The 72,089-nt window shown below is 39.2% G+C and overlaps 2 protein-coding genes across 9 annotated transcripts; both read left to right on the top strand.

The window, feature by feature from the left end:
* The first annotated feature begins 4,667 nt into the window (after positions 1 to 4,667).
* On the top strand, positions 4,668 to 15,036 carry LOC114312927 (inactive protein kinase SELMODRAFT_444075). Of its 2 annotated transcripts, none has more exons than XM_028259224.2 (9): positions 4,668 to 5,962; positions 7,009 to 7,163; positions 7,249 to 7,343; positions 7,957 to 8,999; positions 10,842 to 11,002; positions 11,681 to 11,757; positions 11,845 to 11,992; positions 13,247 to 13,396; positions 14,648 to 15,036. In XM_028259224.2, the coding sequence occupies exons 1-9, from the start codon at positions 5,782 to 5,784 to the stop codon at positions 14,684 to 14,686; spliced, it is 2,049 nt and encodes a 682-aa protein (XP_028115025.2). In that variant the 5' UTR covers positions 4,668 to 5,781; the 3' UTR covers positions 14,687 to 15,036. The 2 variants fall into 2 exon arrangements, 1 of the variants encoding a protein (XP_028115025.2); XR_014349230.1 differs by having other exon boundaries at positions 4,673 to 5,962; positions 11,845 to 12,042.
* Positions 15,037 to 25,840: 10,804 nt separating this feature from the next.
* Positions 25,841 to 46,897, top strand: LPXA (bacterial transferase hexapeptide repeat-containing protein). 7 transcript variants are annotated; one of them, XR_003647003.2, is made up of 12 exons: positions 25,848 to 26,005; positions 26,142 to 26,239; positions 27,273 to 27,397; positions 27,518 to 27,626; positions 27,883 to 27,975; positions 28,073 to 28,189; positions 28,299 to 28,382; positions 44,372 to 44,476; positions 45,337 to 45,423; positions 45,507 to 45,638; positions 46,394 to 46,475; positions 46,570 to 46,897. XR_003647003.2 is itself a non-coding variant. In XM_028259231.2 (11 exons), exons 1-10 carry the CDS (start codon positions 25,906 to 25,908, stop codon positions 45,624 to 45,626), a joined length of 1,038 nt encoding a protein of 345 aa, XP_028115032.1. In that variant the 5' UTR covers positions 25,841 to 25,905; the 3' UTR covers positions 45,627 to 45,638; positions 46,570 to 46,897. The 7 variants fall into 7 exon arrangements, 3 of the variants coding, with proteins under 3 accessions (XP_028115032.1, XP_028115043.1, XP_082758950.1); XR_014349229.1 differs by having other exon boundaries at positions 45,330 to 45,423; XM_028259231.2 differs by lacking the exon at positions 46,394 to 46,475 and having other exon boundaries at positions 25,841 to 26,005.
* The last annotated feature ends 25,192 nt before the right edge of the window (positions 46,898 to 72,089 follow it).

Genomic DNA, 72,089 nt, shown 5'->3' with positions numbered 1-72,089 from the left:
GCTTTAGCAACCTGTAACAGAAAGAAAAAGCTCCGGCGGTGGTTCTTCCACCCGGGGGCACTCCGACGATCAAGTCAGTATATCTCTCAAAGATAATCAAGTACTAAACTGAATACTCAAAACATAAATTGCATACCTTAGACCCACGGGGGTGCCTCTCTTTTATAATATACTCAATCCAAGTCCCACTAGAAGTATGACTTCTATGAACTCTAATTTACTGTTTACTCTGGACTCTTCAAGAGATAAAGATAAACTCCCTAAGAGCTTTATCCTTATCTTGGTTAAGTCCCCGCTTTGCCTTAGGACTCTTGTCCCTTATCTTGGATTCCGATATCTTCAGAGATGACCTCGGCTTCTCCGAGATTACCTCGGCTTAACTACCAGGGCACGTGGCACCTCGGCTGACACGTCGGCGTCACCATGCCACATGTTGGTATTCAGAAAATATATCCCCACATCTACTAATTTTTAAAACCACATTATTCGATTGGCTTCAATTGTAACTTAAATCGAAGTATAGCTAGTTGTTTGAGACAATTAGCCTACGTTTGGTTGTATTTTGTAAATGTGATTTGAGAGTATGAGTTGTATTTTAAGTTTGTGTGTTGTGAATTTATGATTTGAGTGTAGAAAATTTGTTTGATAAAGAGTTTTGAAAATAGTTTTGAAAAGAGTTTTAATTTGAATGGGAAATTGTTGATGTGACATTTGATATGTGATACAGAAATTTACAACTCATAACTAAACATGCAACTCAAAATTATTTTAAAACACATAAAAAATTTTAAAAATTTCAGAAAATATTTTTTTCGATTATAAAAAAAAATTACTGTTCCAGACAACGGGTCGGTTAACCGGCCGGACGTCCCGCCAAGCAAGATTTTCCCCAACAAAAGGAAAAACACGTCTGTCAAAAACAGAACAACGCAGGTGTTTTGTGCAGAGTTTTCAAAACATCATTTGAGAATCACAACCAAACACCATACTTGAATTAAGGTGTGGAATTGTGATTTGAAATCACAACCAAACAAATGTTAAACAACAAAGTGAGATTTAATAGAATATACAAAGAGTGTAATTTGCTCAAAATTATAGAATAAAAAGAGAGACTATTTTATTGAAAAAAAAAAAAAATTCCCTCTAGAAATTCTTCCTCATGTACAACATTCAAATACAGTTTTAAGTTCCACTTGCTATTGAAAATTACAAGGACAAAAAATTATTTAGGCTGCATGTGATAACATTACAAATACATCATGGGGTCCTAAGTAAATCAAAGGCGAAAATGAGTTTGTGGCACTGTCAAGTGAATGTGGCTAGTAAGCATTGAATAACTAGATTCCCTGACATGATTTTTTTTTTCCCTTCTTTTTGTGCCACCAGATAAAATCTTAACAAGTTAATAATTAGATTATAATACATGTTGTTGTCTCTTTACAGACTTGAGAGTAAGACTTCACGCTCCTTTTTCAAGACTACTTGAACTACTATCTGGTTAAAAATACAATTTAGTAAAATGGTCAAGTTTCAACCATCTCAAATGTTCTTTCAAATTAAGATGGTCAATATTAAAGAAACTTAATCTAAAATTAAAATACAAAAATCTCAAGATATAATTGTGTAATTGCGTATTTGAAAATGTACTAAGATAAATAAACATATATAAAGTTTAAAAACCTGAGTTGAGGCTAGGTAACTAGTGCAATCGTAGACTTTGCTTCTTCTTTTTTTTATATATATTTTTATATTTTTTGTATTTTTAATTTAGTTGGATTTTCATGGAATTGAGACGTTCAATGTTGTCACAACATAGTCTCACCTCCAATAAAGAGGTGTTCATTGATGGGACTGTTGAAATTGAACTAAAGGGAGGAGGAATTCAATTTATCTTTATTTATTTTATTGTTTATTATGAGAGGTAACATTCAAGTTACAAGTCGCACATCATCAAACTAGACATAGCAAGACCGAACTAGGACAGAGAGAGATTTTGGCCTAGCTAGGATACCTTGGCAGGGAGGGGAGAGGAGAGGCAATAGGACTATAAGGGCACTTTGAGAAGAAGTTAAAAAAATCAATTTTTTGGACTTTTTAACTTTTTAATCAAAATCGTTATTAAAAAAAATTTAAAAAGTTGGCTTTTCATCAACTTTCCAAAATATCATTAAGTCAATTCAGACACCAAGTTAACTACGGGCTCAAATTACACAATATGAATAACTAAATCAAGTCAACACATGTTTCATTGAATGTGAACTTATCCACTCTTATAAATCTGTAAACATGAGACATGATCCTATGTAAAGCGGAACAGTAAAGAAGAGTGTCAGGAATCTCTTAACTACTTAAACGGTCATAATTTTAGCCAATATAAGCAAGCCACACTACACCCATAAGTTATACAACAACTGACACTTAAGCTATTTATATATTTTTTGTGTTTATTCTCATACTTAGGTATCAGAGAGTCTCTTGACTAACCACTTATCAGAATTCTTTTTTGAGTGTTTTTTTAGGCCACACAACCTTTGTTAGAGCAATCCGGCACTGTTGGGAGGTGTGCTAAGCTTCTTCCCACACGTCGACTCATCATCTACATTAATTTTAATTGTTTTAACCTTACTAAAAAAATATATATATATATATAATTATACTAACTTGTAAGGTTAATTATATATATATATATATATATATATTTCAAATCTCAACAGAGATGAATGTCATTTACCTATAGAATTTTAACCATACTGTGTTCCTAGTCTTTCAACTCCAATCTTAAGCCTAATTTTACACTATGTTTGGAAACCTAAGAGAGAAAAGAAAAGAAATGATTACTTAAGTAATAAGAGAAAAGAAAAGAAAAGAAAAGAAATGATTGTGATTTCTCTCCTTTTTATTTGGATAAGGAAGAAATAAAAGAAAAAAAATGATTGTAATTTCTTTCATTCTTGTTTGGTTAGATTTCATTAAGAGAAAAGAGAAAAAAATTATTTTATGTTATATTATTAAAATAACCTTTTTATATTTTCAATCATTATATTTCTTTTATTTTTATTAGGACAAAATTGGTATTATGAAAATGATGGTTTCTTTTCTCTCCCAATTTCTTCATTTTTGGGAATATTGAAAATGAATATTATAAGAGAAATGAGTTTCTCTCCATTTCTTTCCATTTCTCTGTACTTAGGTTATCCAAATAAATAAGAGAAATACATATTACTCCATTTCTTTTCTTTTCTTTCCAAATCACTCAATCCAAACATAAATCTTACACTGTTTCAATCACAATCTCCTTCGCAACCAATTACCACTACCATCTCCACCGACAATCCCTTCTCACCCTCCCCTGCCAGCCACTCTAACCCTCACCATCTTTTTGATAAAATAATCACATCTTAATGGGAATTGGCACGAGACCACATGGAGTTACTATACCATCCTAGAAGCTCATATCGAAACATTTCCTTGGTGGGCACAATAAAATGCATATGGATGAGAGCAACTAGGCAAGTGGATTCAAGCATCAATAAAACAAATACCACTTGCCAACATAAACCCCATCAAAGGAAATCCAGTAAATTAAGCAAAAATGAAAATTCTTAAATTATTCAAATGGGGGACTCAAGCTAAGAATATATCATATATACAAATAAAGAGACACCCATATTTACACTCATATAATCAGAGACCCATAAATGAAAGTAGGACGGTGATGAGTTTTTGCTATTTATTCATGTTTTAATTATATTTATTATATATATATATATATATATATTTATGTCTATTGTATTGTATGAATATTTAATATTTATGTTTACTTATTTATTTCACAACTTACATATTTAATTTTTGTCATTTATATATTATTATCCATAATGTCTCATTTTTATTAGTATGTTCAATTCTTAAAGTTAAAAAAATTATTCACTCTTGATTTATCTCACTTCATCGCGATACAAGATATTAATAACACATTACAACCCGTCCATGTTATACTCCTTTGACATCTTTTATAAACACACACAAATACAAAATAATAGTAAGAAAAGGCGCAACGAGTGGTGAAAAAGAGAGCAATGGTTGGTTAAAAATGATGAGGTTTGAAAAATTAAGTACAAGAGTAGAGTTGAAATTAAAGTGATTATTTATAAGGTAAAAAAAATCAAAATATTTAAGTGAAAAAAAAAAGGACCCAAAAAGAAAATATGAGAATAATAGTAGTGGAACTGCTACGTAGCTCGAATTGTCGAGCTTGAAATTGGCTCGAATCCAATTTCAGAAGCGGAGAAGGAGGAGGAAGGAGGAAGGGGAGGGGCTCGGCCGACGGTAGTGGTGCTGCGACGAAGGGGAGGGGCTCAGCGGGACCGGAGGCGACGACAGTGGTGCTGCGACGATTGCTGGTACTGCGACGACGCGGAGGGGCTCGGCCGACGGCAGAAGCGGAGGGGCCTCTCTTCTCTCCATTACCTCTTCCCCTCCTCTTTTTTTTTTCCTCTCTTCTTCCTCTGTTCTCTCCATCTTTTTCCTCTTTCTCAGGCCACATAAAACATCCAAAATGACATTCGAACTAATTTCAAGCCAAGATTTTCGAGCTACAGCTTATTTTCCTAATAGCAGGCCCCAATTATTAGATACTTTCTCAAATCAGCCCTCAACCAACAAGAGCTGGTAGTTATTCTTGGAGTGAGGTCTATTAAATGTGCATCACTATGACTAAGAGAGAGAAAGTGACAGAGCTAGAGGGAGAAAGCTTCCATCACTATTTTTGGTCTCATAGGTATCCTTTACTTGAACCGCATGTACCCGGTGGACCCAAGCCCTTCTGCTTCCATCTTTGTTTACCTTTCGCTTTCTTTCACCTCTGTTTCTTGATTATCAATAATCTGCTTTTTGACTCTTATCCTTGTATCTATATGTGTATGTGTATCTATACATCTCAATTATTCAAAACCCACAATGAGAAAATGATGGGTACCCAACATAACAGCCTGCAGGTTTTTTTTCTCCCATCTTTTTTGTCTGTTTCTGATACCCTTTTTGCTCAATTTGATCCCTTCCTCTCTGTCTTCTCTGTCATGCATTTCTCATGACCATTCCGCTTTTGTTTCAAGATTTGTGTGTATGTGTGTGTGTGTGTGTGTGTGAGAGAGAGAGAGAGAGGGGGTTTTTTTTTCAAATTTAGTTAGTGAGGATTTTGGGGTTGGTCAGTGATTGTAATTGTGTGATCAGTTGGTGATTTTAAGACCCAATTAGAAGAAACTCTTACTCTCTAGGTGGGTTTTGAAATATGGCGTTGCTGTGAGCTGGGTTTGATGAATTAGGTGTACTGAACAATTTGGTGAGGGTTTCAGTTTCTTTTAAGGTGAGAGAGTTCTTTTGTTTCAAGATTTTTGTTAGAAAGAGAGAGAGAGAGAGAGAGAGAGAGAGAGAGAGGGTTCTTTCACATTCAGTTAATGAGCATTTTGAAGTTGATCAATGATTGTAACCATATGTGAAGTAAACCTATCTGGGTTTTGAAATTTGATGTGGTGATGGGTTTGAAGAATTGGGTGTACTGAACAAATTGGTGAGGGTTTCAGTTTCTTTTGAGGTGAGTGAGTTCTTTCACAATCAGTTAATGAGCATTTTGAAGTAGGTTGGTGATTGTAACTCTGTGTTCATCTGTAGTTTAAGTCACTCTTTAGTTGGGTTTCGAACGTTGAAGTTGCTGTAATGTGGGTTTGAAGAATCGGGTTTGCTGAACAAGTTTGTGAGGGTTTTAGTTTCTGTTGAGGTGAGATGAGTATGCAGGAAAACAGTTGTAAAGAGAAGGGTTCGAATGTGGTTGAGAAAGTTGTGATTGTTGCTGTTAAAGCATCTAGAGAAGTCACAAGAACTGCTTTGGTTTGGGCTTTAACTCATGTTGCTCAACCCGGTGATTGCGTTAAGCTGCTGGTTGTCATCCCTGCTCACAGTTCAAGTAACATTTCTTCCCATATGTACACATGTATATATGAAACTGTATACATATATATACAATATCAATTTTGCTTTTGAATTTGATGAGACAATATCAATTTGCCTTGTGCTTAGTAGTAATTGGCTCTTCAAAAGTTCAGTGTATGGTGTATTGCTAGCATGAGCATTTTAATTTTACTTGAAAAGATGTTATAAGTCTGCTACAAATTAGTAATAGTGCCTCATGAAACAGGAAAGGTGGTTAGTTCATGTCTGATTTTTTCGGTAATTGATTGATTATTTCTTGTTAGATTGATTTTATGATATACATAAGATCATTAGTATTCTACCTCTGACTTTGGAAATTGAGTTTAGTTGTACTTATTTATTTGTTGGAATAGAACATGAATGATTTCAAAATATACCAAGTTGAATTTGAAGTGTGCGGATGTATCCATGGAATATACTTGTTAGATCACTACTTGTCCTAAAAGTTTAAGTTGTTAGAAAATGGGGTCAACAATGTATATCAATCTAACACTCTTCCTCACGTGCGATCTCCTCTTGCACATGTGAAGAGACAAACAGACAAAGAAACAAGGTGCATAAAGACAAATAAAACACAATGTATAATGATGGAGATAACAGGGGCGATAAGAATACCATGTTAAATCAGCCAATAGTCCCAAAATCTTAAACTGTTAGTAATGGGCCCAACAATGTATATCAAGCTAACAATTCTAACGTATCATCACCAGGATTATTGAGTTTGTTAACACATTGTGCTGCAGCATATCATTGTCAAAAGCTGAAAATCAAGATACCCATGATCAAGATGAATTCGAAATGTCTTAGCATGTTTATTTGATATACACATGCAATACGCTTTTGTCTATTTTGTTATCATGAACTAACCAAAAGAGGATTCTTGCCCAAATAGAATCAAGTATGAAGTTGAATGAATGTGTGCATTTGATCTGAAATTCTATGACCCACTGTAGTTCTTAATTTTTTACGACTATGGAGCATTTAATGTTGATGAAAATTACAAACAATTTGCATTTTCAGAGAAAAAGTTATGGGGTTTTTCAAGGTTCACCAGTGATTGCGCTGCTGGTCACTGGAAATATCTCTCCGGAACTATTTCAGATCAGAAAGACTATATTACGGATTTGTGCTCCCAAATGATGCTTCAACTCAATGATGTTTATGATGCAGATAAGGTAAGTACATATATTTTTATGTAGATTTTAGTCCGTCCTTGTTCTACGTCTAATATAAGTATTCCCACCTTTTACTTCTTCACAGACAAAGGTCAAGGTAAAAGTCGTTTCTGGCTCACCTTGTGGAGTAGTGGCATCGGAAGCCAAGAGAGCTCATACAAGCTGGGTCGTATTGGATAAGTAATGATTATAGTATGAATCCCGTTGCTTAGATATTGGCTTTTAATTCTACATAGTTGTTTGGGTTAATTACACAAATGGTTCCCACAGTATGCTTTTTGTTACACTTTAGTCCCCATTCTTTTAATTGTTCCACTTTGTTACACTTTAGTCTATAACATTAGCACTGTTCAAAATCAATAATGAGAGGTGAGCTAATTTTAGAATTACACACACACACACACACACACACAAAAGGCAACAAAATTAAAAGATTGCGAACTAAAATGCAAGAAAGTGCAGACTTTGGTCATATTTTGAGACCATGTATGCATTTGGTCATTTTGATTTTGTTGAAGCGTCTTGTAAAGTTTCAAAAACCCCTCCTCCCATTGCTGATTTTGAATGGCGCTGACATCAGGGACTGAAGTGTTACAGGTTGCATACTTTGGGACCAGGGTAAAACAATGATAAGATTTGGAATCAAAGTGTAACAAAAAGGGACCATTAATGTAATTAACCCTAATTGTTTTGTTTTTGTTAAATTTTTTTGTCTATGTATACTTTTTGGCTTAGGATTTGGTTTCCATCCACATTAATGTTTTCAGTTAATTATACTTGCAATGTTGGACAGACGGCTGAGAAAAGAGGCAAAACCGTGCATGGAACAGCTGGAATGCAATGTTGTGGTGATGAAACGGTCTGGACCAAAAGTGCTCCGATTGAATTTGGTTGGATCGCCTAAGACGGAATCTGAAGTGGCCTGCCCACCATCATCCATGTCAGCAGCATCTGCGGAACATCTAAAAAACAAGTATGACCTGTGGAATGTGATCCGGGTGCCAAATGTGACTCCAGCAAGCAGTCCGGAGCATACATCATTCACTACCACTGATGCCGGGGCGTCATCACTGTCGAGTTTAGATCTAGCGGCCTCTCCTTTTATCCTCTCTGAAATCAATTGGGATCTAAAGAGAGACAGTTTGGTATTTAATGAAGGAAATCATAATCTTGATGAGTCTGATTCCGACACTGAGAGTGAAGAGTTGAGTTCCCCTTCCCCTTCAACAAGTTTTTATTCCCGATCTTGGATGGCAGATATTCTCAGCTCTGCTAGTGAATTTTCAAAGCATTTGGTGGAAGGTTCACAAAGATCGAATGTCAAATCTATGACTTCCATGTCTGATGCCTTGATGGGGAAGTTCTCTGAGCTTGATCGAGAACATGAAATAGGAATGCTGAATCATAGGTTTGATTTGGACTTGAACCAAAATGTGAGAGAAGTGATATCATTATCAAGAAATGCACCTCCCGAACCACCCCCATTGTGTTCAATATGTCAGCACAAAGCACCTGTATTCGGAAAACCTCCAAAGTGGTTCAGCTATGCTGAACTTGAACATGCCACAAGGGGATTCTCACAAGCTAATTTCTTGGCTGAAGGTGGATTTGGTTCTGTACACCGAGGGGTCTTATCGGATGGGCAGGTTATTGCTGTCAAGCAATATAAATTGGCTAGTTCTCAGGGTGATCTTGAATTTTGCTCGGAAGTGGAGGTCCTAAGTTGTGCACAGCACCGTAATGTTGTCATGCTGATTGGATTCTGTGTTGAGGATAAAAGAAGGTTGCTTGTTTATGAATATATTTGCAATGGGTCTTTGGATTCTCACCTTTATGGTAATTCCTTTATATCCCCATCTGTTTTGTAGTCTACTGCTGCAATAATTTGGAATGCTCAATAACGGCAGTGATTTATAAGCATCACTATCCAGTTTGGGTTGCCTCTCTATTTGTTACTGTTTCTATTGCGACTTTAATTGTGGTTTATAGTAATTTTGTCAATGGCATTGATATACACTTTATTTTAAAATTCAAACTGCTTTAAGTTCCATGATAAAATGTTCTATGAGGTCATTGACCTAAGAAGCACCGATACAGACATGACACGAACATGCTGACATGTCAAATTTTAGCTAGAAAGCACGGATATGGAAACGTGATACGGATACGATACAATATGGATACGGCAATATAGCAAAACCTAAAAAAGTAAGATACGGGTACGGTTAGGATACGTTTGTAAAAAATAAAAAATAAAAAAATTATTAGCAGTGAGTTTACACATAAACTCAAGAATGTTGAGAAACCACAGTAACTTCATAATGCAAAATACTAATCTTGAAGAATTAGGTATTAATTTAAGCCAGTAGCTAGTTTAGTTTTTAAATTTTCAATAGGTCTTGCAAATATTTCATTTCAATATCAAGTTTAATATGTTGATATTATAATATCAAAACAATTCGCAACTTGACCCTATGCTTTTTCCTTTTGCACTAGTCAAAAATATTCTATACAAGTTTATTTGTTTATTTATTTATTGATATTTAATTTTACTATTGTTATATTATCTTATTAATCCTTAATTCTATGTAGTTGTAGGGGATATGCATGACACAATGAAGATATGTTAATTTGATGAATTCTATTGCTTTAGCTTACTATGTTATTTTTATAAAAAAAATTAAGCAAAGTATTGTAAAAATATTCTATTTGTCATTGCAATTATATTATATTATGATGTGACTTGGAGCATTTGATACTTCAAAATTAATTATGAAGTATCCGATAATATGTGGCTTTGAGGATCCGATACTTCAAAACTAGGTATCCGATACTTCAAAATTAATGAAAAATTAATTAAGAAGTATCCGATACTTTTAATAAGTATCTGATATGTATCCGTAAGTATCCGAGAAGTATCGGTATCCGATATGGATACGATACGGATACGTCTTCCTATTTGAAGTATTTGTGCTTCATAGAATTTTAGAAAATGTGAGACACGACACGTGGGCAACACACAAAATTGATGATTTGATATATTTATTATATGTCTTATATATGAATATTTCTTTTAAAGATAATACAAATACCACATAACACTAATTTATAAAGTTCAAAAGAAGAGGGACTAATAGATATAAATATATATTGTTTTTCTTTTATTGTTGTATTCTAAGTTTTTTTTGTTCAAACTTATAATTTGTTTCTTGTGTGTCTGAGTGTTAGACATATGTGTCCCTCAAGTGTCCGAATCGTGTTTGGATATATATATATATATATATATATTATGACACATTTGGATGTGTGTCTAACAAATGTGGGGAAGTGTCTGATGGAGTCGGTATTAGACACGTCAAGCATGCACCTTTTTGGAAGAGTCCGTACTTCATAGTCATAGACTTTATGTTCTCTTTTGAACTTTAAGGGGAAAAAAAAAAGTTTGTCATATATCATATCATCATCTTATCCACTTATTGTTAAGAAATTAATGAATTGCTATTCCATTCTGAGAAACATAGCGTACTAGAGAACTTCCATGGAGCATCTTCATGTCAAAACTTGATGAGGAGCTGTGTAACCTCTCTAGGAAATAGAGAGTGCATTACCGGTTCTAAGTGAGTTATTGATGCAATCTATTCTGTTGTTGGTAAATTTTCATGGAGTTCTGGATTTCAGGACATAGTCAGGAGCCACTGGAATGGTCTGCACGACAAAAGATTGCAGTTGGAGCTGCTCGAGGGTTGAGATACCTTCATGAAGAATGTAGAGTGGGTTGTATTGTGCACCGTGATATGCGCCCAAACAATATCCTTCTCACTCATGATTTTGAGCCATTGGTACGTCATTCTCTCTTCATTTCCTCTGTAACATTCTATGGCCTTTTAGCAGTTTGACATTTACATTGTTGCCTAAGTCAATTCACTGAAAATAAAGATAAACACTTGATTTGAAAACCAATAATTTGGTTGAAAGTAAACTCTTACAGATGGATTCCATTCTTAGTTTCCCATCATCTGAAATTGCTTACTGTTCATGGAAACATCCATAGTTAAGTTCATATGTCCAACAGATAGTTGAAATGTTCTAGTAACTACTAGATGGGATATAAATCCCTAAGTACGAGCCATTCAACCACACTATTTTCAGGGAATTCGTCCCAAATGCAGGAGAATATTGATCTACAAAAAATTTCAGGCATCATAGCTTTCTATGCTTCTGTGTATGTGTGCACGTGTGTGTTGTTGTAGGTGAATGGCATTTGTGGATATTTGTTGGAGAATCAAAAGTGAGAATTCCATCATGCGGCCTAAGGACTATTGTTCCCAAGTTAGGCCATGCAATTCAACCTAATGGATCAATTAACACCCACTAAGAGATAAAGATTCTGAAAGTGCATGAAAGATGAAACAAGTATTTTCCTTGTTTATTAATGCTGACATGTGAGAACTATGAATCTGCCTTTCTCTTCCCTCATTAATATTGTTAATTCTACTGTTACTGTTTTTAATTTGTAGGTTGGAGATTTTGGGCTAGCAAGGTGGCAGCCAGATGGAGACTTGGGTGTGGAAACAAGAATAATTGGAACATTTGGGTAAACCTAAATTATTGCTTTCTGCTTCCCGATTGTAGACCATCTGCAAGTAATGCAAGTTAAATCATTTGTTCCACAATTGTGTAGGTACTTGGCTCCAGAATATACTCAAAGTGGCCAAATCACTGAAAAAGCTGATGTCTATTCCTTCGGAGTAGTGTTGGTGGAGCTTGTCACTGGACGGAAAGCTGTTGACGTAAGTCGGCCCAAGGGCCAGCAGTGCCTAACTGAATGGGTATGGGTCACCAAACCCCAGTTTCTCTATGGTTGACATTATTTATTGAGGTGGGGTTTCCCCAATTATGTACTATAATGCTTTGTTTGTTTTGGCGGAATTTCCGTATAATTTTTTTCCTATGTTTAGTTATGACCTTTAAACTAATGTGCTATAGATGTATTCTAAGAAGCACGGATACAGATATGGATACGGCTGCAGACATGGACATGGATGTGGACACGGGACACAACGATTTCAAAAATATGGGGATACGGACACGGCGGGACACGGCAATAAAATATGTTTTCATATATTTTTATTCACTATCTAGATTAATATTACATCTACAAACAATCAATATTAACAAAAACTAGCTCTAATTTTTTATTATTTTTTTTTTAAAAAAAAAGCACTTTTAAATAAACACAGAGTTCATATCTTTTTCTATAAATGATCTATTAAGTATTTAAATCTTAAAAAAAAATAATAAACATTCAACATTCAATATTCATCAAAAGTACTAAATAAAATGGAAGAAAAGACAACTTGGCATGTCCCTAGTGTGTCCCCGAAGCGTCCCCGACGTGTTACCTGAAAATAAATAAATTAAATAATGAGACACACCATGTGATGTGTCCCATACGTGTCCCCAAAGTGTCCGTGTGTCCAACATGGATACGGTACTTGTTTTGAAGTGTTGGTGCTTCACAGGATGTATTAATTGTGGTGATGAAGGTGGTGGTGGAGTGGTGGCTATGGTGACTGCAGTGGTGGTGATGTGGTGGCATTAGCAAAACTTTAGTTTGGAAAACTTTTTGTTGACCACAAAAAACGTTTGAGTAATGCTAGAAGCCCCAAAAGTTCTACAAAATTTTTACTAAATGTCTTACATGGGTGTGGGACCCATACCATATGGGTCCCATGTAGGTCCCACACTCATGTGAGACAGTTTGTAAAAATTTTGGTAAAACTTTTGAGATCTCTAGCATTTTCGAAAACGTTTTTTGTTCATTTTCATTTTCCAATGCACCAAACTCCAGAAAATGCAGAAATTTTTTTTTTCGAAAATATTTTCCATCGAAATACACGGAGGGTAAGAAAATATCTGACTTTTTACATGGGCAATGGCTTGTCTTCCAGCCTATCTTTTCTTTTCATGGTGATTGTATGATGCAAGTGTGTAATTTGCAAGCATTTGTGATTTTTTTATCAAAACAAAACTAAATACTGAAGTTTTACCCTTGGTTGTTGCTCATGTTTTGTATGGAACAGGCACGCCCTTTGTTGGAAAAAAATGCCGTTGATGAATTGATTGATCCTTGCTTGAGGAACTGCTACTCAGAACAAGAGGTTCATTCTATGCTGCACTGTGCTTCCTTGTGCATCAGGCGGGACCCTCATTTAAGGCCTCGCATGTCTCAGGTTAGGAAACTCGTACTTACTTTCTTAAGTTCCTTATTTACATGATACAACAGAACAATAATTTTGCTAGAAATCCCCAAATCATTGAGAAGATATAGATGGGGTTGAGTGGATGGATATGCTTTGCACATCATCTCACTTGTATTGGAGTGTTTATAAGTATGCTTGCCTACTTTACACCTCATAGCTTGTTACCATTATATACTCCAAAACTATGTTGCTGTGAAGCATTTATGATGAAGCAATGTTTCTTCACAACTTAGCATTGCATCATTTGAAGGAACCATATCAGTGTGATTGTATGGACCTAAGTAAACTATTCATAGAGAGCGCAGAAAAGCATGTTATTTGGTACACTTCTCGAGTTCAATCCACGTGTGCAATGATTTTTTTCTTCCAGATTTCATCCATTGGGCATCAGGACTGTGTTAGGGTGAGATGGGCTTACCATGAACCCTATTATGTGGCAGCTAATGATTGACTTAAAACAGAATTCACTGTGAATTCGCGAATTTGACATGTTTTTGCATGTAATTTGCAAAAGTGTCATCTGAGGTATGATTAGGCACCTCTCAGACTTGAATTTGGCTATGTAGGTATGGACCTAAAGGGTGTGTCTGGGAAGAAGCATGTTTGACGGTCCCTATATTTGAATATGCACACTGCTTCTTGATCATATTACCAATTTGTTGTACTGCTTAATTGATGGCATTACTGATAATATTTCATTTTACTTTAGCTTAAAAAGCATGGGCATGGATATGGTCACGGACATGTGATATGACATGAACACGCTGACACAGCAATTTTCAAACACATTATTTGCAAAATCTTGCAATTGTGCGTAAGGTCATATTTTGAATAGAGCTACATATTTCTTTGCGAGAAAAGATTTGATAGGTTCAAAAGAACACATTATTGTAGTAGAAGTCTGTTGTCTGTAGATCATTCGGTGTCCATTGTGGTATTCCTTGGAAGAAGAAGTTCATCAGATACTTCAAATTTTTATAAGCACACCTAATCTAAGCTGTTTAAATAGATTATTAATTTATTTTATCTATCAAGATTATCATCCTTTTCACTCGAATCAGTATTAGAACTTATCTGACTGATCTAAAAAATGGAACCCTATGGAATTGACAGTGCATACCGGTCCTTGAAATATGCATTTTAAAGTTTCTGTTAAAGCACTGAAGACCAGTTCTTGATCATTTCCTTCTCTTATTTCTTTGTTTACGAATTTGCCAATAGGTGCTCCGAATGTTGGAAGGCGATAGTGTCATGAACTAATCACATATGTTGAAGGATGTGGACGGCGAGAAAACAGGAATGTGGTTGGCATTGCAGTGGCCTGATGTCTGCTGTGCAGTGGTAAAGGAAAGGTAGAGCAAGCAGCTTTTCTGATGCTATGCCGGAGGAAACTAACGTGGAGAACGAAACTAAAGAGGAAAGCTGGCTCATTAGAGAGAAGACCACCAATGAGGATCTCTAGTGAGGAGCACCACTTGTACAGAGTCTACGGATTGTGAAACAGTAATTTTTTCCCCTTCATTGTCAACTAAACCAAGGAATTGAAGTTTTTTTTTCGTTGTATAGTTGTGATAAATTACATTCATGAAAATTTGCAATTCTTCTTTGTATTTGTGTTTATGTATTTATTTATTGTTTGGGGAAAGTAAGCATTTTATAAGAGAAAAGAAAATACATAGATACTAACGCTTTGACATCGAATACCCGACAAACAACCCTAAACTTAGGAATCACCTAAGTAATCATCTGGTAATAGAACCTCCCTCGTTACAAACAAGTTATAAGACAATTAAAATCCAAATATTAAATAAATAAATCCCTCATACAGACAAAGCTAAGTCATTCAAATTCCAATTATAAAAAAACATAGTTGGTGCCGCCTTCTTCAACTAAAGTAATCAGTTAATAATAGAACCTCCCTCATTACAAACAAATTTAGACATTCGAAGTCCAATTATTAAGAAGTAATCAGTTAATAATAGAACCTCCCTCATTACAAACAAATTAAGACATTCAAAGTCCAATTATTAAGAAATAGAGTTTGTGCCGCCTCCTTAGACTCCCTTGCGCTTGATCCACAAGTTTGAGAAAAACACGCAAACACCCACCCGAACGCCTCCCTCAGGCCTGTTCCACAAATTTAGCAAAGTCCTTTAATAACCATCCAAACCAATATGTCAAAATACGTTATACGCTTTCTTGAGCATCTAATGCACTTGTTCGACAAAAAAGCGTGTAGAACTATCATGGGTCTTGAAATAGCTTTCCAAGCCTCCCAGGCTACACTGGTTCGACATAAAATTGTTTTCTTTTCAATTTTAGGGTGAAAAAGGTGGTGAGGATAAAAGAATGGAAATGGATGTGTAGTGCATGGCAGAAGAAGAAGCAAATGCTCTTCCATTTAAATTTGTTTGTTTACATTTGGAATTTGAGACTTGTACATGAATTGTTTACTTCTCTTTTAGTAAGTTTAAAACAAATTAAATTAAGGAATATTTAGTCTAACATCCCTCTCTAACTTTTAGTAATGGGAGAAGTCCAAAATATTTTTTCTTTTTATAACCTAAGATCCCTCATCCACACCCATATATCACACCTACTCTATCATTCTCTCTTCTCTCAATCTCCATACCCTCTGCTGCTTCTCTGTTCATCTTGCCCTAGCTATGTCTTCATCCACCCTCCTCCATCGCCGCTGACACTGCCGCATTTTCCCTTTAGCCACCACCCTTCCTTTCAGCTCCAAAATCTCCACTAAATATCCCTTCATTATTACGTACTCATCCCCCAAGTTTGAACTTTATTATTTTTTGTCTTTTTTCAAACTATTTTAGAGTTTTTTTTTTTTTTTTTTTTTGCTTAACATACAAAGCATAAAAGTATAACAACATTTTCTTAGGGGGGTTAGCTAACCGGATTAGGTTGGATCGCTTCTCATCCGCTATCTGTTCGAACTTAAACGAATTTGAGAAATCTTCATTTGCATCTATCCGCCCATACTATTAGAACCGCCTAAAAGCAGGTAGGTTGGGTCGAGTTAGTCGGTTTTGGTAGATTGACTGGGTCCGTGAGCATCCCAAAAAATTATTTATCTTTTCTTTTATACTTCAATGTGTATATATATATATATATATATATATATATTTTTAGGGCACTCGGTCCATAAATTCAAATCTCAATTTTGTTTGACTAAAGGTTCAGGCATTAAAATACTTTGTCCAAAAGACAAGCGTAGACAAAATTACCAAAATATCCCCATATATATAGTTATACATGATCCTAATACCATCACACAATCACACACACTCTATCTCTCTCTCTTTGTGCTCTCTGTTGGCACTGATCACTATCGTCCGCTATCATCAGAGCTCCGTTACTTCACCACCACTAGCGTGATATCTTCGTCCTCGTTTTAACCTTTAACTCTGTCGTCCTCCTCCTAACCTCCATCTAAATCCATCGCCATATCCTCTCTCCAAATCCTAGCTCTGTCATGAAATTATGATTTTTTTGAGTCAAGGTCTACCGTGAAATCGAAATCCTTATAGATATGGGAAACCTTACTGCAACAACCCTGATCCGTAATTAGCCCATAATCCATAATTAAGAATGCTAATCAAACGGTTAAGTAAAATTATGTGTTAATTGTGTGATTTGCGTGTTGTTTGAATTTCTATCTATTAGCCGTAGGAATATCTGTTCAGGATTCTGTTTTGTTCTGTTAAATGAAGGCCTTATCGGCATCCGAACATGAAATTGGCTTAGTCAACATGTTATTTAGAATTTTTAGACTTTTATGGTAAGTTTAAGTAGAAATTGATTCGGAATTAAATAATTAGAATAAATTGATTGGAATTAATTAAGTCTAACCAAGTTTAATTAATCTAATATTAACTAAGCCTATATAAGGCTCATCCCACAACATTCTACACAGTTCTTCATCATCTTTGACATCAAGACAAACATAGGAGAGAGAGAGAGAGAGAGAGAGAGAATGAAATCAAGAGGAAGAAGAAGAATTGGTGAGATTTGAAGATGATTTGGTGAATTGAGCTAGAATCACACTTGAATTCGACTTTAGGTAAGAATTATGCTCTTAAACTTTGTATTCAAGACAATAAGTATATGAATTCAAAGGATTTAAGTGATTAAACAAGAGAATTTAACTTAGATGATGGAATTAAGAGATAAGTCATACATACATGCATGATTTATCAAGTTCTGAGTTTATTTTCTAAGAATTCTCACATGCACGGTGTTATTTGTGCTTAAGGTTGAGAGTTCAACATGGTTTTATACTTATCACTTCATGTATTTAAGTTTTGGAAAGAAAGAACTTCCATTCATTACATGCATGTGTATGTATACACAAGTTTCAACTTGATTATGAAGAATTGACATGCTTTTGGGCCTTGATTTCATGAATTAATTTCTATTCCATATTTTTATTCAAGTGTCCAAGTGTTTTCTACAAATTATGGCCCAAAAGAATAGGTTTGAAGCTTAGAACAGAATTCTAGAAATTCTAGAATTATGCTTCATCGCTTAAGCAATGTTTTTTTCACTCGAGCGTACTTTGCATGCTCTCAATACTTTTGCAGTCGAGGCAGTTGGCTTGAGCGACCAAAGCTTCACTCGAGCGAACCTACATTTTCAAGATACATGGCTCGAGCGACCAAAAGTTAGCTTAAGCGTAGATTGAAAGCATCTAGTACTTTGCAGACCGCTCGAGCGACCAAAGCTTTGCTCGAGCGAACTGCCTTGTTTTTTAAAATTTGAAAAGTGTTTCAAAGTACATCATTGCATCCTCATTCCATCTTAGGCATTCTTAAGCCATGATTTAGGCCATATTAATAAGGACATGAATTAAAAACACATTAAGAAAGAAATGTAATAACTTAAGTGTATTCGGAGCGTGTGTTTCAATGTGCATCTATTATGTGTCTGTATAGGTCACGCGTAACCGTCTGTCTGATCTGTGTAAGTTATCTATTCAGTTTTTGGAGCTATCTGTAAGTAACAACTCTGTAAAGTTATGTTTGACTATAATTATTTTCTCAATGAAATGATAAGATAAGCTCTGTTTTCTGAAATGATATTTTCTGTATAGATGAAAGATTGTCCTATTTTTGAAATGTATCGTGACATCCTTAGCATCATGTGATATGTTATATGTTATTTGGTACCAGGGTTTCAAATGAGTTCCATTCATGGAACTGATTATGCAGAATCAACTATATGATTTGCAAGTGGGTCTTTTACGACCACCTCATGTGAATATGGGTCTTAATGGCCATCTAGTCTGTATATGAGTCTTTATGACCAATCCGATCTGCTAGCTATAATAGATGTACCACGTATGACTGTTTACAAGTCTGAATAAGTATATGAATCTGTTTCTAATATGAATTTTGATTTCTGAATCTGTTATGGACATCATTCATAAAACCTTTACTCTGTTGTTATTCATTGGGTTCTAGTTCATTATTTATATTATGTATATAGGTGATCAGGCGCGTGACCAGGCTTAAGACTTCCAGTCTGGATTGGTTTGTGTCAACCAACTTGAATGCCTCCCAAGGAGGTTCCAGAAGTCTTTTTGTGATCAAGTTTTTGTGGACATGTTGTGACCTAGTTAACAAATAAGTTTTAAGTTTTATTTTATTTTCTTTTGTTTGGACAAGTTTATGTTTCTCTTGTATATAAGGCTAACGTCATGTTATATGTAAATATAAGTTTAAATTTTTTTTTTTGTCCCATATAAGTCTACATAGCTTTATGCATAATTATATTTTGATATTTACTTCCGCTAGTCCCTTAATTTGTTAGTCTGTTCAGAGGCCTTCGGTAATCTTAAGATTATTGGTCAGTTGTGATGCTAAACCTATTTAACAACCCTGTTCCTTATTAAGCTTTTAATTCATTAATTATATGTGTTTATATGCCTAATATGAATCTGAATGCTAATTATGTATTCTATGTGATTTTTGGATACTTATCTATTAGAAAAATCTGTCACAATCTCTGCTATAATCTAAAATTGAGGGCCATAAAGGCAACAAAAACAGAAACTGAAATTGATTAATTTATTGTGATCAGTGTAATTTTTAAAGTCTACTGTGAAGTTTAATTAAAAATTGATTTTGATCAAAATAATTAAATTAAATTAATTAAACATAAGTGAGGCTGATTGATCTTAATCATGCTTAATTAGCCTAAGTTAATCAAGGCTATATATATGTGTTGAGATGGTGTTAAGTTCATATTTGAGGTCAAAAATTCTGGAGAAAGAATTGTAGAAAGAGAGAGAGAATTCAATTAAGAGAGAGAGAGGAAAGTGAGAAATTGATGAAATTTCAAGGAGATTGTAGAATTGAGGAAGATTAACTCAAGTTTTGCAAGAATTATTGTAATTGAAGGCTTTAGGTAAGATTTTAAGCCCCTATTCATAAGTTTAAGCCATTAAGTTTGTGAATTCAAGAGAAATTTATGATTTGGAACAAGAATTGAGCTAGAATATCGGAATTGGTAATGAATCATACATGCATGCATGAATTTGCCATGAAATTGTTATGATTCTTCATTTTGAGTATGATTTTTGTCATCCATGTTTAAATTAAGGATTATACCTTACATGCATTGATGAATCATGAAGTTTTGAAGATTAATTCCATGTTTTGAAAGTCTTGGAAGGGAATTGAAGTTGAATTGATACACGTAGTTACATTGATGTATGTATAGAAGTTTTGATCTCAATTTTGGCAATTCATAACACTTTTGCGCTCATGGTTTCAAGTTGAGCTCATGCATTTGTATTTCTATGTTATTTCAAGAGTTTGGTTCAAACATACAAGCTTATATACTTTGGAGTTGAGTTTTGAGAAGAAAAAAAAAGTTTGAAAATCTTGCATGCATGAGGGTTTTAAGCTCAATTTTGCCAAATTGATGAGATTCTAAAGCAAATGGTTTTTAAAGGGTCATATAACTATGTTTTCTAAAGTAATTTGGTGTTTTTGAATGAGCCAAACATGACCTAAGGCTTTGAATTTATGTTTTGTGGCTTGAGTGAACTTAGTTTATATCTTCAGATGGCTCTAGCGACGAAAAGATGGCTCTAGCCATCATCTCATTTTCAACATGTTTTGAAAAGGCGATTTGAGTTCATATCTTTGTTCCCATCTCTTTCTGGGCATTTTTAAGCGTGAAATATGACTTATTAAGGATCAATAAGCTAAAAAACAACATAAGTAAATGATTAGGAAAAAGAGGAAAGATTCATTTGGTTTGAACATTGAGTTTCATCCTTTGAGCATGAAACCTGGTAATCCATGTTTTTGAAAGACTTTCTAAGTATTCTTTGAAGTTGTGGATAAGCCATGCAAGTTCATGATTTGAAACTATGTGTTTGAAGTTTAACTCTGTTCTAGAAATTCTAGAATTCTGCCTCACCGCTCAAGCAAACAATTTGTCGCTCGAGTGCACTTTGTATGTATCTAGTACTTTTGCAGACCTAGTGGTCTGCTCGAGCGACCAATGTTGCGCTCAAGCGAAGTGTCGCGTTTCAAAAAACTTTGAAAGTTGTTTTATGTTTCACTTTCCATTCTTTTGTATTTCTGAGCACTCTTAGGCCTACATTGAGTATTCTAAATGAACTAAAGAGTTAGAAAGAAGCCTAAGAAAGATAAATAAATTAAAGAATGGATTGAATTGTATTGTGACCCGATTTCCATATGTGCTATGAATTGTGCAGGGTCAATTGCGAGAACGAATCAACTATCTGAACACTGTAAGTAATATCTTAGTAAAGATATTTTCATGTATGTTATTTTCTAAATATTACCTATGTGGTAAGTTTGCCGAACTCATGAATTTGTATTATGAATGAGTATTCTACCTATCTGATTTGTAAAAGACTAGAAAAAGTGATTGATAAGCACAAAACTATAAGATTGGACCGGATGTCGTTTTGTATGAATACAAAACGGGCCCAAGGCTGTTTGGTATATTTGACAAGTACACGAAGTAGGCCTAAGGCCATTTAGAATGTTTGACAAGATAGACCTAAGGTCATCTTATATAAGAATTGGACCGAATGTCGTTTTGTAGGTTTGTTAGATAGAACAAAAGTCGTTTTGAACAAGGAATTGATTGAACCAAAGGTCGTTTGGAATATGAATACGAATGTGAACATGATCATGACTATGGACCAAAAGTCATTTGAACAAGGAATTGATTGGACCAAAGGTCGTTTTGAAGGTGAATATGAATGTGAACATGATCATAATTATAAACACGTGCATGAATATAAATTTGGAAATGATAGACTTGGGGTCATTTGTATATATGTTTTGACGGACCGGATGGTCATTTGTGTATGCATCCATTAGACGTGAGGTCAGATTATGAATGAATGTTTTGGACCGAAGGCCATTTTGATTATGAATGTTTTGGACCTAAGGTCATTGCGAATATGAATGCATTAGACCGAAGGTCGTTTTGAATATGAATGTATTGGACTGAAGGTCATTTTGTATATGAAGAGTCAAGGTCATTTCATCCCTTTAATATATTCTGAGTATAATGGATTGGACCTGAGGTCGTTCCATTAGGATTTGCTTAAGTCTGTTAAGAATGAGAATTGTGTTTCATATGTATTAAGTATAAGTACGATTTATTTATATACAAATCTCATTCATTAACCTCTTTACTCTGGTATTATTCACTGAGTTTTCAATCACTTTGTTTATATATATGTATGTAGGCAAGCAGCCGGATGTCCAACCCCAGCCTTAGTGAGACTGTAAAAGGTTACCGAGATTTTGGAGTCAGCCAAGGTTGCCTCACGTACGAGGCTTTTGTTGAGTCTCTTTTGTTTACTTTTGATGGTCATGTATGACTAGATTTGTATATAAACCTTGGTTTATGGTTTTCCAGTTTTCTGAATGGTCTTGGACATATATAATCTTTTATGTTTTGTTGGGTATGAGTTATTAGATACGTGAAAAGTTTTTGTTATGTCACATATGCACAACTCATTGGACAAAATTTATTAGTCTGCTTTCGTTTCTGGCCCCTTATTATTAAATATGATTTGATTTTAGTCTGAGGTTGTAGGTAATCTCATGATTACTGGCCGGTTATGATCCTAACTTATAGGGGCTGGTTCGGGTTGTGACACCTATTATCTCCCTTCGTCAATCAAAGATCTACCAGCGATGATCTACAAGAAGGCTTCTACCGCGACTACAAGAAATGATGAGAAAGCCGTCAACGTTGTTCGTTGCTCTGATGTTGAGATTGAAACCATTAAGAAATGTATGTTCCTCTTTGAAAACCCTAGTGGTGCAGAGGTGGTGGTAGTGGATTCGCTACCGTTGATCGAGACTGTCGACCTGGCTTCCATAGCCATGACCACTGTTCTTGTTGTTTATCAGCGTAGAGATGTGAGCCGATCCAATAGCTAAGAGGAACGCGACGATGTGACGATTATAAAGACTCTCACGAATAAAAGATTTAGCGAGAAGAGATAAATAACCGAAGATAAGATGATAGCTCTAGAGATTGGAGAAAAATCGACTACGTCTCAGATTGCCGTCGGCGGAGACATCGTTGTCGATGTCCTAGGTGTCCTGAAGATGAAACCATAGTTGTTTCTATGAGCTCAGATATGAGATTGTTTAGTTGAAGAGAAATGAAAAAAGAGGTAGACCGCCTTCTCTATCACTATCTTTTTTTGATCTAAACTTCAGAGAGTTAAGTTTGGGTTGAGAATTGTTGAGGAATGGTGGTGGTTGGGTTGGGTTGGTAATTGTTGAATACTATATAAATCAAATGGAGAAGAAGACATAGATTGGTGGTTGTTGTCTTTGATTTGGCTCAGATCAATCGGTTATTGATATGTGATTTTGATTTTGATTTTTTTGTTGTTAGAAATAGCTTGCAAATGAATAGATAAAAAAATTGGCATTGAAAAAGATTTGAACAGATAGTATAAATGATCCTTAAAACAGATAATAAATTTTGAACAGATAAGCAAAAAAATTGAACAGATAAAGGAAAAATTTGAACAAATAAACAAAAAATTTGAACAAATAGACATAAATTTTAACAGATAGTCAAAAAAAAAAGTCAACAAATAAATTAAGGGATAAAATTGAAAAAAAAATGTCCTTCAAAACAAATAAAAGGACTTCTCACCAAGCCATTTCACAAAAGGTGGATCTCTCACAAACAAAAAATATTCGTTGGACCTAATGCCTTATAGCTTCTTTAGGTTGGACTTTTCAACAGTTTTATCTTTTTTTATCCTTTTATTTTTATACTATTTGCATTTGATTTAAACCCTTTTAACGCTACTAAAAGAGAAGTTAGTATAATCATGTTTCCACTTGACAATAATTTTTTTGCCTATATAAGCACAAAAAAATAAAATAGACTATAAATTAATAAGACAAAATATTACATCTAGAGCATAATCATTTCACTTTCTCTCTTACAGCCATCACATTCAAAAAAAAAAAAACCAAAAGAAAAAAGCCAAAAGTTATTCTCAAAACCAAAAAGCTAAAAAATAAGGCTAAATTAGCTCTTTATAAACAAAGCCTATGTCAAAACTGTTGGACTACTCTTAATTTTTTCCAAACTTCAAGGAAGTAATTATCATTTACCCAAAAAAGTATTTGTTTGAAAAAATTATTTGGTACTCCTGGTGCGCTACTCACCAATCACAATACACCATGTTCTTTGCTGTTTTTCAATCATCAAATAAAAAATTGTAGGTTCTATATTTTCCACCAATCATAATATTTTTAAAACATCATGTAGTCGTGGCCCAGAGCCACCAAATCACTTATTGTACTTTCCATAATCAGGACCATACATCTTATATCATTATATAAAGATCTGAATTCAATTGCCACAATTCATTCAAGGAACCAGGATGATCGCGAATCGGTTTGAGTTGGATAGCATCTCATTCATCATCTATTCAAAATTAGGCGGATTAGAAAAAAAAAAAATCCACATCCATCCACTAGTTTGGCAGATACAAATTGAATAGGCCGTGTGAGTTGACAGATAGATGCGATCGGTTTGACAGTTTGGACTCTACAAATTTTGAATATTTTTTTAAATTATAATTCATAACTTTTATGATCTCTAATAACTTGTAATATGAAAAAATATGTATTATTTGTCTATAATAGGCAATAGCATCATGCATACATATTTTTAAGGTATTATTTTTTGTATTTTCATAAAAATATATATTTTATTGTTTCTATTCTATATTGTTACTTGCTAACAATTTTTTTTTTTTTTTTATAAAATTTAATCTATGGACAAATCGGATTCATGCGGATGTAGAATAGGTGATCCCCAATCAAATTATATCCATAAATTTTAAAATATTTTATCCACATTCATCTATTAAAATACACACATTCTCCTAAAATCAATTGAGATCAATTGAGTTGAGTCATTCGAACGGATTGAACTGATCCATGATGACTCCTACAATTAACACAAAGACACTCAACTTGCGGCATCAATCAAGAACTCAACGGTTCAGATCGACTCTAATAATCAACATATAAAAAAGGGGAACTTACTGATAAGTCCCATGTACTAAGTTCAAAACCCAGCTAATCCCAAAACAAAATACTTGCACCAATTAGCCCAATACATTTTTAATTGTTACCAAAAAATCCTTTTTTTTTTTTTAATTTACAGACACTATTCACATCTTACTACCGTCGGACTTCCGTCAAACGGTCGTCGGAGACTCGTCGGAATGTTCAACATCGCCGGAGACTCGTCGGAATGTTTAAAACATGTTATGAAACTGTAAAATTTTACAGTTTTAAAAAATGTTATAAAACTGCAAAATTTTACAGTTTTAAACCATGATTCATTCCAGCACCAAAAAAAAAATTTGAAACTGCAAAATTTTACAGTTTTCACCGCTTGTAACTAAAACTCGAAAATTACTTGTTCAGAATTCGAAAATTTTCTCATTACAAATCTGTGTGATATCTGTACAAATCTGAGTCATTACAAATCTGTTTCAATGATATTATAGATCTATTTCATCATCAACAACAACAACAACCATAGATCAACAACTATCCCAAAAAAAATCTGTAAATAGAGAGAGAAATTGACAAAGATATATACACAAATCTGTTCAATCTAAGTACAGATCTGAGGATGAGCGTCTTCTTGTTCTTGTTTTTCATCGTCTTCTTGTTCTTGTTCTTCATCGCCTTCTTGTTTGACTTTAGGACTGAGATTAGGGTTAGAGGAGGAGGCGTAAAGATGGAAGCAAAAAGCAGAGAGAGGGGAAAGGACTTTTGAATGTACTCAAAAAGTTATGGAATTAAATGGTGTCCACATGTTCCACGTGGGACCTATGGGTAATTTCCCCTATAAAAAATCGTAGACAAAGCCCGCCCACGGAGACACCCAATTTTCGTGCACCCATGTCGTCGTCTTCACTTCTCCAGCTTCTTCGCAGACCACTGTCCTCTGCTCTCAGAATCAGATCTCTCTCTCTCCAACACTTCTCCACTTCACTTCCTCGTCTCTCTCTCTCTCTCTATATATATATATATATATGTATATATGTATAGTTGATTTTGTTTGTGTAATGTTCACATGCTGTCTCTATCTCTCTGAAACTTGCTAAGTTGCGAAATTGAATTGCGATTTTGTGCAGATATTTTGGAGGAGACCAAAGACAATGCTAAGATTGGAAGAAACCCTAGCTTTATTCATCCAGCTGCAATTGTTCATTCAGGGGCCGTCATAGGTCAGGTAATTGTTCTACTTTCCTGATCTTCCTGTATAATGTATGTTGGCATACACAAAAATTATATGTGTATGTGTTTACATAGTGTCTAATTAGTTTGGACTAGGCTTTGTTGAGTTAATTACAGGGTATAATCCAGGTTTGGTGGACGTTGTTTACCTAAAACAGTACATTTTTTGGTTGTTTGTTGTGTGCCAGTTTGTTTGGTTTTGAAATTTTGGGGATAATTGTTTGCCAATCACCAAAGAGTAATGTGTTATTCTTTTTACAATATTATCTTTCCATTTAATGTGTGTCTAGTGCATTGGAGGTACATATGAGTGAGGAGACCCATTACACCAGTATTGTGTTGTTAAGTAAGATGATTAGGATAATATGGCATAAGAATGTGGTAAGTGTAGTATTATTGATCACTGAAAGGGAACGGAAATGCTTGCAGTTTGTGTCACTAGTGGCTCAGGAGTCGGGTTTGAGTGACAGAAATAACCTCTCTAGAAATGTGGGTTGGGTTGCGTATATCTTTCCTTTTCTTGGTTCTGTTTAGATTTAGGATTTGGAAAGGGATTTGTGGAGGTAAAGAAAAAGGAAAGGGAAAAATTTAGCTTTTATTTCATTCATTTCCCTCTTCTTATTTTCTTTCCCTCAGCAAATCCTTGATCCAAACACTGCCCTTGGGTTGGAGTAAGGGAAACAGCCTCTCCATAATGAATATAAGATTGTGTATATCTTGCCCTCTTTAGACCCAGTTTTAGTGGGAGCATCATGCATTGGGTCTTCCTTTATGCTTTGATAATCAGTATGTGGGCAATAGATGAGTTTGTTGAGTAGTCCTTTCGTTGAAACCTCATTGGTTGTAAGAGCCAAAGTAAACTAACCACAATCAAGATTGCAGGTGCTTGATTTATTCCTTAGATGGCTTGCTTCTGCCCAGTCTTTAATTTTTCAAAATGTTTGATAAAGTTTACATTGGGCAGTTTGATTAGCATTTCAAATTTTCAAACAGGTTGTGGAGATTTGTAACTTCACCTTTCTATGCAGGGTGTTTCAATTGGTCCATTTTGTACAGTTGGCTCTTCTGCAAAGTTGGGTAATTCTTGTCAGCTATATCCAGGAAGTCATATTTTTGGGAATACAGAACTTGGGGATCACTGCATTTTGATGAGGTGAGTTTACATCCTCCTTTTTCCGTTGTCTGTGCAATGTGTGAATAATCTTTCTTTTTTCTTTTTTATAATTAAATTATCGTTGATATGTTTGTTGTGTTGTGTGAAATTATCAAACAGTGGCGCTGTGGTTGGAGACGATCTTCCTGGGCATACAGTCATTGGATGCAATAATGTTATAGGGCATCATTCTTTGGTTGGTATAAAATGCCAAGATATGAAATACAAGGTTAGTTTCTACTTTTACTGATAATAAATCATGCATCTCATGCATTTTATTTTTGTAACTTCCTCTCAATCATCATTATTTCAAGACTAACATCATTCTTATCATCATTGCATCTCATCATTGTGACTATTATTGAGACATTAATTAACATGAAATTCACTCATACAAACCCACATTTGGTTTTATTTATTTTTAATGTAAATTTGGCTATTTTTGAAATGAGACAACCACTCTCCTATCTTGTCCACAATTTTAGTCAGGTGATGAATGCTTTCTAGAGATTGGAGACAACAATGAGATCAGGGAATATGCCTCTATCCATCGATCTTCCAAGCCAAGTGAAAAAACAGTATGGGAATGACTCTTTTTTTCCCTTTGTAAAATTTTGAATTTCTATATACAATTTAGGCAATTTTTTCCACAATCCAATGGGCATTTGTGATCAGGTCATTGGTGATAACAATCTGATTATGGGGTCTTGTCATATTGCCCATGACTGCAAAGTGGGTAACAACAATATTTTTGCAAATAATACTCTTTTAGCAGGCCATGTGGTGGTGGAGGCAAGTCTTGATTTAATTTCTCATAGTTTACGACATGGTAACAATTCAAGTATTTTTGTCTCAAATACAGCTTGAATTTAAACTTTATGAGCAAATGTTTTGCATGCAGGACTATGCTCACACTGCAGGGGCCATTGTTGTTCATCAATTTTGCAGTGTTGGCTCTTTCTCTTTCATTGGTGGTGGTTCTGTGGTAATCCCCCCCCCCCCCCCCCCCCCCCCAATTTTCAGCAGTTCGTTCCCATTGTAATCTCTTGCCCTATGTATCTTAGCAACAATATGTGTGTTAGTGTGATGTAGAACAAGATTTTAAGAATTTATGTATTTTTAGTTTTAACATTTTTGATATATTATTTGATTAGGATTCTTGAAATTTATAGTATAAATATTCTAGAATTAAATTTTGATGATGTAGTTTGGTCAGACGAGAGATGGGTCGAATAGGATCCGGATGCTCCATAGGTTGGCCGAACTTCGTCTTCCCAGCAGCACCTGCATCAAGTCCGGTAGGAAGGACCCAGGGGTGGGGCTCCTTCTTGAGGACCCTCCAATGGTTAAGTTAGATTGGAAAAAAAAAAGAGTCAAGAAGTCATTAGAGAGTATGAATGTATTGATATCTTTCATACCTTTGTTGGTCGCTTGGCTTATCGTGCCTCACTCATGATTGCTCTCCTGTCTTTGTTTTTTCACGCTGTCTTACCATCCGTAAGTCTATGGCTATTTGTAGCCGGCCATGGCAGCGTCGTCATGTCACAGAAATCACGGAAGAAAAGAGGGTAGCTTATCTCTTCTTTTTGTCTGGCCCCTGGGCCTAAGTTGGGTTAGGAATTATTTGGACGACCCGTTGGACCACCTATTTGGGCTATATGCCCATCAGTAGTCTCCCATTCTCGAGTGCAGCTTTAGCCCAACGAAGGAAATCAAAAGTGCCTGGTTTGTCATGCTCAATTGTGCTTGTAATGCTTGATCTTGATTTGACACACTGCTCGGTCCATTGTTTGATTTAATGTGATAGTGCTCGGTCAAAATAATGCACGTTGTGTGTGCTTAGTAAAATAAGCTTGTTGATTTGTTGGGCTTCATTATGCCAACAACTTGGTCCCACTTGAGGTAGTGATTGATTTTTGGGTGGAGCCTATGCAAGACTTTTGTTTGGTTGTTTGAAAATAATTCACGTGAATTTGCTTTTTGATATTTGTTGTATTATGATCATCATGGGACCCACTAGCTTTCTGATTGTTGACTGCTTTGCTTGGTTGGTTTTCATGTCTTTTTTCAAAAGTCAATACTTATCTCCATGTTTTAAATTATTGAATTGACATGGCCCCACCAATTTATTTGTTGAATGACATGCTTAATTGATCTTTTGTCAAGTAGTCCATAAAAACTCTTCTTTTTCTCAGATTTCAAGAGGTCCACTACGACAATCATTCGAATCACAGTGACTATGGTTTAGTTAGCTTAACACGTACCGACTCATTCAGGATGCGAGTTCTACATTAAGCACCTTGCAAGCGCATTAGTTTGTGAGCGGCAAGGCAAACAAGGTAGATCCTTATCGTATCTCCTGGGTTGGTCCTTGGGCTTAATACACAGGGGTATGCTGTACCACTCGTGGAGCCGGCTTCTGGAGAGTATGACAAGCGCCTAGTCCGTGACAAGTGGTATCAGAACTAGCCTAGGGGCACTGTGATGGGGACGGTACGTGAGACTTACACCAAGCACCTCCATTGTGGAGTTCGCACCAAGGATGGTGTTCGCGCGGAGCGGGTTTCCCATGGGTAGGGGAACGGACAAGCATGGAGGCAGGCAGCGTAATGTCCTCTTGACGAAGGCGTCAGGGATTGGTGGTGGTAGCATGTCACGTACCAACTCATTGGGGGTGTGAGTTCTACACAAAAGCACCTTGCAAGAGCATTAGTTTGTGAGCAACAAGGCAGGCAGGGTAGATTCCTATCGTATCTCCTTGGTTGGTCCTTGGCCTTATTACACGGGGTATGCAATACCACTCATGGAGTTGGCTTCTCAGGAGGATGACAAGCGCCCAGTCCATGATGCGGGGCAAGTTTCTTATGGGTAGGGGAGTAGACAAGCATGAAGGCAGGCAGGGTAATGTTAAGGGTGTAATTTTGGCCGGGCCGGGCCCATGTCGGGCCTTGCAGGCTCCTGCCAAAAAATTAGGTCGGGCCGGACCGGCCCACGGGCCAAAAAACTAGGCCCAGGCCTAAGCCCAGGTCCAGGGGTATTTGGGCTATTGGCGGGCCAGTGGGTCGGGCCTCGGGCCGGGCCCATGGGCTTGGGCCTGGGCTCGGGCTTGGGCGGGCATAAACAAATTTTTTTATTTTTTAAAATTTTTTCTACCAAAATTTTATTATTTTCCATTAAAAATAACATTGGGCCTCGGGCGGGCCGGGCCTCGGGCCGGGCTTTAAAACAATGGCCCAGGCCTCTGGGCTTGGGCCTAAACAGGCCGGGCCCACCTCTGGCCACGGGCGGGCTTCGGGCTGCCCACGGGCCAAAATTACACCCCTAGGTAATGTCCCCCCGACGAGGGCGTCAGGAATTAGCGGTGGTAGCATGTTACGTACCAACTCTTTGGGGGTGTGAGTTTTACACCAAGCACCTTGCAAGCGCATTAGTTTGTGAGCGGCAAGGCAGGCAGGGTAGATCTCTATTACATTTCTTGGGTTGGTCCTTGGGCTTAACACATGGGGGTATGCAGTAACACTCATGGAGCTGGCTTCTTGAGAGGATGACAAGCGCTCAGTTTGTGACAAGTGGTATCAGAACCAGTCTAGGGGCACTGTGATGGGGACGGTACATGGGATTTACACCAAACACCTCCATTGTAGGGTCCGTACCAAGGGTGGTGTCTGCACTGGGCGGGTTTTCCATGAGTAAGCGAACGGACAAGCATGAAGGCAGGTAGGGTAATGTCCCCTTTGTTAAGCATATGTTTAACATATGTATTAAGGGTAGTTTAGTCATTGGTAGCAATTAGGGTTAGCATAGTTGTTATATATATATATATTTCTTGTAAGTCGTTTTTCCATTTAATCGAATAATACGATACTTAGTTCCTAACTAAGTTTTCATGGTATCAGAGCTTGGTTTTGATAGCTAACCTCTCGTTGGTGTTGCTATGGATTGAAGACAGTCGTGTTGGTTGCTTCTCTTCGTTCGCGCTATACACTCTTGCATCGAAGTCGAGTGGGCTTGTCTGTGTCTCACGAAGTCGCGATTCACAGTCGCGTTGATGCCTTGCGAAGTCGAAGTCGAGTGGGCTTGTCTGTGTCTCACAAAGTCGCGATTCACAATTGTGTTGGTGCCTCACGAAGTCTATTCACAGTCGCGATTCACAGTCGAAGTCGTTTCTTCCTCACGACTCTCCCTCTCATCTCACAGTCGCGTTTGGTTCTTCTAATCACGACTGATATCGGCTCGTTTTGTTCAAAGGAGTGATACTTAGGTAATCTGCTTCAGCTTCTCTTCTTCTTTCTTCTTTGTGTTGTTGGTTCCTTGTGACTTCTCTGTGAGGTTTTTTATATTTTGATATCATGTCTAGTGGAATGTTAGATTCACTTCAAGCCATTAGCGTGAAGTTAGTGGGAGATAATTATGTTTATTGGGCCTATGTCATGAAAAATTTTCTTCTGGGTAAAAATGTTTGGGATGTTGTTACTGGTGATTCTCCTATGCCCACTGATGCCAATGTTGAAAAGCTTCAAGATTTGCTCTCTACTTGGCAAGGTACTAATGCCAAGATTATCATTTGGATTAATAATTCTGTAGATCAGTCTATTGGGATTCATTTTGGCAAGTTTACTACTGCGAAACAAATTTGGGATCATCTATCTCGGTTGTATGTTCAATCAAATTTTGCTAAACAGTATCAGTTAGAACATGAGATTTGTGCTACTTAACAAGGCGATAAGAGTATCCAGAAATTTTATTCTACCATGACTGGTTTGTGGGATCAATTGGCTTTTACTGAGTCATTAAGCACTCATGCGGCATATTGTACTTATCGGGAGGAGCAGCGGCTAGTTCAATTCTTAATGGCCCTTAGGGTTGATTTTGAGGGGCTTCGCGGTACTATTCTGTATCTGAGTCCTCTCCCTTCTGTTGATTCTGTGGTTAATGAGTTATTGGCTGAAGAACTTCGCTTCAAAATAGCTCTTGGCAAAGGATTGTTTTCTTTGCCAACTCAAACAATTCTAGCCGTTCCTACTGGTCATTCTTCTACTACTCCTAACAAATCCTATGCTTGTGCTCCTATGGATGAATGCAACTTTTGTCATTAAAAAGGTCACTGGAAGGCTTAGTGTCCTCGGCTTTTGGGTCGTCCACCATTTGGGCAATCACCGACTTGGAGAAAGAATTCTGATAGGCATTCTGGCCAATCATCCTCTTGGAAAAAGGGACATACAGCTGCCATGACTTCTTCAGTGGATGATTCCTCTCCATCTTTGACTGTTATTGCTGAACAACTGCAGAAACTCCTCTCTACTCATACACCAAATGCCTTAGTTGTCTCCTCACCTCTTGGTTTGTCTTCCTCCCTCTCATCTCCTCCAGGTATATCTCGTTCCATATGGGTTTTTGATTCTGGTGCTACACATCATATGACTCATGATTCCTCCCTCTTATTGTCTATCTTTTCTCCTCCTTCTACTACTACTGTTATGGCCGTCAATGGTACTCCTATGTCTTTGGCCGGGGTTGGGTCCATTTTGACTGATACTCTCTCTTTCGGATGTTTATTGTATTCCTCAGTTAACTTAAAATCTTATTTCTATTAGTCAACTTTGTGCCATTGGTTATTGCGTTTACTTCTTTGAATCTAGTTGTGTTGTGCAGGATCCTCATTCCAAGCAGCTGATTGGGACTGACTGTAGGTTGGGAGGTTTGTATGTTCTGGAGACGCTGCATGTTCCTCTGCTTGCTGCATCTTCAGTTGATTTGTCTTCTTTTCGGTTGTGTCCTAAGTCGTCTGTTTTTTATTTATGGCATTCTCGCCTTGGTCATGTGTCTAGTTCTCGTTTACAGTATTTAGTTTCTACTGGTGTCTTAGGTTCTTTGAGTAGTCATAATATTTCCGATTGTAGTGGATGCAAACTAGCAAAGTTTACTGCTTTACCATTTAATAAAAGTTTCACTACTTCGTCTAAACCTTTTGATCTTATGCATTCTGATGTGTGGGGTCTTGCACCCATTCCCACTAAAGGGGGTTCCCGATATTATGTTTCTTTTATTGATGATTATACTCGTCACTGTTGGATTTATTTGATGAAGCACCGGTCTGAATTTTACTCTATCTATATTGCTTTTCGTGCCATGATTCAAACCCAATACTCTTCTGTTGTTAAATGTTTTCGATGTGATTTAGGTGGGGAATATCGTGATAGTGATTTTCTTCACTTATTACAGTCCGATGGTACTCTTCAACAATCTTTTTGTGCTGAAACTCCTGAGCAAAATGGTGTGGCTGAACGCAAGCACCGTCACATCATGGAAACAGATCGCTCTCTGTTGATTTCTTCTTCTGTTCCTAGCTCATTTTGGGGGGAGGCTCTTCTTACTGCTGTTCATATTATTAACCGCATACCCTCCCAAGTGACTTGTGGCATTTCCCCTTTTGAACGTTTACATGGTGCTCCTCTTGACTATTTCTCTCTTCGTGTTTTTGGCTGTACTTGTTTTGCCCTTCTTCATCGTGCAGGCCGTACTAAGTTGTCAGCTCGTTCTACCATGTGTGTTTTTCTTGGGTATGGTGATGGTCAAAAGGGTTATCGCTGCTATGACCCTACAACTTAACGTCTCTATGCTTCTCGCCATGTTGTTTTTTTGAACATATCCCTTTTCTATTCCCTCTGCGTCAGCTCCTTTTACTAAATCTGATCTTATTTATCGCGATCCTTTTCCTCTTGATTCTTATGTTCACGATTTGTCTCCTTCTGATATTCCCTCCTCTTCTTCCTCGTCTCCCACTCTTACTGTCCCCCCTCCTATTATTCATACTTATGCTCGTAAGAAACAACATGTTTTGCCTGCAGGAACACCTCCCCTTCCTCCTCCGGTTGTCTCTCCATTACTTGCTGCTAATGAGGCTCCTGTTTCTCGGTATCCTCAACGGGTACGTACATGTCCTACTCGTTATGGGTCTTCTAACTCTTGTTATTCTTCTGAATTTTGTACTTTCTTATACTCCATTCACTCTCTTTCTGAGCCCTCCTCCTATAAGGAGGCTGTTTCTGACCCTCTTTGGCAACAGGCTATGAATGAGGAATTTTCTGCTTTACATAAGATTGGTACTTGGAATTTTGTTGCTTTGTCTTCTGGTAAACATACTGTTGGTTGTCGGTGGGTGTATGAGATTAAAACCAAAGCCGGTGGTTCTGTGGAACACTATAAAGGCCGTTTGGTGGCTAAAAGGTCGTTTGGTGGCTAAAGGTTTTGCTCAAAAATATGGTCTTGATTATGAGGAGACCTTTGCTTTGGTTGCCAAGATGACCACAGTTCGTACCTTGATTGCCGTTGCTGCTGTGCGTCACTGGCATCTCTCTCAAATGGATGTCAGGAATGCCTTTCTTAACGGTGACTTAGCTGAGGTAGTCTTTATGGTCCCTCCTCCTGGGCTCCTTCATGCACCTGGTGAAGTTTGTCGCCTTCGCAAAGCTTTATATGGTTTCAAACAAGCTCCTCGGGCTTGGTTTGAGAAATTTTCTAGTGTTGTTTGTGACTTGGGTTTTCATACCAGTGATCATGACTCGGCTCTCTTTCTGCGCTCCACTTCTGTGGGGCTCATTATCCTTCTATTATATGTTGACTACATGGTGATCTCTGGCGACGATCTTGATAGTATCTCTGCTCTTAAAGCTCACTTGCATCATCATTTTGAGATGAAAGATCTTGGTTCGCTTTGTTATTTTTTGGGCATTGAGGTGGCCTTTTCGCCTCGGGGTTATCTTCTATCTCAGTCCAAGTATGCAGCTGATGTTATTCAGTGAGCCAAGTTGACCGACTCCCGCACTGTTGACACTCCTCTCGAACTTAATGTGCAGTATACTTCCACTGACGGTGTCCCTTTGCCTGATCCTACCTTATATCGGATTCTAGTGGGCAGCCTTGTCTATCTTACCATTACTCTGCCCGACGTTGCCTATGATGTTCATATTGTCAATCAGTTTGTTTCTTCTCCGACTACTGTTCATTGGGCTGCTGTTCTTTGTATTTTGCGCTACCTTCGTGGGTCCTTACATCAGAGTTTATTGTTCTCTGCTCCTTCTTCTTTGGATCTTCGTGCTTTTTCTGATGCTGATTGGGCTGGTGATGCTATGGACCGCAAGTTTACTGCGGGCTTTTGTGTTTTTCTGGGTCGTTCTCTTATTTCTTGGAAGAGCAAAAAGCAAATTGTTGTTGCTCGATCTTCTGCTGAGGTTGAGTATCATGCTATGGCTACTACCACTGTTGAAATTGTCTGGTTGTGTTGGTTGTTTTTTGAATTTGCTGTCTCCATCTCTAGTCCTACTCCTATGTATTGTGATAATACCAGTGCTATTCAAATTGCTCATAATTCTATTTTTCATGAGCGGATTAAACATATTGAGATTGACTGCCACTTTGTGTGCCATCATTTACAGCTTTGCACGTTGTCCTTGCCCTTTGTCTCCTTTACTATGCAGCTTGTTGATTTCTTCATCAAATCTCATACTATCATGCGTTTCCGTTTTGTGCTTGACAAACTCTCGATGCTTCCTGCTGTTACATCATGAGTTTGCGGGGGGGTGTTAAGCATATGTTTAACATATGTATTAAGGGTAGTTTAGTCATTGGCAGCAATTAGGGTTAGCATAGTTGTTTTATATATATATATATATTTCTTGTAATTCGTTTTTCCATTCAATTGAATAATACGATACTTAGTTCCTAACTAAGTGTTAGAATTTACCATCACCTACCACCACTACCACCTCACCTACTCCACTAAACCTAACCCACTCTACCACTACCACCTACCACACTTCGCCTACTCTCCACCTACTCCCAAACACACTCCTATGTAATAGGAATCTTTGTAATTGTAATGGACAACAACATCAATCAATAATAATAATTCTCTTTATACAATTCTCTATATACATAATTTGTTCTCTCTCTCTTTCTATATGTATTAATTTTTACATGGTATCAGAGCAAGGTTGAGAAGCTAGTAATTCTGCTTCACCGGCGGGCGGCAGCCTCGCCTTGGCCGCCCGCCGGACCTCTACACATACCTTCACTCCGCTGCCAGAAAATCATAGCTGAACCCTCAGCATCTTCTGTTGCTCTCTAAACAATGGGAGAGATCGATCCATCATTCATCCAATCCACGGAACACAGGCCCAAACTCGCCTCCACCGAAGCCGAGGGTATTCCACTCATCGATCTCTCTCCACTTCACAACTCTCCACCCGACTCCACCGCCATGGAAAACCTCGTAGCCGAGATAGGCAATGCGTGCAAGGACTGGGGATTCTTCCAGGTCATCAACCATGGAGTCTCCGTCAACTATCGCCAATCAATTGAGTCGGTGTCGAGAGAGTTTTTTTTTTTTTTTCAACAGTCAATAGAGGAGAAGACTAAGGTGAAGAGAGATGAGTTGAATCCGATGGGGTATTATGATGGAGAGCACACCCAGAAAGTCAGAGATTTGGAGTTTGTATTTTGGGAGGATACTGAGATCTGCATCTGCATCTGAGGCTTTTCCTCACCAGCCACGCGCACTGTCCTTTCTTTTTGTTTTTAATCAAATATCCCATCTTTATATCCACTTTATCTCTTTTCTATACAACTCCACCCACGTGATAGTTTATTTATTTATTTATTTCTTTATTATTATTATTTTTTATCTCTTCTTTTCAAAAAAAAAAAAAAAAAAATATATATATATATATAATAATAATAATAATAATACATGACAATTGGTGCTTATAGTCTTTTGCGGTCTTGCACAATTGAGCCAGAGTGCATCATTGGGCAGCTTTCAATCCCACATGGGCAGCATTCAATCCCACATGGGTTGGTTCCACTTTTCATCATTAATACACACTCTCTTCCACTTTCTTTTCTTTTTTTTTATACCGCCCACTCCATCCCTATTTATTATTATTATTATTATTATTATTATTGTTTATTCTACTTTTGATAGGTTATGATTGAAACTACCAACCCATCATTCCACCGCCCACTCCATACCTATTTATTATTATTATTATTATTATTATTTTTTTCAAAAAAAAAAAAAAAATAACAAATAAAAAAAAAAAAAAAATAAAATAAATAAAAAAAAAAAAAAAAATACCAAACACCATTGCAAACAATTTACAAATTTGCACCCCCAATCATATTTTATTCATCTCAGGGCACAACCCCGATCACACTTTTACACACACAAAAAAAAAAAAAAAAAAAAAAAAACAAACACACAAAACAACCCCATCCACCGGCGGGATTTTTTCTTCTCTACTCTGCCGCAGGTCTCTTCTTCTTGCCTCCGTCCTGAGCGGCCCTTGACGGTGCTGCCTCCGTGTTTCCCACTCCACTGGGCACGATCACTACTCCCTGCTCCTCCACTGCAGCATATGGCGGCCCTCCAAATCGGAACATCACGGTGGCCTTCCGCTTCAGCTCCTTGTTTTCTGCCCTTAGCACGCTTATCTCTGCTCTCGCATCCTTATACATGCGTTGGAGCAGAGCCAGCTGGGAGTTTAACTGCTGCACCTCATTTGCCCTACTCTGCAGCCGGTTCGACAAATTTGTAACCGCAGTCATGGTTTCCACACATGACTTCAAGGTATACTGATTGGCCTCCACATCCGACTGCACTGCCATTCTTTGCTCCACCGACCGCATCGGAAAGTTCAACGGAGCAAACTCCGGGGCACTTGGTTGAGGTTCCAGTGTCACCGCACCAGTTCTCTCACTTGTGGACTCGTTAAGGTCTGGAAAGAGAGTGAGCAGACCACGGGAAGATGAAGCCATTTTCTGGACAACAGAGTGTTACAGAGTGTCTCTCTCAGGAATCTCTCTCAGAAAACAAAGTGTTACAGACTATCTCTCTTAGCACAAGGAACTCTCTTTCTCAGCAACACAAAGGATTTTTCAGAGGTTTCTCTCAGTTTTTCTCTACCTCAGCCTCTGCCTTCGTCTTGGTTAAATAGCCGAGGCAGCCACGCGCATCGTGCGCCTCTTGACGCCCAACAAACTGGCACGCCTTTTCATGGCACATCTTTTGATAAAGTGGACACGCCTTTTTATGGATTGGGCACGCCTTTTGATGGCACGCCTTTTACAAATTGGGCACACCTTTTGAGGGTGCGGCTCCTTCAAGGGTCCGACAAGACTCTGTAAACTGTCCCGACATAGATTCCGGTTAGTTTCTACAAGGGTCCGACAAGACTCTGTAAACTGTCCCGACATTGATTCCGGTTAGCTCCTTCATGGGTCCGACAAGACTTTGTAAACTGTCCCGACATTGATTCCGGTTCGCTCCTTCCAAGGGTCCGACAAGACTCTGTAAACTGTCCCGACATTGATTCCGGTTAGTTTCTACAAGGGTCCAGCAAGACTCCGTAAACTGTCACAACAACTGTCACAACAGTGTCTGTTACAACGGTCCGACATGACCCCGTAAACTGTCTTCTACATCGGTCCGACATGACCCCATAAACTGTTTTTCTACATCGGTCTGACACCACCATCCTCTACACCGTTATGACACCCCCATACAGTGTCCTCTACAACGTTATGACACCCCCATACAGTGTCCTCTACAACGTTATGACACCACCATACAGTGCCTTCACCAACAGTCTGACACGACCATACAGTGTCTCCTATCCTTTTTTATTTTTATGTATTTTTTTTGTTTTGTTCCTCTCTTCAAACTCAAGTTGATTAGTTTCTATCCTCCTTGAGTTTGCGGGGGGCTGTTAGAATTTACCATCACCTACCACCACTACCACCTCACCTACTCCACTAAACCTAACCCACTCTACCACTACCACCTACCACACTTCGCCTACTCTCCACCTACTCCCAAACACACTCCTATATAATAGGAATCTTTGTAATTGTAATGGACAACAACATCAATCAATAATAATAATTCTCTTTATACAATTCTCTATATACATAATTTGTTCTCTCTCTCTTTCTATATGTATTAATTTTTACACTAAGTTTTCACCCCTGACGAGGGCGTTAGGGATTGGCGGTGGTAGCATGTCACGTACCGACTCATTGGGGGTGCGAGTTCTACACCAAACACTTTGCAAGCGCATTAGTTTGTGAGCGACAAGACAGGCAGGGTAGATCCATATCGCATCTCCTGGGTTGGTCTTTGAGCTTAATACACAGAGGTATGTAGTACAACTCGTGGAGCCGGCTTCTCGGGAGGATGACAAACGCTCGGTCCGTGACATTAAGCCTGATTCAGTCACCTCTTTTGCCCAGCTGAGCAAACACTTTTTAGGCCACTTCATCGGTGCTCAATGCCAACGGTGCCCAATAACTCAGTTGCTAAACATCAGACAAACTGAGGGTGAGTCCTTGCATAGCTATATGACGTGCTTCAATACGGAGGCCCTGCAAGTTGAAGAGAATGATGACAAGGTCATCTTCACAGCATTTATGGCTGGTCTACGCTCCTTAGACTTTCTATTCTTTCTCTCTAAAAATCCTTCGAGCTCCATGATAGCCCTCTTAGCCAAAGCTCAGAAATACATGAATGATGAAGACTTTATGCCAGTTCGTCAAGACTCTATGCCCAAACCCTCACTAGCCAAAGATAAAAGAAAAGTGCCTGAATTAGAACATAACCAATATCTTGATCGATCCACTCGATACTCCGACCGACCCCCACGCTCTGACCGATCGGCTCCAGCTCGCTCGACTAGTCGGTTCGAGCAATACACACCCTTAAATTCCTCCATGGAGCAAGTCATACACCAGATCCAGCATGATTATAACTTGAAATGGCCTAGACCGTTAAGAGGCCTTTCTGATAAGCGAGATCAATCCAAATATTGTCGCTTTCACTGCAACCACAACCATAACACAGAGGACTGCATCAACCTCAAGAATCAGGTGAAGTTGATCCGCCAAGGCTGATTGAGTCGATTGAGCACAACTAAACCCCACAAACCCCCCAGACACAATGGTGGCTCTCTTGACAAAGTCCCAGAAGTGCATGAACGCAGAAGACTCAATGGTCATCCACATGGAGGTAGAGACGTGACCCCTGCCAACTAATGAAAAAAGAAAAGAGCCCGAGCATCAACTTTGAACCTAGGGCACTTTCAGTTTTTTAGTTTGCTACTTATGTTAAGTGCTAATTTCAACCCAATTATTGTCAAAACATTATGTATAAGCTAAACTTAAGTAGATCCCATCATCAATAAAAAGAGGCTACTGCAATCTGATCGCTATTTTGCATCCACAAGCCATGGCAAAAACAAACACCAGCCAACTGTCTAAGGCCTCAGCCAGACTGAATCAAACCTTGTGGTAAGAGCCAAACACCAGCCGACTGTCTAAGGCCTCGGCTAAATTGAGTCAAACCTTGCGGTGAGAGCCAAACGCCAGCCAACCATCCAACTCCTCAGCCAGACTGAGCCAAACCTTGCGGTAAGAGCCAAACACCAATCGACTATCCAAGGCCTCAGCTAAACTGAGTCAAACCTTGCGGTAAGAGCCAAACACTAGCCGACCGTCCAAGGCCTTAGCCAAACTGAGTCAAACCTTGCGGTAAGAGCCAAACACTAGTTGATCGTCCAAGGCCTCGGCCAGATTGAGTCAAACCTTGCGGTAAGAGCTTATCCATCAGCTAACCATCCAAGGCACCCATTTGGAGTATACGACCTTGCGGTCTTGAAGACTCAAAAGCAACAGATAAACACTCCTCCAAGATGAGCACAAGAACAAACGAAGGAGGTCAACATCATGAAGTGGAACCAAGCACTAATACACATCAGTCTGCTATTTGCCCTAGAGCATTTCGAAGGCGATGCCTTTTATGTGGAAGACCATATGGAAGACAGCCATGTGGGAGACTAGGCGGAAGACCACCATGTGGAAGACCATGCAGAAAATCACCATGTGAAAGACCGCCATGCGAAAGACTATGCAGAAGACTGCCATGTGGGAGACCATGCGGAAGACCACCATGAGAAAGACCGCCATGTGGAAGACCATGGGGAAGACAATGCGGAAGACCCCCATGTAGAAGACCACCATGTGGGAGACCACCATCTAATTAGCAGCTTGAATCCCATCAACATCAAACGAATACTGAGCAAACTGTGACTGAGCATATGCTATCATAATACTTGACCTTTTCTTTTCTGAATTCCATTAACTGGGTCTATGCTAGCGACATCTCGAATATGCAAAACCTTAGCAAAAGTGCGCGCCAATCTGCTCTTACTTGGAGTCGCCATTGTCGGGTCAACTGAATCCATCTTGAAAAAATCATGAGAAATTGATACTCACTCGGAGAAACCGGGACGATCACTGGCTTCTCCATTCCTTCCTAAAAATGGCCTCCGTCAACAGCATCACACTCCACGGCTTCCTTCCTCTCTCCACACCTAAAACCAAACCCAAAAAAATCGCAGGCTTCTGGGTATATGGATATAGCGAGAGAAAGTGAAACAATTTTGCTTCTCTCTCTAAATAAGTCATTGTGATTCGAAGGATTGTCGCAGTGGATCTTTTGAAATTTGAGAAAAAGAAAGTTTTTATGGACTATTTGACAAACATCAATCAAGTATTTCATTCAACAAATAAATTGGTGGGGCCATGTCAATTCAATAATTCCAAACATGGAGATAAGTATTGAATTTTGAAAAAAGACATAAAAACCAACCAAGCAAAAGCAGTCAACAATCAGAAAGCTAGCGGGTCCTATGGTGATCATAACGACAAATATCAAAAGAAGATTCACATGAATACAACTAAACAAAAGTCTTGCATAGGCTCTACCCAAAAATCAATTACTGCTTCGAGTAGGACTAAGTTGTTGGAATAATGAAGCCCGACAAATCAACAAGTTTATTTTACTAAGCACACACAACGTGCATTATTTTGACTGAGCACTATCACATTAAATCAAGCAATGGACCGAGCGGCTTGTCAAATCAAGATCAAGCATTACAAGCACAATCGAGCATGACAAATTCGACACTTTTGATCCCTTCGTTGGACTAAAGCTGCACTCGGGAATGGGGGACTACTGATGGACATAGCCCAAATAGGTGGTCCAATGGGCCGTCCAAATAATTCCTAACCCAACTTGGGGCCAGACAAAAAGAAGAGATAAGCCCCCTTTTCTTCCGTGATTTCTGTGACATGACGACATTGCCATGGCCGGCTACAGATAGCCATAGACTTACGGCTAGTAGGATAGCGTGAAAAGACAAAGACAGGGGAGCAATCATGAGCAAGGTTGTTAAGATTGGGATCCTACACAGGATCGTTTTGGGGGTTTGTCAGATCAGATCGAGGATCGTAAGATCCTACTAAAATGATAAAAAAAATGTAATAATTTTTATATGACTAAGTAATACTATCAAAATATATATTGAATGAACCCCCCCAAAAAAAAGAACTATAGCAATTCGAGGTAGAATTCAATCATTTAAAAAAAAAAAAAAAATAGTCAAAAACATAATAAAAGCAAATACAACACTTGCACACCATTGTCATTATTTCTTAATGAAAACAAGACAAGCTAAATAAACAAAGAACAAATAAAAGACTAAAAATATAATATATATATATATATATATATAATATAATTTACAGAAACAAAAAAAAAAAAAAAAAAAGAGCAAAAAAAAAAAAAAGGGTGATTTGGTATATATAATATATACCAAAATAGAAAGGAAGAAGAGAAAGAAAGCAGAGTAGTGAAGTAAAAAAAATGAGAATAGCAAAGAGAAAGGAAGCAGAGCAGCGAAGAGAAAGGAAGAAGAGCAGCGAAGAAATAGAAAAAGAAAAGCAGCGAAGAAGAAGAGCAACAATGAAGAAGAAGAAGCGTACTTGGTTTGTGTGCTGCAATTTCTGAAATTTGATGTCTAATTTCTCTTTCCCCAATTTGTATTGCCCTAATCGCAGCTCAACTTCTTTGCTTATCTGCCTTTTTTGCTCTTGACAAAAGATTCTTTGCTTTTAAGTTGCCAAACCTTCAAATCTGGATCGCATGGAGTCGCGATCCAGATAAGATCTCAACGATCCCAATGATCCTTCCACGATCATGATCTGGGGTCGATCCAAAGCACGAGTCGGATTGAATGGTGTATATTGGATCGTAGGATCCTACGATCCGGATCGCGATCTTGACAACCTTGATCATGAGTGGGGCACGGTAAGCCAAGAGGCCAACAAAAATATGAAAGATATCAATACATACATACTCTCTCTAATGACTTCTTGACTATTTTTTTTTTTTTTTCCAATCTAACTTAACCATCGGAGGGTCCTCAGGAAGGAGCCCTATCCCCTGGGTCCTTCCTATTGGACTTGGTGCAGGTGCTGCAGGGAAGATGATGCTCGGCCAACTCGGTTTGCATTCAGATCCTGTCCGACCCATCTCTCGTCCGACCAAACTGCATCATCAAGTTTCTTATTTTGTTTTGATTTCGTTTTCCTACTTTGAGATTTCTTGGTGTCCAAGATTGTTTGGTCTCCAAGTATCAATTTATTATAAATAGCTATGTAAGCCTTATGGCAAGGGGAACATTTTATGCAATATAATTCAATTTCTTTAGAATTTTCTCTTCCTTGTGGATTCAAGGTTCTATTTTTTTTGTGGATTCGAGAACCCCTTTTGTCTACTAGAATGATATCTAGTTTCGCGTGTATTGCGCTGCGTCACGGTGTCTGATATATTCAGCTTTAAACAAAGTCAACTATATTCAATTGTCAGCACTTGGATTTGAATCCAACGTGTATGTATGTTGGTGTGTGTGACTGCTAAAATTGCTGAGATAAGATTTATCTTTCATCAGTGCAATTCTCATTTTCTTATAATGAAAACTACACAAAATGTTCCAATATGCAAGATGGTGAGTCAAAGTAAATGATCAAACTCATCATCGTATAGAATGTAAACTGACCTCTTCACAATATGTTTTGAAGGTTTCACAAGATGTCCCAAAATACATGATGGTGTCTGGAGAAAGAGCTGAGCTTCGTGGTTTAAATTTGGAAGGTCTAAAACGGTGTGGATTCTCAGATACTGAGGTTGGTTTTAGTTAAAATTGCTTCTTGATGATTGTATTGAATGAGACTTCGAACAATTTCCTAATCTTACAGAAAAAAGGGGTAGTATTCTTACAGAAGCATTATATTTTCCTGCTGTTATGTCCTACATGTCTAGTTGGAGATACACTCACACATGTTTTAGCATAAGAGTTTACTCTGAAACCATGCATAAAACTCCGTTGTATGCATGAAAAGCTCTATGTTTGGAAACATCATTTTACCCTATATAACCGAAATAATTATTTAGAAATATGAAGTTTATCCTTGGGCATGAGAATTAGATGAAAATAACACCTAGACATATACCTGCACCCCTACACCATCCGAGTCCATGTAGCATAGCTAGCTATAAATACTCTGTTTCTTTTTCATCAAACATTCAAAATATTATTTTTGTGCTAATTTTAATATTGAGTTCATACTCTCCACGTTGTAATTGTGGGTACTAATCATGTAGCACATACTGTTGCTGAACATACTCAAATTTTGTTATCTGGTTTGGGAATTGCAGTTTATATGTAGCACAGAGCTTATCTATGTTTGATAATTTCAGTGACAATTGAGATCCTTGCTTCATCATGTTTTAGCATATTTTTTTTTATATTCTAAGAAGATATGTTGAGATTTGTTTGTGAACTTTTTCATTTTAATCTAGTAGGGATGTTGGTTTGAGAATTTCTGACGTTCGATGGCCCACGTTTTTGGTTCTCCATTGGAAATCATTTTCCATACCAAGACAATTACTCCTTGCTCTAATTTAATTCTATTACTTCAGTGCATCATTTTATGTGATTACATCTTGTACAAGTGCTAATATATTCCTTTTAACAAGGTTCTAGATCAGGAGCCTGAGAACAGCTTACAGGAAGATATTCATGTCTACTGATGCAAATTCTGGGGGTATCGAAAATCGTCTTGCCGAAGTGGTATTACATGGTTTCTTTCTGCATCTCTTTTAACTTGCTCTCAACTGAGATATATAACAGTTCATATTTCTACTATTTTACAGGAGAAGCATGAAGAATTGGCTTATGTTCCTGCTGTGTGTTTGATGGTACAGTCCATTCGTGATTCTTTTTCTGAAGATCGTCGTGGAATTTGCAAGTCCCGATCATTGAGTGTTTCTTGAATGTGTGCCATAGTAAGTCTCTGCATTTGTAGCTCACATTTGAAGTTTTTATGTTGAGAAATGCTATTTTTCCAGTTTTTTGTCACCGGTTTGTATCACTGCTTTCACGGATATTCAGAATTGGTACCTTGTTTGGACAAAATTTTTAATGAAATAATGAAGATATAATTATTATGGGGAGCTTATATTTTCACACCACATTATCTCAATTCACACACTTTTTGGTTCAATATCAACTACTTAATGAAATTATTAAGTTTAAAAATTACCTTCTGACTGAAATCTTATGATTCGGCTATATCTTTGGTCCAGAAGTTGATTTCCAAACCATAGGTTTTTATTCGAAAGTTGATTTCTGAACCATGCAGTTTTGTTTGGAAATCAACTTCCAAATGAAAATGATGTGTAAACTGAGAGAGTTGTGTACGGAAATCGAAAAATATCTTGCCGTGTACTTGGGTGATGTCAAATGGTGAAATATACTGGCGACATATAGCAGTTCTCTTTTACGTTTCTATATTCAAAAGGGTCAGTCTTTTTGATACACAAGTCTTTGATACGCATGTGCTCATACATTTTAATGTGGTTGGAGATATGACTTAATATCGTTTGGTTACAACACAATGTGGTTGTGAACAACATGCAATCATAATTGACCACATTGAGTTGTAACCACGTCTACATTGAATCAAAACAAACTTTTGACGCAGCAAAATAACAGCCACATAATGTGTGTTGCACATCATGCTCTCCTTTTTGTGGTGCAGCTCATAGATATTGCTCAAAGTTAATATACATTTGATTCTATCATGATAATGGACCATGCCACGGCTGATTGGACAGGAAAAAGTGACTATCTTCATTTTTTTGTTTTTCCAGTTTTCAAGTTATCATCTATTTTAATTTTAATATGACGTGTGCATTTTATGTACTCCACCTGCAGTGTTGGTGTTTATGTGCTGGTTTCAGACTACTACTCTTTAGAGCGTACTGAACAACCATTAATTTGTCGAGCCAATTGTAGAGCTGTGTATGAAATTAACCAGGCAGCTTTTGCTTGTATGTACTGATGCTTATGTTGTAGCAGTTATGGTAACTACGGAGGAAGAGTGAATTTCAGCTTATGGGATTCTTAAAAGGGATATTAATTACTGAACTTAGTTTATACGAGATTAGGCACTGTGAATGCCTTGTATTAATTCAGAATTAAGACTATTGACCTAGATGTACATATTGGTTGCTGTGATTAATTGATCTCTTTGTGCAGTGCCCATCTTCTCTTTTATGCAGTCCCAAATCTTCTTACTGTACACTTCTCTCTTTTTTTATTTTTATGTTTAACAATATTGCTTTGCTATATTTAGTTATTAGGGAAATTCTATAATACACACTCCAATATGGGGTGTGTGCCATTTGTCCAATTATGATGTTTGTCGTCTTTGGTTATGACTTATTGTGGTGTTAGTTATGACTTATTGTGGTGTTAGTTATGATTTATTGTGATTATTATTTAAATTATGATCAAAATTTGACAACACTTTATGTGGTGTTTGGTGATGACATTATTTTTCTTTTAGTTATGATTGAAAGTAACAGTTATGACATTTGTGATTAATGCTACTTGCATATCATACACACCTCAAAAGGGTGTGGATTCTAGAATAAACCGTTATTAACATTGAGTAGACATAATTTGCTTTCATTGATAATTTGAAAACAAGCTTTGATTATTATGCTAATATTGAAATTCAGCATAGTTTTTGTTGATTAGCCCCAATCCTATAGCATTTCACATGCTATTGCGTTATGATTGTGCATCGCCCAAAGGGGTGTATATATCATATGCATCTTATCATAAATTAACATAATTTGATTATAAAATTTCGTAGCATTAATTACAAAATGTGTAATCTTGTCATAAATTAGCGTAATAAATGTCTAAAATTCTATGGTTCGTGTTAATAAAAATTTGTGACTTAATTATGAGATTTTTTATTACGTCAATTTGTGGTGGGGTTAAGTATTTTGTGATTAATGTTACAAAATTTTATAATAAAATTATGTGAATTTGTGTTAGGATGCATGTGATATCCACTCCTGACGAGTTTCACACCATAGGTTTCCCGTTTGTCCCATTGGGAGTCTTTTTGGCTCATATTTGATTAGTATAGATAGTACTATAAGGTTGTGTTTGTTTGGACAGATTGGATAAGGGGGATTGTAATTCATCGGACTATTAGTCTTGAGATACATTGTCCCGGGACTATTTGATTTGACTAAATTTGTATCCTATGTTTGTTTAGTCATGAGATTAGATGTCTGGATTGGACTATTTTTAATTATCCAATGTTTGTTTGGGATATTATGGAGAAAGATAAATGCTCAAATGACTATTTTATCATTTTCAATTATTTACTAAGTAATAGCAATATTAAACCTAGCTTTAATAGTTTAATTATTTTTAACTAGATTAAATAAAAATTTGTTTTATTTTATTTTCTGTACAATATTTTAATTATTTTAATTTATTATTTTCAATTAAATTAAATTTATAATTTATATTTTTTATTTAATATATAATTTTAAATTAACGACAATAAAAAATAATTTTATTTAATATATAAATTAAATTTTCAACAACACTAAAAAAATTTAATTTGTAAGGCCATAATTTATAATTTATTATTTTTAAATAAATTTAATTTATAATTTATATTTTTTATTTAATATATAATTTTAAATTAACAACACTAAAAGATAATTTAATTTAATATGTAAATTTAATTTTTTAACAACACTAAAAAAATTTAATTTATAAGGCCATAATTTATAATTTATTATTTTTAATTAAATTTAATTTATAATTTATAATTAAAATTTTTTATTTAATATATAATTTTAAATTAACAACACTAAAAAAATAATTTATAAATGTTCAAAAGACTATTTTATCATTTTCTAATTGTTTGCGAAGTAATAGCATGGAGGGTAAAATGAACATTTCACAAAATAATCCAATGGGATACTAATCCCATGGTTTCTATCCCACCCTTCCCCATGGGATAGGATAGTCCCATACTTGTGGGACTAATAGTCCGGGGAACTATTAATCCGGAGCAAAAAAAATGAAACAAACAATGGACTATTAGTCTGGTGGGACTAATAGTCCAATCCCACCCCCTAATCCTTTGAAATAAACACACCCTAAGGTGTGTTTGTTTAGACGGACTGAATAAGGGGGATTATAATCTATTGGACTGTTAGTCCTGAGATACATTGTTCCCAGACTATTTGGTTGGACTGAATTTGTATCCTATGTTTGTTTAGTCATGAGATTAGATGTCTGGATTGGACTATTTAATATATAAATTTAATTTTTTAACAACACTAAAAAAATTATAAGGCCATAATTTTTAATTTATTATTTTTAATTAAATTTAATTTATACTTTATACTTAATAGTTTATAATTTATATTTTTTTATTTAACATATAATTTTAAATTAACACTAAAAAAATAATTTATAAATGTCAAAGACTATTTTATCCGTTTCCAATTGTTTATTAAGTAATAACATAAGGGTAAAATGAATATTTTACACATTAGTCCCATGAGATACTAATCCCATGGGATACAATAATCCCTCATATGAGGGACTAATAGTCCGGAGGAACTATTAATCCGGAGCAAAAAAATTGAACCAAACAATAAATTATTAGTCCGAATGGACTAATAGTCCAATTCCATGAAATAATCCCTCAAAACAAACACAGTGTTTGTTTGGGGGATTAGAGTGTGGAACAAGACTTCATGTTCATTGCTTGTCATAATCCGACGTTTAATTCAAAAAATATAAGTTGAACTAATAGTCCAATCCAACTATCAATCCCTTTATTTGTAGGATTATTGTGTTCCATGGGAGGTGTGGGATAAAAAGGATGGATTAAAAGGTTAAAATGACATTTTTAACCCTTATTTTTGCCCTCAAATTTTTATTTATATTATCTTTAATTATACTTAGTATAGTAAAATAAATTTTAAAAATTTTAACTAAAAATTAAATTAAATTAATAGTACAATGGATTATAATCTTCCTTTGAAAGTTCAATTTATTTAATTAAAAATAAAATTAGGTTGGAGGGTTGAGAGAGAGAGAGAGAAGAATGAAAGGGACCAGAACATAGAAAGGGGCGCTCAATCGTTCTGTTCTGTGTTTGAATAGATTTGGTGAAAGATCTCACAACGGTCAGATTTGTATGGACGGTCACGGACCAATGACGCTCGAGTCGCTTTTTCTTATAGGAAATTTTACAGGTGGATTTTTTTTTTATTTAATTTAAATTATTTATTTATTTATTAATTAAATTTAAAAATTTAAAATTTTAAGTTTAGTCATTAAAATCAATAGAAAATAGTATTTAGACATTTTATGTTACATTAAATTTAAGGGAGATTGACCAATAAATTCCATATAGTCTTATAATCTCTATGGTTTTATATATATATATATATATATTGTACGGGGAGCAAATATTCCGGCGAGCCCGTACTCCTTTCTTCCGAGCTCCGTCTCTGTCCGATCACCTGCGAGCCAATAAGGGTGAGCTACCCGGCGGTGTGTGGCCGGAAAAACCCTCCGACGATCAAGTTAGAACACACACACACAGAGGATAGCTAGAGAGAAGGGAGAGAGAGTTTGGGTGTAAGAAGTCCTTACAGATATGTTCGTGTGTCGCGTATGGGGGGCGCAGACATGCTTATATACCTACTGAGCCCCATATCCACTCCCTGTCATCTCCTGACACGTGGCTCTGCTATCCCATCTGTCAGCATAAACCATGCCATTCATCACCTACTCTCAACTGCCTGTCATCACAGCTGGAGCTCGGCAGCCGAGCTGCCCTACCTCGGTCATACCATGCTTCATACTTCAAGCGCCTAACCGGATAAACACACGGAGGACCGGGCTAAGCGGCATCCCGGCCGAGCCTAGCCCGGATATTTACTTTGATCGGCCTTCCTGCCGGTCATACAGTCTCCTCGGCTGACCACGCCTTTCCGGGCACCGGCCACTCAACTTCCTCGGTTGTCCACGCCTTCCTAGGCGCCGGTCACTCGGCCAATCCGGCTTTGGCCATCCTCGGACCGAGCATCCTGGTCCGACCGAGCACTGCCTTACCGAGCAGTTTCTGTCCGGTCCGGGGTGACACTCAGCCCGTACTCTGCCCGGCCCAAGTTCTGGCAGCCCACTTTGGGCAAAAAGTCGATCATCTCGGACCCATGCACCGTTGGGCCCTCAACTTGCTCGGCCGTTACCTCGGCCCAACTCCAGATCACAATTCACCCTCTCAATTGCCCCTTAATTCCGTCCGCGGAAGCGTGACTGGGATTACTCACTTCGACCGAGATAACATTTCTCCGGTCTTCAAGACGCCAAGCCTCGACCGGGCTAGTTGACGTAATTGTCCGCAGACTTGACCGGTTATATTCCTCGGCTGACCTGTTCTCGTCGAAAGTAGCTCGGTTGGCTCTTCGTCTTTTCAACCCGTCGCTTCAGTCCTGACGTAGCCATAAATGGGGACACGTGGCGGCCTGCCATTGGTCATCGGGCAGCCAACCCGCCGTTTTTGCCAGAATTTGAATTTGGGCGGACTCCCTCTTGCTTATACATACAAGACCTCCCCCAAACTCCAACTCCTACTGCCACTTCGATATTCAACCTCAGAGCTCCAGCACTCTCGACCTCACCTCTTCTGCCATTCTGTCATTCTTCGAGTTTAGGAAGAACACCTTCAGCCCTTCACAGGTAAGATACTCAATCCCTCTTACGTTGCTATTTTCTTTTATTTTACACACATTAGGGTACAAAAACGTAGCATTTAGGGCAAAGGCCATAGAATCTGTCCCAAACCTTCCGCTGTTCTTGGTGTTCTTCGTCTTCCTGAAGAACATTGAAGAACTGGGGCGAACCGGGCTCCTGGTCTTCCTTTGATCTAAAAAACCAACGAGACCGAGAAAATAACAAGTTTATCTCAACCCTAGCAAAAACCGAGATAACAAAAGGACTTGGTCGCTCATCCGGGCTAACATCTGGTCTGCTTGGGCGACCGGGCTCCTTAAATAGAGTAGACAACCGGGGTGGTTTGGCACTCTTAATGACCGAGCTAAAATCAAGCTCCTTTTGCGCGGCCGCGCTCACACTTAAACTTGCCATCCTTTTCCTGCAGAGTCCAAGGGGACCGCTGTCGTTCCTGAGTCTCTCAGAAGCGAGCAGCAACCAATTACCAATGCCAAACCACTCAACCGGGCTATACCAAGCCGGCCAGAAATGGGGAAATTCCGCTTCCTAGTGGATACTCCGACTGCGCTGGCTGCGTTCAGGGAGGAGTACGGCGTCCCGGCCGATGTCCATCTGGATCTCGCAGAAGAGGAGACCACACCTTGGGGTAGGGAGGAGTGCCCCTTCACCGTGCTGTCCATTGTCGATGGGGGCCTCCGTTTCCCGCTCAACCCTCTTATAACCGAGTTCCTCCGCCGCACCGGGCTGGCACCCACACAGGTGTCCACCAACACTTATAGAATAATCAACGGCGTTCATGAATTGAACAAACGGCTAGGCACCAACTTAGGCCTAGCCGAGATATTGAGGCAATACACAATGGGCCACACCGGTGACGGCCTAGCTTACTACTTGAAAATAAGACCGGGCAAGGAAAAAATCGTAACCGGCACCCCGGATAAAGATATGCACGACGACGATTTTTTCTGGGTGTCCGGCAATTACGAAACAGCCGAGGTGCCGGGCTGGTTTATAAACAAAGGCTTCGGTTCTTCATGTAAGCCGCTCAAACTTGCTCGGTTAGTCTAACTCCTTACATTGCAACTAACCGGTTTTCCTGTTTCCTCTGCAGCAATCCAAGCCTTACAAGCCAACTACCAATTTCCAAACGTTGAGGCAATTCGGACCGTGCTTCGGTATCCCCACCGAGATTGCAACGACTTACTCGGCTACACACCGACTTACAGATATTCTGCTCCGCGCCGGAGTAGAGTAACTGACTTCCTCAGAGCTCCTTCGCCACCTCCAGATCCAATCCTTCCCGACGTCCCGTTAATCCAGTTAACAGACGAGCAAGAGATGGCCAAAAGATCTCGGATCAAAAACCTTCTAACCGCGACCTCAGCCGAGATACCAAGCGTCGTCGCTCGCTCACCGACTGCCGGTCAATCGAGCGCCGCCGTGGTTGCTCTTGCTTCCCCAACTGTCGGGCAGTCCGGCCAAGAAACACGCCGGACGGGCAAAAGACCAAGGGCCGATCCTTCTGCCGAGCTCATCACCGAGCTGGAAACCGAGCAACCGGTTGACAGGGCCAGCTCTATCCCGGCATGGCGGCCACAGCTGAAGCACCGGGGAAAAGAGATCCCGGCAAATGCTTCGATCAAGGGAAACAAGGAGCACTTACTCGCCTTCGATCTCTCCAAGGCTTTGCTGCTTTCCAGCGATGTGGTTGGAAGTGACCATGTCCCTGACACCCGGCTGGTCAAATTCGCCGTGAAGTCCATGACCAGGGTAAGAAGTTCAATCTGTTTCAATTTTCGTGAGTGTTTGCATGGTTTCTTCTCTGATCCAATTCTAATTTTGCAGGCCATCCAAAAGCAACACTTGGTCATGGAACGTATCCACAGACTCCGGCAGAAGGCCAATGACACAGCCAGCCAGGTGGAGAGCCTTCAGGCCGAGCTGGGCCGGGCTAAGTCATCCCTTGCGATGGCCAACGCAGACAATAGCAGACTGCTCGGTCAGCTGGAGGGGGCCGACAAAAAACAAAACAAACTCCAGACCGAGGTGGACGCCTTGAAGAAGTCGAAGAAGAAGGCTTGCCGGGCTGCCAACAATGCCGGCTTTAACGAGGCCGAGCAGAGTTACAAGAAGCAGGTCTTTGCAACACAAGACATCTACTTCAAGGCCGGTTGGAAGTCAGCCTGCGAACACCTCGGCCAGGGCTCTGACACCGACGTATTTGCCAACCCTCCTCCAGCTTCGCTACCGGTCTACCTCGTGCCTTATGCAAACGACGTCTTCAGCGCTTTGCAAGCTGAGGCCGAGGAGGGACTTGAAGAGGGAGGCGGCGAGACAGATTCCGAGGCGGAGGAGGCCGAGGTGCAGGAGCAACCCGGCAACGAGGAGCCCGACGCCCAAGAAGCAAGTCCAGCCATCAACCTGGATGCCGGTGAGGATGAATTCACCAACCTATCCCCCTTAGTTTAGTTTTCTTTTTGTACTTTTGCCTCAGCGCTTTTTGATGTAACCGGGCTATGTCCCCACCTTTTGTATCCATCTTCTTATCAATGAAAAAGCCAAATTTTGCCAAGTGTTTGCATGGTTGTCATCCAATCTATATTCAGCGAAACATCTCGGCATAAATCATTGTTTGAACACTGTCGACCGGAATCCATAACACGGTCGAAGCATTTCAGCATAACAAAACAAATCCACGAACCGAAATAATTATCTCGGTTGTAACAAAGTTGAAAAATCAACACTTCCAACCGGAGTACACCATCTCGGTTGGGAATCCTAAGTTGGACAAGACTCCAACTCTTCCAACCGGAGTACATCATCTCGGTTGGGAATCCGAAGTTGGACAAAACCCCAACTCGTCCAACCGGAGCATGTCATCTCGGTTGGGAATCCGAAGTTGGACAAAACACCAACTCGTCCAACCGGAGCATGTCATCTCGGTTGGGAATCCGAAGTTGGACAAAACACCAACTCGTCCAACCGGAGCATGTCATCTCGGTTGGGAATCCTAAGTTGGACAAAACACCAACTCTTCCAACCGGAGCATGTCATCTCGGTTGGGAATCCGAAGTTGGACAAAACACCAACTCGTCCAACCGGAGCACATCATCTCGGTTGGGAATCCTAAGCTGGACAAAACACCAACTCTCCCAACCGGAGTAGATCATCTTGGTTCTTAACATTAAATGAAAGTCCAAATGCTAAAGCAATATTACTTCTATAAATTGACCAAAAGGATTACATTCTGCTTTGCAAGCCAAAAAATTTCTTTACACAAAACAGGAAAGCAAAAGCTTAAAAATAATACAGTTTCAAGTTGGCCGCATTCCATGGCCGGGGTATGGCTCTTCCCTCTAGATCCTCCAAATGGTAAGCCCCCTTGCCCGCCAGACCGGTGATCTTGTAGGGTCCTTCCCAATTTGCCCCTAGCTTGCCTTCTCCTGGCACCAGGGTGTTGCCCATAATCTTCCTCAAAACCCAATCTCCAACTTTGAACGGTCTGGGGTGCACTGTCTTGTTATACTTCTTGGAGAGCTCCTGTTGGTAGGCGGCCACATGGATGAGGGCTTTCTCCTGGCGCTCTTCCGCTAGGTCCAGCTCCAAGGCAATAGCCTCGGCATTTAGCTCGGGCTCAAAACTCTCGGTTCTGAGGGTGGGCATTTCAACTTCCAAGGGTATGACTGCCTCCATGCCGTAAGCCAAAGCAAATGGAGTTTCCCCGGTTGAACATCGCGGGGTTGTTCGGTATGCCCAAAGGACACTGGGCAATTCCTCAGCCCATTTTCCCTTGGCCTTTTCCAGCCGTTTCTTCAACCCATCCAGTATAGTCTTGTTCGATGCTTCGGCTTGACCATTGGACTGCGGGTAGGCCGGGGTGGAGTTGTAGAATTCTATCTTCAGATCTTCACAAAATCCTCTGAATAGGCGACCGTCAAACTGGGTGCCGTTGTCAGAGATCAAAATCTTGGGGACGCCAAACCGCGTGACCACGTTCTGCCAGACAAATCGCTTCACGTCTTTCTCTTTGATGGTTGCCAAGGGCTCAGCTTCAACCCACTTTGTGAAGTAATCTGTGGCCGCGATGAAGAATTTCCGGTTGCCCGGTGCTGTTGGCAGTGGTCCCACTATATCTAGCCCCCACATGGCGAAAGACCAAGGACTGGTGAGGGGAAGAAGTTCCCTGGCAGGCTGGTGGATCTGATGGGCGAATTTCTGGCATTTTTTGCACTTGCGAACATATTTTTGTGCGTCGGCCTGCATGCACGGCCACCAGTATCCCTACCATATAGCGCGGTAGGCCAAGGACCTGCCTCCTATGTGGCTGCCACAAATGCCTTCATGAATTTCGTACAAGAAGGCCTCCACACTATTCGGGTGCACGCACTTTAAATAAGGACCAGTGAAGGACTTCTTATATAACGCGCTAGATGAAGAGAGCCAAAACCGCTCTGACTTCACCCTGATTTTGTGTGCTTCTTTCTTGTCAGTTGGAAGAGTCCGGTCTCTGAGGAACAAAATCAAGGGGTCCATCCAAGAGGGACCAAGCGCGGCGCAGAGTACATCTGTTTGCCCGGCGGGTTCAATGCTTGGCCACGGAAGAAAGGCAATCAAAAGAGGGTTTGGAAAAGTATTATCCACCATAGAAGCGAGACCGGCCAGTTCATCAGCTCGACTGTTGTCTTCCCGGCCAATTTGTTGGACTCTAATTGCCTCAAACTGCTTGATATGCTCCCTGACCAGAGCTTGGTACTTCGCCATCCTTTCATCCTTAGCTTCATAAATCCCAGAAACGTGGTTAACCACAAGCTGGGAATCACTGTACACCAGGAGCTCGGCAGCCTTCATTTGAATTGCGCTCCTGAGCCCGGCGAGAAGTGCCTCGTACTCAGCCTCGTTGTTAGACGCCGGGAAGCCAAGCGTTATAGATTGTTCAATGGTTAGGCCATCCGGGGATATAAGAACAATACCTAGGCCGGCACCATGGCGGTTGGACGCTCCATCAACGAAAAGCTTCCACATGTCCCCCACAAAAAGCTTCCAGCAGTCAGATGGGTCCTGAGAATTGCGAAGGGCAATGGGATCACAACTGCTCGGCTGTGCGGTGTCAAGTTCGGTGTTGACCGGTTCAAATTCAGTGCCCCTTGGTGATTCAACACCGGACTCAGCAAGTTGTTCTGTAATGCTTAAGTCCGTAGGCGAATCATCAGGTTGCGGTGTGAAGCCGGCCACAGGTTCTGAGCTAAGTGGAACCATGCCTTCCCCCCTTGATGATTCGGCACCGGACTCAGCAAGTTGGTTCGGAATGCCCAAGTCCGTAGGCGAATCATCAAGTTCTGAGCGGTGTGGTTCAAGTTCGTCCCCCCTCGATGATGCGGTACCGGACAGAGTGGATGAGTTGGTGATACACAACTTCGTCATCGCATCACCGGGTGGTATGACCGTGCAAACTGAGGGAACTTTGATGGTGCGCGCTAACTCCGCGGCGCTACCTAATTCAACTGGTTGTTCCTCGGTTGGCATTGCGTGCATCTCATCATCTGCCTCGGCAATGTCGACCGGGAAAACCGGATGAGTGCCAGGTGAGAACTCGGTGACAAAATCTGCCAAGGTTTGGGCTTTGACGGCGGTGCGCGGCTGGAACTTTACATCAAACTGTCCCAACTCGACCGCCCACTTTAGAATTTGGCCTGAAAAGTCCGCGCGTTCAAACAAAGCCTTGAGGGGAAACTCGGTCAAAACGATGATGGTATGGGCGTGAAAATAGTGCGCCAATTTTCTTGAAGCCATCATCAAGGCTAGGGTAAGCTTCTCCAACGGCAAGTACCTTGATTCTGCCGGTAACAAAGTTTTGCTGACATAAAACATTGGGAGGTGCTTGATTCCTTCAGCCCGGACTAACACCGCGCTTACTGCGTGCTGGGAGACGCCAAGGTAAAGGTAGAGTTCCTCACCCGGCTCTGGTGTAACCAACAGCGGCGGAGAAGACAAATAATCCTTGAGCTCAGCCAAAGCTCGGTCACACTCTTCATCCCATGAGAACTTTGACTTCAATGCTTGAAAGAAAGGGCGGCAGCGATCTGATGACCGGCTAATAAATCGATTAAGCGCGGCGGCCATCCCGGCCAGATGCTGCACGTCCTTAGCCGAGCTGGGTTGCTTCAACTCTTGCACGGCTCTGATCTGAGTAGGGTCTGCTTCGATGCCTCGATTCGTGACTAAGAATCCCAAAAATTTTCCGGATCCCACGCCAAAGGCACACTTTGAGGCGTTCAAGCGCAGCTTGTGCTTCTTCAGAATGGCAAACATCTCGGCTAAGTCGGACAAATGGTTTGCCTCATGTCGGCTCTTTACCACCATATCATCGATGTAAGCCTCCATTGTCCGGCCGAGCAAAGGAGCAAACATTTTGGTCACCATCCTCTGAAAGGTTGCCCCGGCGTTTTTCAAACCAAAGGGCATAACTCGATAGCAGAAGAGTCCCCTTGGAGTTGTGAAAGAGGTGATTTCTCGGTCAGGCCCATGCATGGCGATCTGGTGATAGCTGCGGTACGCATCCAAGAAACTGAGCCTGTTGTGTCCAGCCGTCAAGTCCACTAGCTGGTCGATGCGCGGCAAAGGGAAGCTGTCTTTGGGACAAGCTCGGTTGACTGTCTTGTAGTCGACACAAACTCGCCACTTCCCATTCTTCTTAGGCACCACTACTGTGTTGGAAATCCACCGAGGATAGTGCACTTCCTGAATTGCTCGTGCGTCAAGCAGATTCTTTACCTCCTCAGCAACTACCTCGGCGTGATGCAACGCCGATCTCCTTGTTCGCTGGATGACTGGCTTTGCTCCAGGGAAGACATTGAGGTGATGGCAGATAAAACTTGGGTCGAGGCCAGGCATGTCGTAAGGCGACCATGCAAAGACTTCAATATTCGCCATCAAAAACTCAATCATCTCGGTCCTCTCTATGGCCGTGAGACCTGAACCGAGCAAGAAAAATTTGTCCGGCTGCTCGGTATCAATCCGCACTTCAACCAATTCTTCTATAGCCTTATCCTCGGCCTTGGTGCCTACATCATCCAAGACACCCTGGTCCTCCGGTCCCTCAATCATTTGAACGAATCCTTTGGCAGCCCGGCTTCCGTTGACCGCCACGAAGCACTGTTTAGACATGACCTGATCGCCCCAAATCTCCTCGATTGCCCCCTATAGCCGAGGGGAATCTCATTACTTGGTGAAAAGTTGATGCCACAGCTTGCATGGCGTGTAGCCATCCCCTTCCAAGGATAAGGTTGTACGTCGAAGGCACTTGCAGCACCCAAAACTCAACTTGCTTGACCACGGATCCCGCTTTGACCGGCAGGATTATCTTTCCCAAAGGCCACTCCGGTTGCGAGTTGAATCCAACCAATGGCGAAGTAGCCGGAGCCAAGTCCGTCTCACGGAGTTTGAGTTGTTTGAACGCATCATAATACATGATCTCGACCGAGCTTCCCTGATCGATCAAGATCCGTCTAACATCAAATTCTTTGACGCGTAGTGTTACTACAAGAGCATCGTTGTGCGGCGTCTGGATACGCTCTAAATCCCTTGAGGTGAAACTAATCACGTCTTTCTCTTCTGTCTTCCCCCTTTTGATGGCAGGCTGTACCGACAAAACTTCCCTCATATGCTCTGCCTTCTTGATCATGCCCCGGAGTTCGCAAACACGCTCCGGTTCCACGATGCCGTGGATGACATTAATAACTCCTTGTGGTGGTGCATCTCGGTCATCCTGTCCCCTGGGATCGACCGGAGCCTGATTCGGTTTCACGTCGCCATCAATGTAAAGGTCCAGATGTCCGGCCGCAACCAGTTCTTCCAAGTGTTGTCGCAAAGGCAAACAATCCTCAGTCCGGTGGCCTCTCTCCCGGTGGAACGTGCAACGATACCGCGGATTGTAGCCCTTTTGTCCATCGCCCAACTTAGCAGGAAACCGGACATACTCCTCGTCTCGGATTTCACTAAGTATGCGATAGATTGGAATCTTGAAGACCGTGGTTATGCCAGTCCTCGCCTTCATTCTTCTGTTTGCGTCCTCTACGTCATCCCGGGGGTAGTCATTCCGGTCATTCCGACGTCCTCTACCCCGGTTTTTACGATTGGAACCCCGGTCTGGTTCCTCTGCTCGGTCACTTGAGCGGCTGGACTCTTTCCCAACTGCGTGCACTTTGCCTGCCGTCTTCTTGTCTGCTACGATCGGACTGGCTTTCATGGTAGAAGCCGACGCGTCATCCTCCACACGGATGTGCTCATTGATGCGCTGCATGAGCTGGCCCATGGAGGTCGGCTGGTGCATGGTAAGCGAGTCCCGCAGTCTATGTCCGACCGGGAGACCGCGCTTATACTGCGTGATTGCAAGGTTGATCGGGCAGTCTAAGATCTCGTTGAAGGTTTCCCAATACCTTGAATTGTACGCCTTCAGTGTGTCGCACGGTTCCATCTTGACACTTAGCAAGTGATCGACTTCCTTTGGTGTTTTTGTGTTGGTTTTGAAGCACGTAACAAACGCCTTGGCCAACTGATGCCACCTTTGTATGCTCCCTTCCGGCAACCTCTCAAACCACTTTAAGCCCAGCTCGCCCAAACTTGACGGGAAGATTAGGCACATAAGTCCGTCATTCCGCCTATGTCCGGCCATAACCTGTCGGAAGTGACTCACATGCATGTAAGGGTCGGTTTTTCCGTCATAGAGTGTGAACTTAGGTTGGTGGAAGCCTGTCGGAAGTGGTGTTGTCTCAATTTCCAGGGAAAAAGGAGTGGCACTCAGCCTGGCCAAGTCCATATCTTCGAAGAGTGGAACTACTATGCGGGGTGGAGGCATTCCGACCTCCTCACTGGCGTGAACCCCATAGGATAACCGCTGGAAAGCAGGTATCCTCTGAGCTTCGCGGCGGCGGGCCCGTTCCTTGAAGACCGCCCGTAAATCCTCTGACTGAGCGGAGTATGAGTACCTCGACGTCGTCGCCGGACGTGAGGGTTTGTAGGTGCTGTCTTGCGCGCTAGACTTTTCTGCATGCACGTCGGAATCACCAACCTGGTAACTTCTGGTGATGGAAATGGACTGAGTACGTTGCTGACTCTGATCGCCTGACCGGCGGGATGGGGTGCGCTCACTGTGGTCTCCCACTCCAGCTACACCTTTCCCTTTAACATGCCGCTTAAGATCTTCCATCTCCGCCGCCATCCGCCTGATGACAGCGTCTTGGTCCCTTAACTTGTTTTCCAGTCGCCTGGCGTGTGAGTCTCTCCTCCGCCGGTGACCGTCTGGACTCCGTGAAGGACCATGACTCCTTCCGCGCTTATCCCGCGCGTCTCCTGACTGTCCGCCAATGGGCGTTCCCAAGTCAGCCATTGGGTGGATAGCAGGAGGTCCCTCTCTCCTTCGGGTATACTCCGGGGTGGCTCCGTCGATGGCGGACAACGGAAACTCGTCGTTGTTTGCCATGGTCGGTGATCAGATTAACCTGGAAGACAAGGTTTTGTCTGTCAAGTTTCCCACAGACGGCGCCAATTGTACGGGGAGCAAATATTCCGGCGAGCCCGTACTCCTTTCTTCCGAGCTCCGTCTCTGTCCGATCACCTGCGAGCCAATAAGGGTGAGCTACCCGGCGGTGTGTGGCCGGAAAAACCCTCCGACGATCAAGTTAGAACACACACACACAGAGGATAGCTAGAGAGAAGGGAGAGAGAGTTTGGGTGTAAGAAGTCCTTACAGATATGTTCGTGTGTCGCGTATGGGGGGCGCAGACATGCTTATATACCTACTGAGCCCCATATCCACTCCCTGTCATCTCCTGACACGTGGCTCTGCTATCCCATCTGTCAGCATAAACCATGCCATTCATCACCTACTCTCAACTGCCTGTCATCACAGCTAGAGCTCGGCAGCCGAGCTGCCCTACCTCGGTCATACCATACTTCATACTTCAAGCGCCTAACCGGATAAACACACGGAGGACCGGGCTAAGCGGCATCCCGGCCGAGCCTAGCCCGGATACTTACTTTGATCGGCCTTCCTGCCGGTCATACAGTCTCCTCGGCTGACCACGCCTTTCCGGGCACCGGCCACTCAACTTCCTCGGTTGTCCACGCCTTCCTAGGCGCCGGTCACTCGGCCAATCCGGCTTTGGCCATCCTCGGACCGAGCATCCTGGTCCGACCGAGCACTGCCTTACCGAGCAGTTTCTGTCCGGTCCGGGGTGACACTCAGCCCGTACTCTGTCCGGCCCAAGTTCTGGCAGCCCACTTTGGGCAAAAAGTCGATCATCTCGGACCCATGCACCGTTGGGCCCTCAACTTGCTCGGCCGTTACCTCGGCCCAACTCCAGATCACAATTCACCCTCTCATATATATATATATATTTTTTGTGATCTATTTAGTCATTTTAGATGTGTAATGACTTATTTACCCGCCACATTAGAGTGTCACATTTGAAAAAAGTATATTAAATTTTTTTTAATGTCACATCATACTCGCCACGTTAAAGTATACATTTAAAAAAAATATACTAAAGAGTTTTTTTTTTTTTTTTTTAGAGTGTCATATCATACATGTCACGTTTGAATGTCACATGTCACGTTTGAGAAAAGTACACTAAGAAGTTTTTAATTTTGTTTAGAGTATAATATCATACCTGTCACATTGTCACATTTGAGTGAAGTATACTAAGAAAAATTTTAATTTTTTTTGAAGTAAGTATTGGAATGTCACATTATACCCATCATGTTGTCATATTTGAAAAAAAGTACAAAGGAGTTTTTAAATTTTTTTTAAAGTGTCACATTAATATCTGTCACATTGGAGTGTCACATTATACCTGTCACATTAATAAAAAAGTATAGTTGTCCACCAAAACACTACCAAAATAAAAAATAAGACAACACGAAAAGAAACTCTCCACTAACAGGACTTAACAAATCAATAAAAAAAACTTAGAACTAATTGGAGTATTTGTTTATGAGATAAAATTTATTGATAAATATTCCTAAATGTTAATGATTAATATATATATATATATATATATATATATGTGTGTGTGTGTAAAATTTTACTTAAAAAAAATAAGTGAATAATTTAGATTGGAAATAAATTAAAAAAATTTTAATTGATAAAATTTAAACTTAAATTTTTTATTATAAAAGTCAAATCTTAATTTTTCTTTTTTAATAATTTCACATAATATTTTTAATATTAAAATTCACATTCATGAATATTTTTATTATTTAAAAATCATAGACCACCCCCTATCATTTTTGTATATATATATCTTGTTGTATATAAAAATCATAGATCACCCCTATCATTTTATTATTTAAAATCATAGGTCACCATTGTCAAATGTCAAGTCTATGGTAAAAATATAACTACACTAGATTGGTCATTTTTATTTCCTTTTCAATCATCCTGCCCTTTTCCTTTCCTGTTGCACTAGCTGGACTCATTTTTCTCTTATAATTTTGATTAATTTAAAAAAGTGGATTGATTATATCTTGTTGGTTACATATTTTGTACAAGTTAATTACAATTTGACGCGTGGCAGAATAAGGGTAGTACAGAAAGACTATTCAAGTCTTCGATCCTGATCGTATACGTGGAAGTTTATATTGATTATTACGAGATCTGAGTAGCAGTGGATCAATAAAGAGATACAGGGTGACGTGGCTTCAACGGTTATTCACATTTAAATTCAAAATTTAGGAGGGAAGTCTAACTGCAAGAGATAGCATAGTGGAGCTAATTATAAGACAATATGATCAACAATCATAGAGGAGCAGTTCGACGGTTGGAAATGCAGTTCGATGGTCATCCTTGAAAAGTATAAATAGCAGAGAAGACTCAGAAAAAAGGACCCAGACCCAGATAAAAAAAAACCAGTCTTATTCTACTTATTTTCCTTTCCAGTTTTACATTTTCAGTCTTACATTTCCTGTTCTTTACATTCCTGTACCTTAAATTCATGCACTGCACTTCGTTCATAGGAGTAGTTTCAAGTAATATATTGTTGCTGTAAACCTCTACGAGGCTGAGTTTAGATCATTGTAAGTTTTTTCATTCTATGAAATGCTTTAATTGTTCTTCATTTAATTGTTATCTTGCTTAATTCTCCTAAATCAAGCCACCAGTAAAAGTCCTCTTCATTGAGGCTGAAAGAACTAAAACACAATCATCTGATAATTGGTTGGCAATTAATTTTCTATAAGGACTGATTGATCCTTACTGGCACGCTCGCAATTACAAAAATAACCTTTGAAAGCCAAAAAGCCAACATATATTTTTGGCACGCCCGGTGGGACACATTAAAATGGCTAGACGTAGAAGACAAGGAGAAAATGAACGCTTGAAAAAAGGCGTAGAAGGAGAGGCAGAGATACCTAATCTAGAGGATAATGTGATAACACGTCCTATGAAAACTCTCATTGTATCAGAACCTATGGTCGAACAGACCAGCACTTTGGAATAAGTACCACATGTTCATAATATCGGACGAGACCAAGGAATTGGACCATCCACTGTTCCATCTACTCAGCCAATAAATCCATGGAGTGGCCTAGTAGATGCTATGGGACAACAATTAATGTGCACGATGGAAAGGTGGGCAACATCCTTTTTGGATCGAATGAATAACCACCAACCAACAAATGCAAGACACATGAAGGAAGTTTCGAATGTCCCTCAGCAAAGATTGGCTAGACATAAACAGCCTATGCAAGTTAATGGACATTCTAATGGTCAAACTAATAATCAAAACTATGAAAGACCATCACCTCAGTCTTGGTACGAACCTATTTCGAGGCCTATAACAGGTCAAAATACCTCAGTACTTAACAGTGAAGCCATGCAAATTGGTGGATCTGGCCTAGTGCAAGAAAATGGCATAAGAATGGCTCCAAATCCCATGTTTGAAGCCATACCTGGCACAAAGGGGTTCACTAATCCCTTAATCGAATTTATACCCAGGGGGTTGGAAGGTTTTCCTACAAATGGAAGAGACACAACACCAATTCCAGCACCTTTCGCAGGTCCTTTCGCAATACAGGCTCAAAGGGGTTACCTAAACTCTCAACAGCAACCTACACCACAGGGACAACCAGTCCCAAATATACCACCTTATGGACCAAGAGGACTACAGGCACAAGTTTGCCCACCAAATCCTGTGTTTGTCCCTCCAGTGGCGGTTCAGCAGGCACAAAATATGGTCCTTAGGGACCAAATTGCTGACATTGTTAGAGAGATGTGTGGACCAATGGCTCGGGGGGTCCAAACTCCAGTGTACAGGAAACCATACCCAGAATGGATAGACAGGGTACATGAATACCCAAGAGGTTTCAGGATACCAGATTTTTTCCTTTTTTATGGGAATGGAAACCAATCAACAGTGGAGCATATTGTTAGGTTTGCTGCTCAATGCGGTGAATTTACTAATAATGACTATATGAAGTTAAGGTTATTCCCAAATTCCCTAAGTGGGGGAGCATTTGTATGGTATATTAACCTTACACCTGGCTCTATCCAATCTTAGCAACAAATGGAAGAGGCATTTCATGCCCAATTCTTCCAATCGGAGCCAGAGGTTTCCATGGCAAACTTGGCAAGATTGAGTCAAAGGCCTGATGAGAAGGCTACTCAGTTTATTGCCAGATTTAAAAGGGCTCAAAATAAATGTCGAGTCATCCTGCCAGAGCCAGAATTCATGAGATTGGCTCAAAATGGCTTAGAGTTTAGGCTTCAAAAGAAGTTTGACTCAACTGAGTTCAGAGACTTAGTGGAACTCACTTATAAGGTGTCTAGGTACGAAGCATTACTAGAGGAAGAACAAGATCAAAATAATGCATCGTACAAGACATATTATAGAGATCCTAATTATGAGATCGATGCAGCAGAGTTTGTGGGGAAAGAGCCTGTGATCTGTGAAACATTAATTCATAAGGATACAACAATTGACCAGCAATTTAAAAAGAAAGACCTTCATAGGAAATACTCTTTCGATTTAACTAAGGCAGATGACATTTTTGATCATTTGCTTGCGGCCAACATCCTTAAGTTACCAAAAGGAGTCAAAATTCCATCTCTAGATGAACTTAAAGGAAAAGTATATTGTAAGTGGCATAATTCTTGGTCTCACTCGACTAAGAACTGTATTGTTTTTCGAGACAGGATCCAAGAACAAATTCGGAAAGAAAGTTTGAAATTCCCAGCCAAAGCAGAAAAGGCCATGGGGATCGACAGTAATCCATTTCCAGAAATTGGAGAAGTGGCAGCCAATGTCATTATGCCAGACTTTCAGAGCTTGTCCTTGAAAGAATTGGAAGAAGTCAATGTGCAGATGCATGTCGTCAATGAGACAACTATTAAGAAAGACACTGGAAATCTACCAGCTATTGGACAAGATTTCTCACACCAGAGGAAAGACTCTGATGAAGAAGCACTGGATGACGATTCTTTAAAGGCAGCCGTAATGCAAAGGATGTGTCCCAGGTGCAGACTGAGCTATAAGTAGTTGAAAGGGCTTCTAATTGATGGGAAGCAATATTACAGGAATGTGCAGAGACGTCCAAAACCAACCAATGCTTATAATAAAAGGCCATATCCATCTGGTGTTAGGCAGCAGCCATCAATGGTTGAACCAACAATCGATAGAATGCATTCTAAAGGTAAGAGGCCTTTATATGAGTTCAGGCCACCTAATTATTATAGAATGGAGAGTAGTCATTCTGAGAGGAGACTGGAGAATGGTTCAGTTTATGGGATCAAAGCCAGAGATTGGCCCCCTAGACTAGCCTCACGCAGGACAAAAAGTGGATACCTTCATCAAAGGCCTGAGTTAGGCCCAAAGCATGAAGTCAGGGCCAAGCAGTGGCCTTCACAGCTAGCTTCGAAGGTGACTTCGAAGGAAGAAAGAAGCAGTTCAACAACTGGATCAGTAAGTTCGTGGGTACCTAGAGTTCCAGATTGGTTTGTGATGCAGATCAAACCTAGGAAAGTGTTTACCCAAAGAGATGTAATTGGAAACCAAGGTAGGATGGTCAAACATCATTTTGTGGCTCCAAACAATTGGGTATTGCTTAAACACCCAAAAACGAAGGAACCAGAGATGGTCCCCATAATTTCTAGATCACAAAGGAGGAAAATTTAGTGTAGGTACACTCAGTACCAGCAAGACTTGAAAGAAAGTGGAGAGAGCTCTTCATTGGTCCAGACAAAAGGAAAGAAGAACCCAAAGTCAGACCATACTCCAAAACCAACTCTACAAGGCAAAATGAGTTGCAGCAGAGGACAGTTGGCCAAAGTTCACTCTGAACTAAAAGCCAGAGAGAAGTCCAGTTTAGCAGGATTGGAGAAGGCGTTGATGGAGAGTGATAGCGAGGCAGAGAAAGAAGTTGGCCTAGGAAAAAAGAAAGAAATGGTTGAGGAAGAAATGTTCGAAGCTTTCATGGCTGAACAAACATTTTTGGTTGAAAAGCCAGTCAGAAAATACCATTCGAAGGAGCTCGTTAATAATGATGTACCAGAATGTAGCATGGAGGATGCTTCTGAAGTAACTGAACAAGGTGGCCAAGAGGAGAAACAGGCACAACCAGCCATTCAATTTGGCTCAGTATCAGTGAATATGGTACACATACAACCGCATGAATTCCAAGCTGGAAATGAGAACCAAGAGGGGCAAGAAATTGACGCAATTCCAGTCTCTAGTGAAGACTCACAAGTGAGCATGGTGCAAGATGAATCCGGAATGGCTACCCCAATGGAAACTGAATATGAGAGTGAAGAAGAGGTGAGTAGTAACCTCATATCCTTTTGAGTATCCCTCGAATTCTATGACACAGCTTGTCAAGCCTTTGTATATCAAGGCCTTCTTCGATGGGATACAATTGAACCGAGTCTTGATAGATAATGGGGCAGCGGTGAACTTACTACCGAAATCTTCCTTGAAGAAACTAGGAAAAAGGAACCCCAGGATAATCCCAACCAGCACAACCATTACTGGTTTCGTTGGAGACAAGTAGATGGCTCAGGGAATTCTACCTATCAACCTGAGTGTAGGAACCAGGGACTGCATGACGGCATTCTTCGTTATCGACGGCAATGCTAAGTACAATGCTTTACTTGGTAGAGATTGGATCCACACTAACAAATGTGTGCCTTCCTCTTTGCATCAGAAAATAATGATGGCCTTAGGCAATGGAGAGATAGAGGAAATTGATGCAGATCCTCAACCCCTCATAGCCTGTGCAGATTTCGCAGAGGCTAAATTGTATATTGAGGGAGTGACACCACTCAGTACACCGAGGAAACCTGATGGCTCAGCCGAAGTGACGGCTGATGAGGAAGTGACACACTTGAAGCACTTAGTCCAGGAGAGTGCTGATGAAGAGGTTGTCGTTAAGGATGACAATGATGCCTGGTTGTAGGCAAAGAGATGAAGCGCTAGAAGCCAAGTCTTTGGCTCTAATTAAGTTCTCAACATTGGATGTAAAATCAATAGTCTACAAAGTGCAGGAGCAAGAGAAAGAAGCTATGATAATTGGCTGCAAGCAGGAGCAGCAACAGGTCAGAGTTTTGGCCTTTGATAACTACTGTGCATTGGACATTGAAACAAAAGTCCAGGAGATACAGGAAAAAAAAGCCTTGTGGACAGACTTTGTCTATGAGGAGGAGGGTAAAGATGTTGAATTAAAGAACCTGGGAGCAGAACAAAGCAAGAAGATTGCTTCGAAGGCAGAAGGAGTTAAAGAAGAAGCTTCAGTAAGTTCTCAGACATAAGACCCCTTAGAAGAAGTAAATTTAGGGGAAGGTTCTATACAACAGCCCACTTATATAAGTGCTTAGTTGAATGCTCTTGACAGGGACCAGTTGTTGGTTGTTCTGAAGAGATATAAAGATTATTTTGCATGGTCTTATAATGAACTACCAGGATTGGATAGGTCATTAGTGGAACATAGGCTCCCTATGAGGCGTAATTTCAAGCCATACAAGCAAAAACCAAGAAGAATGAGTCCAGAAGTGATTCAGAAAGTTAAGGAAGAAATTCTTAAACTACTCAAAGCAGGCTTTATTAGGATAGCCAGGTATGTTGAATGGCTATCCAATATTGTGCCTGTAGTTAAGAAGAATGGTAAAATGAGGGTATGCATTGATTTCAGGAACTTGAATCTAGCAACTCCAAAAGATAAGTATCCTATGCCTGTAGTAGATTTGCTGGTAGACAGTAGGGCATCAAATTTTGTCAATGATGGATGGGCACTATGGTTATAACCAAATCTGCATTGCAGAGGAGGATGTTCACAAGACAGCATTCAGATGTCTTGGGAATATTGGCACCTTCGAATGGGTTAAAATGCTATTTGGCCTGAAGAATGGTAGGGCTACATATCAGAGGGCTATGAACACTATCTTTTATGACCTCATTGGAGGGTATTTAGAGTGTTATATTGATGACATTGTAGTTAAATCCCAATCCATGGAGGAGCATCTTTTTCACTTAGAAGCAGCCTTTGAAAGAATGAGAAAGTCCAAGTTGAAACTCAATCCTCTTAAGTGTGCTTTTGGCGTATCAGCTGAAAACTTCTTGGGCTATGTAATACACAAGAGAGGAATACAGATTGACCAGAATAAAGCCAAAGCCATCATTGAAGCCAGACCTCCATCAAGTAAGAAAGAATTACAAAAGTTCCTTGGACAGGTTAATTTTTGTTGTCCCAGATAGGCAACCCAAGAGGGGGGGTGAATTGGGTAATTAAAAATTTCACAATATTAAAATTAACATAATATTCAGAATTTTAATAAATAAAAAAAAAACAGAATAATAATTATCAATATAAAAGTAAGAGAGATAGGGAGAGAAAATCAAACACTGCGATTTATAGTGGTTCGGCACGCCAGGCCTACGTCCACTCCCCAAGGAACCACCTTGAGAATTTCTTTACTATCAATTGAATAAATACACCACCAAACTTGTGGATTTGGTACAGGACTTACTCTTATCTATTGAGCCTCACTCAACAATAAAAGTCTTACCCTTACAAAATCTCTCACAAAAACAAGGAATAAGAATAAGTGGTACTTAAACCCTCTTTTACAATAACTCTCTCACAAAGAGTAGATATGAAAGTGTAAGAACAAAGGCTAAACTTAGATCTGAAAGTGAAAGAGCAGAATACAATTTAGAGCTCACAGAAAATTTTCTCTTTAAGTTCTTGATTTTTCTCCACACACAACACTTCTATTTATACACAAAAATATATCCGTTGGACGCTCCTTACTGACGTCATGGCTTGCATAAGCACGCTCTTTAATTTTAAATATTCAGCACATGTTAATAAGGAAAAAGATGAAAATAATTAGTAAGAGTAACTTTTTCTTTTCCCTTTTTATTTAGTCAAAAATGCAGTCACCGTTTTAGATAATTTTGATATAAAACACAACTTTCAACCAAGCAAATAATTTGCTTTAACTTTTTTCTTCTTGTTTCATTAGTATATATATATATATGTGTGTGTGTGTGTGTGTGTGTGTGTGTGTGTGTGTGTATGTGACATAATATAAATTTCAAATATGAGCCACCAACTTGTAGACAATTTGAATCACATCTTTGAATTCAAATAGGGAATTTGTTTTGATCCATCATTATGGACTCCTTGAAGTCAAGACCTACATGATTTTGTGTCTATTTTCTTATGTAAGCAAAATCAAAGCATTTTACAATTTTTCTTTTGTATAAAATTTTTTTTGTTCACTTTTTCAAACTTTACAGACAAATCACCAAGGTTTGAATATATAATCTAATCAATCACTTTTGAATATAATATCATGTATATATATATATATATATATACATATATATAAGATGCAATAATTTTGTCAAACTTTTACACTTACCTTTTCTTATTTATTATAGTAATATATATATGATACAAAACCTACCGTCAAAAGATTTGCTCATCTTTTTCTTTTTACAATTATATATATATATATATATATAAATGTATGATTTGTTTTCAAACACCACTTGAGTAAGTTTCACTTTGCATGCAAAATAATTTTGCTATATACCATTCATCATATGTGATCTTATCAAAAGAAAACAAATTATCAATATCACATTTGTCAAAATAATACAACTAATTGATTTGTCAAAAGATGAATAGTAAATTTTTCAAAAATATTTTTATTTAAATAATATTTAACAAATATATATATATATATATATATTAAAAAGATAATATTTTGTGTCAAATAATATGTATATTAAAAAAATTCAGAGTGTTACAAATAATATTTTAGACATCATCAAAATTAAATAATATGATCAACAATCTCCCCATTTTTGATGATGGCAATATTTGTATGGATTTGACACAAAATAATATTTGATAACCTTGTAACATACAACATATAATTTTCAAAAGCAAATCTCTCCCTTTTTGATGATGGCAATATTTGTATGGATTTGACACAAAATAATATTTGATAACCCTGTAACATACAACATATAATTTTCAAAAGCAAAATCATATTTTTTTCTCTCCCTTTGACATCATCAAAATAAAAGATGAAGAGATGAAACAAACACAGTTGATGAAATAAGCTGAGCGGCCAAAAATGTAACGTCCTCAAAATAATAACATTAAATCCATCAAATAAGACATTCGTTGACAAATGAAATGACCACATTCTTTTATTCATCAGAGTTTCATTACAAAAGTATTGCATGTTAACAACAAAAGCAAAATGCCCTACAGGCTTACAGCTTTCCAAGTTAACACTTGGTTACAACAAAAGAGTACTAACTCGTTTACACATTAAGCCCTTGGCTCGAATTTACATGTAATACATCAAAAAGTAAAACGACAAAAGTATGTCCGCCTCTAGCCTCCCAAGCTATGTCCTTGGAGGTGGCATGCTACCTGTACCTGAAAATGATATTCCCATATAGGGTGAGCCACAGCCCAGTAGAAATACACTAAACCAACCATGAACAATGACTAAAAGATTAGCAATTGATAGATGGCCAACACTGATACATTCACATAAATCACATTTTATGTCATACGACTTATGAGTCCAAGTTACCTTTCATTTTCCCTTTTTCAACAGATAAGCATATTAGCTCTATCATCATCTCAACAGATATGTATAACAACAATATCCCACATTCACAGACAAGCATATAAGCTATATCCACACTACTTAAAGATAAGCATATGAGCTCTATCTTCACTTCTCTAGACAAGCATATGAGCTGTATCTACGGAGTTCATCCCCTATCTCCTCCCAACACTATCCGGTTTAGAGGTACATCCCCCATCTCCTCCTCTACACATAACGTATACAAACACATTGGTTCTATATACAATCACCCAATACATACAGTTAATGTATTCTATCAACCGTCAAATTCCATGACACATTCCATTGATTAGTTTCCGTTTGCCTAATCATCATGCATTATCTACAACAATCACGACTATCCTCCACCGATAGCCCAAAGCAATTATTTCTAAACAGAAAATAAATGCACAAATGGATATTCAATCAACATTTCATTCCGGTGAGTGATAAATAATTCAACTACACCCTTTAACCCTTTGCTTTCCCAATCTCAACAATCTCATTTCATTTTCTCATTCTC

Source organism: Camellia sinensis, chromosome 13 (genome assembly GCF_055761805.1).
Source record: "Camellia sinensis isolate YWXY chromosome 13, ASM5576180v1, whole genome shotgun sequence".
Classification (NCBI taxonomy): Eukaryota; Viridiplantae; Streptophyta; class Magnoliopsida; order Ericales; family Theaceae; genus Camellia; species Camellia sinensis.
Note: the sequence above shows the minus strand (reverse complement) of the source record. Positions and strands in the feature narration are given on the sequence as shown.

Coding starts and splice junctions, on each gene's coding strand:
- LOC114312927 (XM_028259224.2), top strand. CDS start 5,782: ATGAGTATGCAGGAAAACAGTTGTAAAGAGAAGGGTTCGAATGTGGTT. Junction 11,993..13,246: donor AGCAGTGCCTAACTGAATGG/GTATGGGTCACC, acceptor TGTATGGAACAG/GCACGCCCTTTGTTGGAAAA. Junction 13,397..14,647: donor TAAGGCCTCGCATGTCTCAG/GTTAGGAAACTC, acceptor ATTTGCCAATAG/GTGCTCCGAATGTTGGAAGG.
- LPXA (XM_028259231.2), top strand. CDS start 25,906: ATGTCGTCGTCTTCACTTCTCCAGCTTCTTCGCAGACCACTGTCCTCT. Junction 26,006..26,141: donor CTTCTCCACTTCACTTCCTC/GTCTCTCTCTCT, acceptor GATTTTGTGCAG/ATATTTTGGAGGAGACCAAA. Junction 45,424..45,506: donor AAAATCGTCTTGCCGAAGTG/GTATTACATGGT, acceptor ACTATTTTACAG/GAGAAGCATGAAGAATTGGC.